The 71,923-nt window shown below is 41.0% G+C and overlaps 1 protein-coding gene and 1 long non-coding RNA gene across 12 annotated transcripts; both read right to left on the bottom strand.

The window, feature by feature from the left end:
- Positions 1–31,673: 31,673 nt before the first annotated feature.
- On the bottom strand, positions 31,674–38,392 carry LOC139595138 (uncharacterized). The gene is made up of 3 exons (XR_011680869.1): positions 37,253–38,392; positions 36,254–36,863; positions 31,674–35,297 (listed from the first exon to the last, which is right to left on the bottom strand). It is a non-coding gene; the product is annotated as an uncharacterized lncRNA (long non-coding RNA).
- Positions 38,393–50,175: 11,783 nt separating this feature from the next.
- Positions 50,176–67,724, bottom strand: ZBBX (zinc finger B-box domain containing). Of its 11 annotated transcripts, XM_071438138.1 has the most exons (20): positions 67,585–67,722; positions 67,151–67,207; positions 66,984–67,051; positions 66,784–66,866; positions 63,602–63,689; positions 63,000–63,113; positions 61,743–61,836; positions 60,613–60,658; positions 60,364–60,473; positions 57,639–57,816; positions 56,653–56,773; positions 56,013–56,149; positions 55,699–55,802; positions 55,284–55,387; positions 54,658–54,689; positions 53,955–54,229; positions 53,172–53,331; positions 52,492–52,647; positions 51,119–51,260; positions 50,176–50,459 (listed from the first exon to the last, which is right to left on the bottom strand). In XM_071438138.1, exons 5-20 carry the CDS (start codon positions 63,667–63,669, stop codon positions 50,384–50,386), a joined length of 1,917 nt encoding a protein of 638 aa, XP_071294239.1. In that variant the 5' UTR covers positions 63,670–63,689; positions 66,784–66,866; positions 66,984–67,051; positions 67,151–67,207; positions 67,585–67,722; the 3' UTR covers positions 50,176–50,383. The 11 variants fall into 11 exon arrangements, 10 of the variants coding, with proteins under 10 accessions (XP_071294239.1, XP_071294234.1, XP_071294235.1 ...); XM_071438133.1 differs by lacking the exon at positions 66,784–66,866 and having other exon boundaries at positions 67,551–67,724; XM_071438134.1 differs by lacking the exon at positions 66,784–66,866 and having other exon boundaries at positions 53,172–53,325; positions 67,551–67,724.
- Between the last annotated feature and the right edge of the window lie 4,199 nt (positions 67,725–71,923).

The raw sequence follows: 71,923 nt of genomic DNA, 5'->3' as shown, positions 1-71,923 counted from the left end.
CTCTGTGCTTGCTTATCCCCTGTGATTCATCAATTCCCAGTCACAGCACCAGATCCCTCACCCGATATTGGGGAACATCCCTACCCCATGGGTAGCACCATGGGTAGCACTTAAATACTCTTAAAAAAACTAAACACCCTCCTAAAATTGTTAAATTTCAAATTTCCCATGACTGGGAATGGAGATACAAACCAGATCTTCCCTTTACTAGAATGGGCATAATTTTATTACAATTTCTGATATTTTTATGTAACATTTTTATTATTATAATTATTACTCACAAGGTTTCCCTCCTCTGGTCTGTCCATGCAGACACATCCTGATCTTCTCTCAGATCCAGTCCTCCAGACCTGGAGACACACAATCCTATTTTTGGAGCAAAGAGAATAAATATTAGGCAAAAAAAAGAGGAATTTCTGGACATAAGCAGTGCCCCAAGCTGGGGGCTTGGGCCATGAGTTTGAATTCCACTGCTTGAAGTCTGAAATGTTTGGGGATTTTTCGATCTGACCCTTTGTGGGCTTCAAAGGGCTCAATCAACTGCAGCTCCTGAAGCACCCAGGACAATTTGCATACAGAGGGACAATTTATTTGCAGGGTTTCAGAGTGTCACAAATTAGGAGGGCTGAGTTATGAACTCCTGGAGGCCCTGATGTACAGAGGAAAGCGCAGTGAATCCCTAATGACAGCCCCGTAAAGATGATGTGATAAATACAACATTAAAAACCCAATAGAGGCATGAATCTGCTATAATTTAAGGAGCTGCCATCAAACACAACAGGGCTGCATTTTTTGTTGCCTTTTTTTTTTTTTTACAGCTGCATCAACACAGAATGGTTTGGGTTGGAGGGACCTTCCAAATCATTAAAACTTTCCAAATTTTAGGAGATTCCTTCCTTCCTTTTTTCCGTCCTACATTTTCTCTTTGCAAATATATAAAGCAAAAAAAAAACCCAATCTGAGAAAACCACATCAGCTATTCCACACACCAAAATCCCTAAAAAAAGAAATAAACCACTCTCCACATTAAATACAACTTCCCTTTTTACACCACCTTTTTCCAAGTGGAAGCCTCCCCGTTTTTTCATTTCACTGTTAACTTAACACAGCTCAATGTTGACTCCACAACCAAAAAGAAAAAAAAAAGAGGAGAACATTAAGATTTTCATAATTCTCCTCTTTATTCTGGGAAGTCACTGCAGGAGTTTTATAGGGAGGAAAAAAGTAATTTCTGAAAAGCGAAATGAATGCAATATTCATGGGGTGATCCGACAGACCATGTTTGAAGAAGCATAAAATTATCTGCCTATGAAGGTCAATTAGTTCTGACATTAATTTTGGTAGCAGAACTTAAACCAGTCCTTATACACCAGAACACACCAGTTCCCTACACCAGTTACAATATATATATATAAATATATATATATATATATATATGTATACAGCAAGTTCTAGAAAAAAAAAAACAGGAACATTTGCAAATTGCAAAACATTTTCATTATTATTTCAATTTACAAGGGAACTAGAACATCACTAAATAATTTGATAATATTTCAGCTTCAGGCAATGAGCACGGCTGGCACATTCCTGGTGGGGATGGGGCCTGGTTATTTTGCAGGAGTCAAACCAAGGGCCATTTAGGAAAAGTGCTTAAGAAAGTGATGGAAATTAGGAGTTCTTTGGAACCAAGCACTGAAAACCATAATGAAACTTTATTTCAAATTAATTACACCTTTTAATCGAAATGGTGGAGAGGTTGCCAATCTAAACACAACGAATTACAACAAAATCTGATGTAAAACAGAAGTAGTTTAAAGATTTCCATGGAAGGGAAATAATTTATCATTCTGCATGAGAAATTTCATTTTCTACTTTAAAAAACACAACTTGCCAAATGAATCCAGCAATAACTGGAAACAGACCAACTTCCACAAATGAATGTTTTATATTTTCAAGTATACTTCAGTTAATTACAAAATTAATTGGCCTTGAAAATACTGGAGAGTCTATATTTCATCACCCCCATCCCAGGCATGTGAGGGGACATTTTTAACTAAATCCATTTCTCTGGTCTGAAAAAAAAATCTGCAGAAAATAGTATGAGTTTTGGGGGGGTTTTGTGGTTGGTTTTTTTGGTGTGGATTTTTTTGTGTGTGTGTTTTGGGTTTTTTGGGGTTTTTTGGGTGGTTTTTTTGTTTGTTAGTTTCTTTGTTTTGTTTTGGGAAAAAAATAACAATAATCTTTGTAAGAGCCCAGAACTGCAGTTTGAGGCTCCAGAAGAGCCAGCTCCCCCCAGGAAAGATGGGAACACACATGACAACAGCATTGCAGCACACAGCTCCTCTCCCTTCACTTTTATGATCTTTTCCCCATAATTTTTTATCAATTCCTGACTGCAATTCCCAAAAGGAGAACACTGCAGTCCAGATTTGAGCATTGCTGCTGATGTTTTCCTAATGAGTCTCCACTGAAAAGGGGCATCCCTGGCAATCAGTCAGCACAGGGAGATTTTTTGGATTTTATCCCAACATTGCTCTGCCCAAATCTCCATTTCCATCCCCATTTTCCCTCACAGGACACAGGATCCTCCCCCAGCTCTGGAAAATAAATCTGCTCCATCCATTCCTAATGCACAGAACACTGGGAGGTAAGGAAAGGCAGGAGTGGCTTGGAGAAATGTATTAATAATTTTTACAAAAGAATAATTTGTGGGATTCTTTCCAGAACCAGAAATAAATATAAGGAATAATTTACCATTGCTCAATTTGCCATAACCAGCTGAGGGAGCCTGCCTTGGCAGATGGTGTTTCTGATCAACAATTCCCATTATTCCTTCAAATTTAAAAATTAAATGGCCAAAATTAAAATGTTCTGATGCCTATGTTAATATTGATTGCTCTCTCCTCATGTCTTGTCAATTCTAATCTCAATATTATTTGTTTTTTCCTAAAAAGGAGTCATCACTGGAAAAATTTAAACTTTAAAGCAGCTGTGTCCTACAAATAACCAAACCCAAACCATTTGGTGACTACACCTGCCAAGGTGGTCAGATGGGAAGGATTTTCCCAGCCCAGTGCATCCATCCCACTCCCTACTCAGCACTTTTGTATGGAATATCAGGGTCTCACCTGTACTGTCACTCAGCTGTCCCCTGGTGTCACCCAGGCTGTAAAAGGAGCAGAAGGAAGAGGTCTGTAACAGCTTTATATTGTATCTATCACCCCAACAATGCCCTCACTCAAATAACACCTGGTTTAGGAGCAGCCAACTGAACTGAACCCTCAGGAACTTTTAAGAACTATAAAACTTCCACTCAAGACACAAAGAAAAAATTAGAAATACAAAGAAAATACTAGAAATACACATTTCTACCCCTCTACTTTTACTCAAACACTAAATTAGACCCAGCCCGTTTTGAGCAGAAACACGCCAGCTTCCAAAAGTTTATTTTTTACAGATCCACGGCTCCTTTCAGCTTTGGGGAAACTCAAACATCTGCTTATCCTGGCCGAGGCACTCAGCATCCTGCTGCCAAGCAAGTGCTCCAGTCAGTGCCCCGTGGTTTGTGCTCTCCATCCCTCTGCTGGCTGCAGACCAGCAGAGCTCCAGGTTCCCTGCGCTGCCTCTGTGCAGGCTCAGGGCTCCGTGGATGCTGCTGCTATTCTTAGGCTGCCCTGGTTCCCCCTCAAAGTCCTCCCACAGCTCCCAGCAGGATGCCAGGAGCTGGCAGGCTCGGAGAGCCTGAAGGCTGTGCATCTGTTCCGAGACTGACAGGTAGCACAGCAAGTTAAAAAGCCCAGAAATTTGCAGCAGGAGGCTCAGCCTAGACAAAAAAAAAAAAAAAAAAAACACAAAAAAAATCCCTGTTTCAGTTTGTTTCCCCAAGCACCAGGTCATGCTCTGCCATTGCTGCCTGTCAGGGCAATGCCTCAGGTTTGAGCTTTTATATTTTTCAGGTTCTTTTTATATTTTATATATATTTATATATTTTTATATTTATATATATATTTTATATATTTTTTATATATTTTTATATATATTATATTTTTATATACTATATTTATATATATTATATTTATATATATATTTATATATATTATATTTTATATATTTATATATTTTTATATATATTTTTCAGGTTCTTTTTTATTTTTTTCAGGTGCTGCTTTAGTGTGCGGGTCTGGGCTTCCTAGAAGAATAGGAAGTCCAGTGAGCTCTGTGCACAGAGCAGGGAGACAAAACAATTCCTGCTCCAGCTGGGCACCAAGGACAAATGATCCAAATCTCAGCCCCAAGAGCACAAACCCCGTGGGCTGGAGAGAGAAAAACAAGCAGGGTGGGACTGCAGGGGCTAAAGCTGGGATGGGACAATGAACTGCAAGGTGCAAATGGAGCAGAACTGATCCCAGGGAGCGCTGGTGCATTTTGGGGCCATTTTGGTTCATCTTGTGCCATTTTGGTTCACCTTGGGTGAAGGAAAGGCACATCCAGGCAAGGATTAAAATCACTATTTGGGCACTTCCCAAACATTTTGCTCCCTTTCCTGCCCCACAAATCGATTCCCAGGCTCCAAAGGCAGATGGGGAGTTCTCACCCTCTCATTGACCACTGGTGGAACACAGGGTGAAGAATCTCAAAGGAGGATTTTTGTAGCCTGGTAACTGCTCCTCAACCTGTAAATCATCTTTAGAACGTGATCAGAGAGATCTCTGAGAGACCACAGCCAGCAAAAGACTTGAGAAAGTCCTGAAAGGAAAAGAAATCCTCATGAAACAGGGACATATTCCACTCTGCTGGTGTTAGTTGTGAGCTTTTCCTTGACTCCACATCCAAAGCTGGAATCTGTGTGCCAAAGGGAAGAGGTGGCTTCAGGCTGGTGCTGCACTGGTGGTCAGGGCACAAGGGGACACTGAAATCCAATGAAAGGCTGGATTAAAGCATGCAAGGACAATTCCAGTGGCTGCAGTTCCATATAAGTCACCCCACCACTTCCACTTTTCCCCCTTAAACTCTTCCATCCTGCAGCTCCTCTGAATAAACTCCCCACACCCATGCACAACAGAGATTTATGCTCCAGCTGTTGCATAATTTCAAATAAACTCAATTGTTTTTTCAGTAGCCTTGAGCAGGGTTTGGACCTGGCCTCTATTAAAGCTTGAGGTTTTGGTTGGTTTTACTGCTTGGTTTTTTTTTCTTTCAGACTAGCCATAAATTAAAGTTTATTAATTGATAAGAAAATGCCTTTTTGTGTTTGTGTGCGTGATGCTGCTGTGGTTGATTTCAGGTCACTCCTTTTTCACACAGCTTTACATTAAGTCCATTCCTGTCTGCTATAACAATGGTGCATTAATTTTGCTGGTTCTTTCTCTGCTCTGTAACAAAAATGCCTCTTTCACCCCTGGCAGCAGGTGTCAGAGTGCAGCCAGGGGTTCCTGGGTGGGAACCAGTGACTGCTGACATGGACACGGTGCCTTCTGCTGATCCCCCAGTTAAACACAGACATTTATTTATTTATTTATTTATTTATTTATTTGCAGTTTGTACCTGCCAACCTCGGCAATGCACTCCTGCCACCTATTGGCAAACGACAGCAGAGTTCCCATCTCTGCTGAGCATACCTCAAAGAAAAATCCCAAATTCAGAGCTCCAGAGCAGCCTGCAAATCTCCTCATCCTTCACAAAAACCAGCAGGGTCCACAGTGAATCCTCCAGAATTCTGAAAACATTCTCCTGAGTCAAATTCCTCATTTTTTAAATTTCTGTTTGGCAAAAAAACTCCAAGGGTGCATCACCTATGGGTAGAAGCATGGCTTAAGTGAGGTAAGTGAGCACGGCTTATTCAGGTTTGTTCATTCATTTCCAAGTATTTCAATTCTCCAAACACTTTAGGAAAATGCAGACTTACAGACATGCTAAGGTTGGCAAATAGAACAGGGCTCTCCAATCAATAGAGTGCCTCTGAATATTCTCTTGCAAAACAAAATGCAGTGCCCAGGCAGTTTGGGGAGTCCTGCTGTTCAAATGGCAATAAAGAACACGACAGGAAATATTTACTGCTGCCAGCAAGGCAACAGACAGGTTCTCATTACCTAATGACAGAAACTGAGAACTCCTTTATTTTTTTTTCCTTTTAGTGTATTTTTCCAGTCCAAAAGGCTGAGTTAAAATGCAGTACATTTATGAGCACGTGTCCTAGGAAAATATGTGTGGTATCTCAGAGCCCAGGAACACCTAACATATGCATTTCTTTTTTCATTTCTTCTGAAAACTGATGTAAAGCTGGCTTAAAACCCACTGCTGTGTGTGGCTGGCTTCACTCTGAGTTCTTTTCATCCCTGATAGAAGCATTTCCTTCTGCATAGGATGGTCATCCATTTAATTGCATGGTACAGAGAAAAAAAAGCAAAGGAAAACTCAGCTGTGGAGATAAATCTCAATAGAAATGTGATGAGTGCTCCTGCCAAGAATCATTTGCAAAACTTGCTATTCAATGCTAACCATCAGAAGTGGGACATCCACGAGCCCATCTGGGAATCTGGAGATAAGGAGCTGCTATTCAACACCCAGAGCAGTTTGTTCCTGGCCAGGAGCAAACCCACCACTTTAAATCCTGGTAACTTGGGAGAAAAATGCATTTTTGAGCTGCCACAGTCACAGAGCCTGAGCTGGGGAACCCAGGCCCCACTCACAGCTGGGGTTTGGGCTTTTGGAACTGCTGAGCTGAATACCTGATACAAAGCAGGGGACCAAAAGAGGGGGGAAATCCAGCCTGAAAAACACATTTAACTCTTCTCCAGGATGGGGCCACAGAAGGGAATTCTAATGCTGAGCTTGGGCCAAGAGAACACGAGTGCCAGTGTCTCTTTACATTTCTTTTCTCCAGCTAACAGATGCATTTCTGTGTGGCTCCAATCACACTGTAGGCTGTGGAATATTCCAGTTATTCTGTCTTTTTTTTTTCCCCCCAAGGATTTCCAAAATTCCCTCAGGGCCTTAAGAAAGAAGAAAAGGGAGAAGTCACTCTCTCTCCAGATGCAGATGTTTGGAAAAGCCTCTCCAGCATCTGCTGTCAGCTGTCTGGTGGGAGGATGAGTAGACCTGGAGTATCTTACTCCTAACAGAACTTCAAGCCAACCAAAACCCAACACTCGTGAATTCAACAGAGATTGTGCTAAGATAATGCTCATCCTTGGATAATGCCACTTCTTCATGTGCAGCAAGGCAAATTGTAACTTAATTGCACATAATTTCAGCATTATTGCTAATCCATTAATACAGGATTTTCCTCCATCCAATCAAAATGAAAAGAAAAAAGTCCCCAAAACAGTTAAATAAAAAAAAATGTACAAAGATCAAAGCAGAGCTGCTTCAGTCAATCCTTTCACTCAAGAAAAATGTTGGATCAATAAAGAAAAGCCTAAAATTCTCTGTTTATCTATCAGCATTAATGTGAGGATCTGGGAGAGCTTCACACCCCTCAGCTGCAAATCCTACAAATGTTCAGGCAGCTCCTGTTCAGCACACACTGCCCTGCATTGGGTTCCCATGGCAGCAATTATTCCTGAAGTTCCCCAAAGATGAGGTCCCAATGCTTTTCCCTGGTTTTTCCCTGCTCCTCCCATCTCCAGAATCAGCCTCTGGTGACTGTGCCTGGCTTTCTGTGCAAATTGATTTTGTGCCTTGGGACAGGACCCTTCACAACTTTAAATCTTTTATTTTCTGCTGCTCTGAACTGAGGGAGCTCTGCTTTGCTTCTCCCAGACAAGGCCATTCCTGGCCCCCAGGTAACCAGCACAAGTTAGAAGGTTTTTATAAAGCAGCTAAGTTTTCTGAACAGCCTTTCTTTCATCTCCAGCACTACCTGGACAGAACAGCACAGTGGCCTGAGGCCAGACTCCAAGAAGGCTGAAGACAGAGAGGGTGTTGCAGTCTGAAGTGTGGAGCACAAAACCTGCTCCTTTTATCTGCTGCCTGTGGAGCACAGCCCGTTCTGAGCCCAACACAGCATCCTTTAGTGGAAACAACCCTCAACAGTGGGGTAGAAAATTGACCTTCCCCCTGCCCAGCCAGCTCCAGGCTGTTTTCTCTTCCATCCACTCCGTGACTTCTCATCTGCTGCTGTCCCTGCCCTGAGAAGCAAATGGAGGCATAAACATTAAACTCACAGTAAAGAGAAAACCACTGACCCAGCATGCCCATAAAACCCCACATCTGAGGGAGATCCAGCCCTTCCTCTCTGGCCCCAGCACAGAATCCCTGCCCCAGGCTTCCCCAGGAGGCACCTCCATGGAGCCAGCGCTCAGTCTGTGCCTGGTGTCCCCAAACCAGCCCAGAGGTGGCTCCTCTGCCACCCTCCCCTGTCCCTGCTCCAACCTGTGACATCTCTCAGTTCATCCTCCTGTTATCCCATCCTAAATCCTTCTGAAGCCACAGGAGAAGCCCAGAGGGATCTCATGGGACGTAAAGGAGAGCGTGGGACAGGGATGGGGGACAGGAGAGCTGCAGGCCTAATTCCATCCTGCTGCCCCACTGGTGGCTCCTCTTGAGGCCTGGTTGGGACTACCTAAACACAAAATTAATTTAGAATAAAAGACAAAATTAATTCATTAAGAATAAAAGACAAAATTAATTAAGAATAAAAATAATTGAAGTAATAAGAAGCAGTTCTATTGATTGAAGGCCCTTCAGGTACATCCAGGGCAGACCAACCCAAAATGCCCCACGGCTCACAGGTTTCACACTTTTATAACTTTGGGCCATTTGCACTTTGGGGGTTCATCCTCCAATTCTAGCTGCAGGTCATGAAGTCATTGAGCCCCAGTTTGCTGCCCCAAGTCACTTTGGTTTCCATCTCTGGGCCCTGAGGCACTGAGGTGTCCTTGATTGCCAGGCCTGGAGAGGAATTGTTGTGTCTGCCCAAAATGGGAAAGCAGCAGCTGGCACTGGGTGTGGAGCTCAGAGTTACACACTAAAGAACTGCAGGATTACAAGTGTATGGAAAATATAAAAACTCAAATCCTAAGGCACCACTCTGGCAAGATATTCCCTGGAATTCCTGTCCATGCCCATGCACTGCAGGGCTGAGCTGGCCCCCAGCAAATTTTGTGTGCAAATTAACAATCAGGAGCTCTCTAATGGCAAACACTGAATGGATCCACCTCCCCAGCAATGCCAAATTTCACCTTTTGCAGGTAGAAGAGTGGAGAATTATCATAAAACTAATCCAGGCGGGCTCTCAGGAGAACAAGAAGTATTCAAATGCAATCAAGGCAATGTGAAATGGAGTCTGTGGAAACTCCTGGCACATCTCATAATGGATTGCTCAAATATGATAACGAGTACACTGATTTTTCTCTCTGAGGCAGATTAAGGCAGTTGCTCTAAAAACACAAGATTAATCTGACTCGTGCTTTGATACTTATTTGTTCCAGCACTGGGTGAAAAAGTTGTGTGATAATGCAAAACCATCCAGCTGGGCATTAAGAGCAAAAATATGCCCACTGAAGCAGTGCCATCCCATAAATTAAAATTAATTAAGCTTAGGCATCATCTTGGATGGGAACAGAATTTGCACCTGTAAATCTAATACTGAAAATCTGTGTTATTTTTTTATGAAACATCTTTACAATTATGTTAATCTTCAGTTGACTTGTGGCACCTTGACTTCACATTTCTCATGCTTTTTGGACAGGAAAACTTGAATATATTTTAAAAATTTTGTTAAAGTGATAGGAATTAAGTTGAATGTTTTTATCAAATACAAATAAAATACTGAGGAGATAAGCAGCAGATTTCCCATCAATTCTCTAGGAATTCCTTTAGATTTACTCAAGTGAAAGTAAGAATAAATATCAGCAGTATTCATTAGTCCTGGTTCTTTTACTGGCAAAATTCTACTGACTTAAAGGTACTTAATGGAAAAACAGAGAAGAGAAAAATAGCAGCCTTTAGGGAGATAATTTTATACACGGATGGACAGATGAAATAAAATTTCCCACCATTAAATGATCTGGGAAATGACAGGAAAGGTTAAAATAAAGCAAGCAATGGAGATTATTTTCTTACCAAGGGAAGTTTTGCTTTCAGAAAGATTGATGCCCAGAGAAGGGGGAGAAGGGAGTGGCTGAAGGAAAGGGAGGAGAGGCTGAGTTTGTGTCTGGAAATTCAGCAGCAGCTGAAGGGCTCAGCAACCTCTTCCCTTTCCAACTCCTTCTCAGGTGGAAATATTTCTGTAGCTGCACAATCAGCAGGAGCCCACTCAGCTCTGAAATCATTAACAAAAGAGGTTATCTCATTAAGGATGGAAACAGGTCATTTGGATACAGAGGGAAAAAAGAGGAAAACAAAAGGGGAATGACAAAAGAGAGAGGAAAGATTTAAGAAATGTATTTGTTACATAGTTTCCAATATAGAACATGCTGAAATAAAGAGACCCAAATAATCCAGTTTTCCCTGTTCCTCAGCAGCCTCGTTCACCTCATGCAAAAGAACTGGAGGACAACTTTCCTTTCCAGCTGTGCTCCCAGAGCATCCTGACACTGAATTGCTCTGGGAGGAGCAATTTTCAATATTCAATATTGAAAATGGTTCCTCAGTGGAGCCACCTGTGCTTGATGCCTTGTGCAGGCTGGCCTGGAGCAGAGGCTGGGCAGAGCTCCAGAATAAAGCAGGGATTCATTCCAAGCATCTCCTCCATGGATCCACCTTGGGCAGCACCAGAGCCCAGCCAGGGCTGCACCCAAGATGAACCAAAATGGCCCCAAAATGCACCAGCGCTCCCGGGCTCTCTGCCTTGGGTCAGTTCTGCTCCATTTGCACCTTGCAGTTCATTGTCCCATCCCAGCTTTAGCCCCTGCAGTCCCACCCTGCTTGTTTTTCTCTCGCCAGCCCACGGGGTTTGTGCTCTTGGGGCTGAGGTTTGGATCATTTGTCCTTGGTGCCCAGCTGGAGCAGGAATTGTTTTGTCTCCCTGCTCTGTGCACAGAGCTCAGCATCCCCTCATGTGAAGCTCAGACCCACACACTAAAGCAGTACAGAATGTGAAACATAGAAAAGCTCAAACCTGAGGCATCATGCTCATCTTTCCTTCCCAAAGGCCACTTCCTGTCTCCAACCCCATCTTCAGCTTCTTTAACTCCACAAACCCTGATCTTTGTGAAAAACACCATTAAGGATATCTCTGGATAACCAAGAGATTTTCATTAATCATGACAGTAAGAACTAAAGAAAGAGGAGCAAATATAATATATGAATAGAACATCACCAACAAGGCCTCTCCAACACTGCAATTTTAAAAAGGTCTGACAAAAAGCCTAAAAAATTACTTTTAGAATTTATAACATAGATGGAAAAGCAAGTAAGATCTTCTGTTGCTTTGAATATTGAATTTTGGAAAATTTGCAATTTTGAATACAAAAATTAGGTTCTTCTGAAAGTTATGAGCAATGGCACTTTTCCAGATAATTGATTTAATAACCAGGGATAGACATTACTTGAATTCAGGACTGGAAAAGGGATTCTTCAGCACCCTGTGTAAGTGATTTCTGTGTTGGAAAAGATACCTCACATTCTTTTCAAAGCAGAAGAAAATACATTTAATTTGAGAGCATAACATCTGATGCCACCCAAATATAATAACATTTCTTTATTCTTCCCAGCACTTGATTATTTTTTCCACTAATATGATTTATAAAAAAACCAAACAAACAAACAAAAAAAACCCAGATTTAAAAGAAAACCAAGACGCATCTTAACGATTACTTTGATAATGCTAATATGCCCTTTAAAAGCGAGTCCAGCTGGGAAATTGAAAGGGTGACAAGTGGAACCAACTTGTATTAGCTTGGCATGAGACCAGTCACTGGCATGGCCTAAATGACAGTGACTGCATCTGGGAAGGGCTTGATAAGGAAATCCTGTTACAGTGCACTGCTAGATTATTATTTTTTCTTCCCCTCCTTAAATTACATCTTACATGATTTTTCTTTTTTTTTGGTCATTTCTTCACTTTCTGACAACAAAATTGTTTCATTTGAAACACTTTTGATTAAGCAAATGCCTCCATGATAGCTCCCAGCACTTTCTTTTAAGTGAGGAAAAAAAAGCCTTATGTAAACTAATCTGATCACTCAAAGACTTTGGCTGGGCATCCTTCCAGTCAGAAGTTTAAAATTTATCATAGAGGTTTACAAAGTACCTTCCAAAGTGAGGGGAAGAGAGAGCATAAGCTCTTTAGATGACCTTGATCTCTTCAGCTTCACTGGAGGCCATCCCAGGGGAAGGATCCTGTGTTTCCAGCAGAGATCAGACTGGAGAGGTCACTGATGGAACCTCAGGGTGTGCAGAGGTGCTGGGGAGGCACCAGCACCAGCTGAGCTCCCTGAGGGTGCAGAAGAAGATGAAGAAGGAGTAAATTGAGAGGGTCTTGTCAAAGGCTCTCGCCCAGCTGATCCAGCTCTGGTTCCAGCTGGATCTGTCCCCGCTGTTCCTCCCCCTCAGACACAAACCTTTATCTCCAATTAAGCTGTCCTGTGACTTCACAGGTCTCACCAGCCTGTCACAACTTTGTCAGGAGAGGTGGAGTGTTTAAAATAACCCTCCTGCTGCTGACATTTGTGTTTCTGAGGAATAAACACCATCCCTGCCACCTCTGGCTTCCCCAGGCTTGTTCTGACTCTGAATCGCAGCACAGAGCTCAGGGTCCATCACCTGAACATTGATCCAAGGAATTTTTAGTTTCTCCCCATTCAGTGTGCTGGGCAATGGCAACATCAAAAATGCAAGCAGGAAAGCCAGCAGAGAAGAAGCAGGTGAGTCACACAAATTCCAGATATTGGGGTTTATGTCATCATTTAGGGTGGCTGAATTAACGAGAAGCAAAAATAAAACATAAAATAATCTGAGTTAAAAGTAGAAAACTAAAACACAAAATAATCTGAGTTAAAAGTAGAAAGCTAAAACATAAAATAATCTGAGCTAAAAGTATAGCTGACTTTCCTCCAGGTCTGCGGGTTGCATGCAGGCTCCTCAGGAATTTCTGGAACTGCTAGACAATTTCAGTCAGATCTGTCAGATTAAAGGTATAGAACATAATTATCTTCTCATTAAAAAATTGATTAAAAGGCATATAAGAGCACTGCAGCATGTTAATGCAAAGGCACCACGTTCTGCATGAAAAGATGCAGAGCAAGCTTGCTGAAGAGGCTGAAGCATCCCAGAAGGATCCTTAGCCAAAGCTTATCCAGGCTTCAAGATCCTTGACTTCTCCCTATCTAATGGCATTTTCCTGACTAAGCTCTGGAAAAACAGTGCTCCTGCTCCTTGGAGAATCCCAGGATGGTTTGGGTTGGAAGGGACATTAAACCCCATCCCATTCTATCCCATCCCACCTCCCACTGGCCCAGGCTGCTCCAAGCCCTGTCCAGCCTGGCCTTGGGCACTGCCAGGGATCCAGGGGCAGCCACAGCTGCTCTGGGAATTCCAGCCCTCACAGGGAACAATTCCTTCCCAATATCCCATTAAATCTACCCTCCCTCCTTCAAAGGTTCCTGGCACTGGCTGGATTTTCACAGGAATTCTTGGACTTCTGAGCTTTTCAGGAAGCTTCAAAAATATGGGATAAAATCAAAGGAAAATTCCAAAACTCCTTTAAAAACATAAATAAGATTGGAACTCCTGTTCTGGAAATCATATTGCAGTTCCAATACTGCAAGGTATTTTAATCTTCCTTTCTACTCTGTATTTTCTGTGTCACGTTGAGTTCACCTTTCAGGAAACTGGGGGTAAAAATAGAGTTCTGTTGTCAGATGGATTCCAGTCATCACAGGACACCAATGCTCCCAAACAATCCCAAATCCTGTCAAAATCCCTGGGAAGAATCTGAGGAACCTCAAATGGCCTGAAATGGTTCAATGTTTTGATTCACCGGTATTTTACCGAGCACCTGCTACAATAAGATGCATTTTCCTTTTAAACAGGGCAATATTTCAGCCACCTTCCAATCCATTTGGCCCCATAACTTCTGTCAGCTGTAAATTAAGGTAAAATATTACCCAGGCCAAACCCAGACTGCCTGGCTGGCTCTGACTAATTTTCCAGTATGGTTTTATGCAAATGTGCATCCTAAAGCATTGATTTAGCTAAACATGTGCACAGCCAACATTGCTCCTGGCTCCCCCAGTCATTAATTTAATATTCATTTCATATTCCCATGAAGTAGAGAAGTTATTTTACTTCACTACAGAGATTAAATGACTGACTTGGAGAAATTCAGTAAATTTGTGAAAATGCCAGGAACAGAATCCAGGTCTCCTGCCTAATTCCACAAAAACCATTCTTCCAGACACCACACACTGCAGCTGCACAGTGGAAATGCAGAAGTTAATCACTCTCAATTCTTGTCCAATATAATCTATTTACTTCTTCTTCAGGATTAAAACTAATGTTTTATCCTGTACAAGCCCACTTTTCCTTGTTAAATTCAACATTTCAGATGGTTTGGTTTGTTGTTGATAGAATTTTTATGCAGAAGACCACAACTTAGGTTGAATTTTTAGCCGATAAATGTTGATTATGTTGATTGAGTTAATTACGAGTCAAGCCTTAAAATAAGGCATTTTATACCTGGCCAACAATTAAAACTTCATGTCACATTATTTGTTAGTTTTCAAGCATTAAGGAGATGTCTCCTCTTTCATGCAGTCTTTCAGCAGCTGAAGATTTTTACATCTATAAATATTTAAATCACCTCAATACGTTCTCCCTGTACACGAGCTGCTGCTGAAGCTACATTTGTTTTAGTTTTCACTCTGAATAAAGACAAGTCAACTGATTGTGATCTTTTCCTCCTGGTTCATTTGCCACATGATTTTAAAAGGGACAAAGCAAACACACAAAGCTGACAAGGAATATGAAGCTTCCTCCCCACTAAACCTGATTAAAGGAAGTCGTCCTGAAGTTAATGTCAATGGAAATATCATGGAAACATGACTGCTTGTGGTATTTCCAATGGAAATACCAAACAAAGAGCTGTCCAAATACTACTCCTCCTGTAAATATCATGAGGATATTTGCTGCTCAGCTCAAATGCAGGAGGATAAAATGGAGAAGAGGAAGGAGAGAGCAGAGAAAGGAAAGAAAAGTGGGGAAAGCTGAGGAGCAGAGTGGGGCAGAGCCCGCTTTGAGGAGACAAAACCACAGAAACAGAGGAAGTTCTCAGTAATATAATCTGACCTTTAAGGGTTGGTTAGGATTCAGAACTCCTCAGGAAATGAGTGAAAAGGAGGGAAGCACAGAAGATTGAGGTACAAAACCATCCAGCCTGGTTTTGAGCAGCTCCAGGGAGATTTCCAGGCTCCCCATCCCTGGAAGTGTCCAGGGCCAGGCTGGACAAGGATCACCTGGGACAGTGGAAGGTGCCCCTGCCCATGGATGAGCTTTAGGGTCTCTTCCCACACCAACACTGGGATTAGAATCTCAGACACTGGGATGGGAAAGGCACACTGGGAACTGAGGTGAGAATGAGATGGAAGAAGAGGCATTTTAAAGCTTTTCAGAAGTAATGTAAATGTACACAGACCCACAGTCCCCTTGTCAAAACACCTGAACAGTCCTTCCTTAAGGCACTGATTCAGCCTAGGAGACACATTTTGCTATTTTCATGCATATGTATTTTTTAAGTGTGTATAAATATATACATAAAGCAATTTTCCTGACAGTGTTTTCTTGTCAATGGAAATGCATTGCAACACTTATCTTGATCCATCCTCCCAGTACATTATTCCAGAAGCCAAAATGTATTAATGAGAAAGAGACTGTACAGCCCAAATCCTTGTTGATTTTCTCAGTCAGTCCCACACACAATAAAATTAGCACTGGGCATCTTTAGATGCATATTTACAAGTTTCAGTTTTCAGCTTTTGTACAGAAACAAGACAAAATATGAAGAACTGAGGCTATTATATAATTTCTTTTGACATCAGTCTTTCCAGATGATTGATTCTGCTTTTTTTTCCAACACAATTATAAACGTACAAGAAGTCTGGAAAAACTTTTGCAGTGTAAAAAACACCCTGCAGAGTGAGAGGAAATCCCATTCACAAGTGAAAATTATTTGTATTCCGCTGCTGTTAAAATAAACTGAGTTCTTCACCAGTTTTGTAGCATGGATTAATAATGCATAAATGTTCACAAATGGTGGAGGAAAGCTTCAGTCATTTCAAAATCCTCCTGATCAGTCAGCATTCCATAAAATGTCATGGAGGAAGAGGGAAGCTTCGGAGAGCACAATGAACACTCCGCTACTGAACAATTATTTATGACTCACCTTGAATTGATAAAAAATTATTCCTATTAAAATTCCTCCTGGATGTCTCACACACATGGAAAGAAAGTTCTGCATTGAGGCCAGAGAGTCTAAAAGATCATGGAACTAGAAGTGGTAGAAGGAAGAACTCACCAAGTGGTTTCACAGAACGTGAAAAACTGAGAGGAGCCACATCTTCAAACTGCCCAGAGAGCTCCACCTCACACCTGCTAACACAGGTATAAAGCCAAAAAAATGTGATATTTAGCTGCCTTGCTTCTTGAAAAAAATTAAACCCAAAGTTAATACCATTTACAAAATAAATATGCAGGACAAATTAAGGATGTATACTCCATGAGTATGTAATTTGAACTATATATACAAAACGAATATGCATTGCAAATTAAATATAAATTAAATCAAATCTTATCATTTCCAACCTCACACTCTTCCAAAATAGATAAGACCTTGTCATCCTTCAAATGTATTCAAGTACGTGATACCTTCAAAAGAGTTTCATTTATCAAGCCAAGATGAAAAGAAATTTACTTTAATTAGATCCTCCAGTCCAACCATCAGCCATGTTCCCCATTACACCACACCCTCAAGTGTCACATCCACTTGTTTTGCTCTGAGATCTCAGAATTCTCAAAGCTCAGCTGTACCAAAAGGTGGCATTTTCATAGGAAGGGGACAGGAGTGCTCCTCCAAGCCACAATTCTGCTCTCCCTGTAGGAATTGGCTTGAGCAGATGGAATTACATCAATTTTCCCACTTTCATCAGCACTGTCAAATAAATTCAAGACATGAGTAGTTAATAGAATAAGGACTTGAGCTGACAGCATATCTAATAAATCAACCAGGTATCAGCTATTTGGCAAAAATAAAGAGCTTGGCCAGAATAGTAACAAATACAAAATCTGACAAATGGAAGCCTTAAAATGCATATCTGATTAAAAAAATATACACTGAGGACAACTAAGGTCTGAATATTGCTGTTCAGCTCTGCAAAGCAAACAACTACCTCAGTCATGAATGTTGTCACTAATTCTGACTTTAAAACCTGTCTGTGATTCTCTGGATAAGGTCAGAAAAGACCTCTGAGATCATGGAGTCCAACCTTATTATTTGAAATTTTAATTGATGCACTTCCTGCTTTTGTAAGTGCATTTTTGTTTCTGAGAGAGGAAAGGCCAGCTCAGAATTTAAGCCAATAAAAATTTACTTATTAATTTTTAATAATAAGCCCTGTGCAGTCCTCTTCACCTGCTGCTATCCCAAGAATGCCAAGAGCAACCAGGATTGTGGTTCTTGCTCCAAAAGACAAGAAAATAAGGGGTGGTTTTCTTGACTGTTGGCTCATTGGGGATTTTGAATATCCACATTATCCAGAGCACTTTGTTCTTTCCTCTTTATTTCACTTTTCTACAGTGTGCTGTAAAACCCAAAAGCAGATTCCAGCCTTGGAGTGCAGGAGCTCCTGTGGTGAGGAAGCCACAAAACTGGAGGCTGTGGCTCCCCTGGGGATTAAAGAGTGAGGCTGAACCTGGAATGCTCCCATAAACAATCTGTGCTCCTTGGCACATTTTAACTTCTCTGAGTTTAACCCCTCCATCCCATAACACCAGAAATTCCTGACTACACAGTAGAGCTGAAGGTACCACGGGATGGTCTTGGCACCAGCCAAATATTTTGGGTTTGAACCAAGATTTTTCCTCACCCTACTGAGATTTGGGGTCACTGAAGAATCAGTGCCTGCAAGGGAGAGCACAAAGATCTCTTTCCTGTACAGCAGCTTAAAGTACATTGAAAATATCACGAAAAAATAAAAAGTTCAAAAGCTGCACATGACTGACAGTAAAAGAGTTTAGCTCAAGAAAGCCTCCTTAAATAGCAAAGGTCTCTAAAGATGCATAATACCAATGTATATTCTCCTTGAGAAAAAAACATTTTAAAAATATAAACATTTGAGAGCTTCATTCATCCTAAAATTCAAAGCAAAAGTCATCAATGAAACAAAAGGCAACTAACCTACCAGCAAACTTCCATTTCTTAAAAAAAAAAAAAAAAAAATAGAAATTCAAAACTATTTGGTTTTCCAGCTACAAAATACTCAAAGTTTACAAAAGTTCTGTTACTCCTTAACGCATTTTTCTTCAGGCAACTTGAGCACAAAAGTAACTTGACTTTCTTTGTACCTCCTGATTTAGCACTGTTAACCCAGGAGAGCACTCTCAGCCAACATCTTGCTGGCAGTGAACACCTCAGGTCAAACTGAGTCACTGGGGTCCCCCACCTCCACCAGATTTTCTTTCTGACCAAGGCAAGGGATGCTGAGACTCTTGCTGGAACTCACCTGGGACAAACCCCACCTGAATTCAGAAACTGATGGAAGCAGGGATTCCCTTTCTAGAACCCCCCATGAACAACACAGCAAACATTTTAACTTTTTTTGTTTAAAATGTTTCATTTTCTAAGCTGGCTGAGGGATATAAAATGTTCTTGGGGCTTGCAGTCAGGTGTTCCCAAAGTTCACAGATTTGCCTGTCAAAAGCCTGGGTTCAATTTCATCTTGAAATTGATGCTGGCTTTTTTTTCCCTACTAAAAAAAAAGTCTCACAGCCTAATACTTCAGGGTTGCTGATGACAAAATAATACAGCAGAAATTTAATAAAGTCCTTTTTCTATAGAATAAAGCCCGTGGAACTGACAAGGTGTACACTATAATTAGCAACCTGCACCTTCATATACTTGTTGCCTGAACAATAAGCTCAAAACCTGAGGTATCTCTCCACATGTCAGCAATCCTTTCACCAGCACAAGTTGCATACTGATGAAAATTATGTAAATGAATTTACGGATAAAAAGGAAAAATACCTATTCTGATGCAAATCACACCCAGCACATAAGCAGTGGGAGTAACTGAAGCCTAAATGCCTCTTGTGCTTTTTCACAGCACACCAAAAAAAAAAAAAATACAGGAAAAATCTGCCTGCATGTTCTCATTGCTGCTGACATGGAACCATGAGAAATCAAAAATTAAAAAAAGCCAATCCACGACAAACAAAACATGGAGTATTTGCTTTAGTTCCTGCTTGTTTGGTATCAATATGACACCAAGCAGCTGCCCCTGTGGTGAGGCTGAGGTTTGGAGTTTTTAGCTGCTGTGAACATGACAATGACAATGGCACTGCTCTGGGCAGCCTGAGTGCTGCCCTGGAGAGCCCAGGGATGCTTTCAGGGATGCTTTCAGGGATGCTTTCAGCTTTGGTATCACCAGGGACCTTTTCCATCCCTTCCTCTGCCCCTACTCCTGCAAAGCCGAGGAGAAAAAGTTAAAGAAAAGCTTGGACCTAAATTAGGTGGAGGAAAAACACAGCCCCCAAAATGCATCTTTCATACATTCATTTCAAGTAACAAAAGGAAAGTTTGGTGACTAAATCAGTAAATGTTGCTGAACACACAATTTCGTTAAAGTGGCAACTCAGAAGAAATCAGCAGTGGCAGGGAAGAGAAATGCTGGAGTATTTCTCTGCTGATGAGAGCTGTGCCAAAGCACAGCTGGAGCTGTGAACTTCCCAGAGAGAAAAAAGGTGATTTTTACCACTTTGGACCTGAATATTTCCCTCCAAAAAATCCTGGGGCAAAGCAGGCAACAACTGCCAGAAGCAGAGGTCACAGTCTCAACTTGCACCAAGGGAAATACAGGCTGGATTTTAGGAAAAAGTTTTTCAGTGAAAGAGTGGTAAAATATTGGAATGGCTGCCCAGGGAGGTGCTGGAGTCCCCATCCCTGGGTTTAACAAAGCCTGGATGTGGCACTGGGGGCCAGGGTTTGGTTGAGGTGCTGGGGCTGGGTTGGACTCCCTGATCTTGAAGGTCTCTTCCAACCCAGTGACTCTGTGAATTCTGTGTGATTAATAAACCACTACTCATTTCTCCTGCAAAACCACCATGTCTGGCATGAGGCTCTCTCTCCATCCACATCTAAGAGTCAGGAGGAAAATGCACAGGAAACTTCCAGAGCATCTCTGGGCTGGTGACAGCACCCAAAGCAAGGGAACCTCTGAGGAACTGAAGGAATAAATTCAGGGGGCAGATTTGGTCCCCAGACACACGCCCTGAGCACTGGCACTGCTCAGACAACTCTGCATCCCAATTCCTCAGACACTGAGTGGCCCCAGGTGATGGAATTTACCACAGGAGGTGCTGGATTCCATTTCTAATTCTCTGTGTACACATAAACTTGCTCCAGTTAATTTAAGTGGGTACATGCCAGCCCAAACTCCTGTGAGGATGTTTCAATTTTAGCCTAATTTAATGGATTATTACATTTTAAGCTGACAATGTTCCTGGCTGATTTACAATAACATGAAATAAAGTTAGTTTATGTTGCAATAAGAGTGGCTGAGCAGCCGATTGGACCAGCTTAATGAAACTGATTTAAATTACACCTTAATTTAAAGAGGTACAGTAATGCATATAAACAAGCCCTGAGTGATGCTTTGAATATGAAGAGAACAAGAATGACTGTAAAGAGCTGCAGACATTGCTGGATTGTTCATCTCAGCTTCCCAAAGCTCAGCTCTGCAGGGCTCAGCATTGAATCTGTCCTGGGAGTGGTCCAGGAGAAAAGAAGCAGGGTAAGAAACAAGGTAATTAATCTAATTTTCTATGTGGATTGCCTTTAAATTATGTAAATTCAAAGACTCAGTGCTTCTCCAAAGCTACATAAAAAAGGGGAAGGGCACAAACACGAAATCACTTGTGTTTAACCCAGTGTGATGGGGGAAGCTGGAAAATTCATCACTGAGAACTTGATTCTAGTGCTTTAGGAGTTTAATCTTCAATACCATCAATTCTGTACTAAAAAGCAATTAAAGAATACAAGCAGAAGTCACTGAGGTCATGAGTTTACTCTGTGTTAAAGTCACTAAATTCTGTCGTCTGTGACTTGTCTGTTCTTTGGACAAAAGCAAAGTGCACAACTGTAAAGAGGGGCTGGTAGTTACACTTACAAAAAAAACAAAATATTAACTACTTTGGCTCTGTTTACTTAACTTATGTGGCATTTCAAAGGGGAGAAGTTGGTTATTATGCACTTCTAGAACTTTTATGTCCCCCAAGATTTAGTTCATTGTGCTGAAATAGAGTGCAAATAAAATATAATAAGGAGAAAATGATGGCATAAAACATTGTGTTGGAGTGGGGAGCAGGAAGCCCAGCCTTATCTTCCCACTGCAATGCATGCTCCATTCTCTCCTTGGAATGGGCTCATATATAACTTTAAGAGTTTGGAAATAAAGCTTTCCATTTTACAATCTGTTTAATGTCAGCTGCTCACTGTTTCATGGTGGGCTTTGTGACAGCCTCATCCTGCAGGACAAGACACTCCCACTGCCCCGAGGTTTCAGCCCAAGGTGCTCATCAAGGCTGACCCCCAACTCTGAGGTTTAACACTCTTTATCCTCTTTGACCCTAAATTAATACAACTTTTTGAAAACAAATCAAACAAAATATGCAAATAACCTTACTCTTCCTTCCTGCTTCCACAGACACGCAGCAAGTGCTCATTCTTGTTCTTGCTCTCTCAAATCTGGGCAAAATTGCAGATACAGGGTTTGACATTTTCATCCTGCCCTGCTAAGGGCAGGCCCCTTAAGGCTATGAGAAATAACTAATTAAAACAGATGAAGACTTACCCCTAGGTCCAGGCCTCTTAAAAAAAATTAAAAAAAAAAAATCAGCATTTTATTACATTCATGACTCCCAGAAGAACTGAACTGCGTTAAATTACAATTTTATTAAGTTGAACAATTAATATGTGCAGGAAAGCGAGTTTGAGAGAACAAATATCAGAGCAAAGTGCAGCCATCCTGTCTGTGCTGGAGCCTCCCACTGCTGCACTGCACTAATCCGGGTTTATGGCTGCTTTGCATCAGCAGAGCAGCACAAAATAGCCAGGCCACATCCATGAATCTGGCCCAAGACACTCAGCTGAATGTTCCTGGGGTTTCTTAACCTCTTTTGGGACCTGAGGAAGGGAGCACAGAACTCAGCAGTGGATTCACTGAACAGACAACCATTTGCACTAAAACTAGGTAGCCCAGCAGGCAGAGCTTATTAACCCAAATTCCTCAGCACTCTCAGCCCAGGTGTTACCACAGACAATTCTGTTCATGCTTTATCAGGGCTTTTTTCCTAATTCTCTTGTTTCAACACAGCAAAAAATTACTGCTGATTCCTAGCATTGCAGGGCATGCTGAAATCCAGACCACCTGTACTCCAACATCCCATAGGTCAGACCCCAACCACATCCAGGAAAGCCTGTTCTGCAAAGGGAGGATGGTTGGCAAAGCAAGAAATCCCAACAGGTTCTTTTGCAGGTCCCCATTAGCACCTGCATGGGGATCCCTCAGCAGGCTCAGAAGCCAAACACTCCAGCACTGAGTTCCCACATGAAATCTGTCCCAGCTCTGCAGAAATCAAACTCTGAATCTCTTGGAGAAGTCCCTGGGAGAAGTTGAAGGGACAAGAGCAAAGAACGTTGAGCACACAGGAGAGACTGGTGCCCACTGAACTCACCCAAACAGCACTGGCACCCTCAGAGCAAAGCACAAAGAGCCACTTGTCCTTAAAGAAAAAAAAAGTCAGAAATTAAAAACACTTACCCTTTAAAAGAAACTGTGAAAAAATGAAAAAACCCTTCCTTTTAAAAGAAAAGGTGAGAAATGGATCTCCAAAATGCTCAGTCTTTTAAACCACTGGCTCACCTGGGAAGGTCTGATCTGCAAAACCTGCAACAACCTGGAAATGTAGTTATGACAGATTACTTTGGAAAAAAACATATTTTCACCACACTCCAAATTTGTTGTGTCACAGAAAGGGCTGCTCCTGTACAGAGCTGCCCAAGGCTCTCTGGCAAGGCAGAACTCCTGCAGCCAGCCTTCCAAGGAGCCCTGTGTAGCTGAATTAACGTAGGAGACCTCTGTCTGTGGCTAATTAGGCAGCCACGTTAATGAAGAGACTCATTAATGAAGGCAGGGCCTCAGGGCTGAACCATCTGGGGAGCCTTCCCAGCCCTTCCAAGAATCCCATCTCCCCCTGGGTAAGGAAATCCCTGGGCAGCAGCACTGGGAGGGGATGGGAAGAGCACAAGTCCCAGGCACCCACAGAGTGCCCAGGCAGAGAACAGAAGTGGAATTAACTTCAGACCTCCTGTCCCCCTCCAAGACCTCAGAATTTCACCCAGAAAATGCTGCCAGACAACAGAGCCCTGGACAGAAGCTTTGTGTTTGCAAACTGGGCACAGTTCCACATTCACACCATCATTTGTATTTGCTAAATTGTTGAGGCCAATAAAGTTCAGTCTCAGATTATTTGTTTTGACTCCAGCTATATTTGGTAGCTTTGTTCTTTTTTAGATGACAAACTTTTTGAGGAGGAAAACAATTAAGGCAGAAGGTAAATCATCTTCCTAACATGTTCTGGGAGAAAACTTAAAGCCTATTCCTGTTGAAGAGCTGACACACTCCACAGTTTAATCTTGAAACAGATCCAGGGAGGTAGAAGAAGGTCAACAAGTTCAAGGGCTTGAGCTGTAGCCAAGAAAAAGGCAAGTACAGACACAGGCTGTGCATAAAAGCTGGGTCTTTGCTCTTTGTCCAAAGGGAGGGGAGGAAAAGCAGCCAAAATCCCACCAGCTCTGTGCCTCAGTTTAGGCAGAGCCTTAAACATCATGTGGCAAAAGCAATAAATTGATGTCCTCCTGATTAGGTCTGGTTTGAGATGTTTGAATATTTTACATGCACACATTATTGTCAATACAACATTATTGACACCATAAATGTGAATAAATAATCTGAGCAGAAGATAAAATGGTGAAGTGGGAAAACCAGGCACAGTTTGTAGAAATGGTTGACATTTGGGAAGCACTGGGAGGTGTGGGATGTCTCGGTCTGAGCCCTCCCAAAACTCCAGTGTCTGTCAAGGTGTATTCACACACAGTTGTCAGCAGGGTGATTTATTTTATCAGAATATCCTCAGGAACTGCAGGAGCTGAGTCAGTTGCAGGGGACTGAGCTCTCTCTTGGATTGCTACCCCATGAGAGGAAGGAAGACCATGAACAGCTGGAAATTACAAGTTTTGTCCTAGAGCTGGCAATGAAATAATGAGAAAATTTCAAGTGGTGTCACTTTGGGGCTAAAGTATGGTCAGAGAGTGGAGCAGGATGAGACACTGAAAATCACCAGAGTAGCTGTGAAATAGCACAACCAGCCCCTCTCTAAAGTGGCTCCTTCACTTTCCTGAACAGGTGGTTTCATTTCTGTCAGTGGAACATAAAAACCTCCAACATTTCCACTTCTTCCCTTTTCACAAGCCAGGATTTCTTCAGTGCCCTCCAGCAGAGAAATGAAGACTACAAGCATTGCCTTTATAAAACACCAGTGCTGTCAGTGTTCCCAGCTACATGACTCCTCTTTGCATTTTGTTCTAGAAAAAATTATGCAGCATCCCAGAGCCCTGCTGGATCCAGTAAAGTTCTGGAGGAAAAACTCTGAATTTCATTTGAACTGTGAGTTCTTGTGAGCTGCCACAGACTCAGTAACAAAGATAGAGATTTCTTTTGGAAGGAATAAAAAATAGAAGAGGCTTAGAAAAACAACTAAAAGAAAATCTGACTACTCTTTATATAAAAGATCTAGGAAATGCTTTAAAGAGCAGCACATGAGACTTAAAATTTCTATTCAGAGGTATGTAAGTGCATATAAAAAAAAAATCACACATTGATTGGCCTTCTGTTTATCAAAAGAAGTTTGGAGGAAGCCTTAAAAATATTTTACAACCACATATTTTGGAAATAAGCTCCTCATGCAGCTACAAAAGATTATGGTGCATGGCCAGTTTAAAAATATAGGAACTCTCTGTTGAAAAACAAAAATCTCAGCTGTTATTTAGGATGTCAGGCATTACCCAATGACTTTCAATGGGAAAAAGATGAACACCAGCAACATTGTTAAAGATAAAACCAGGGCAGGGTAATGGATAAATAGGGTATCTTGGGGCTTTTTGTTGTTTCCTAGGTTTTAGCTGATTTGGAAGAGCTGTGCAGTTGGGTTTGGGTTCAATTAATTCTCATCTGCTCGTAAAGAAATCTTTGATCTTAAAGGAGTCCTTCCATTGAGAGTCAAAGCTGTGCATGAAAAGCAAGGACATGAAATCCTCTTGTGCCTGAGAGCAGCACCTGAGGGGTGTGAAATCCTGCTGGTGCCACTGTGGGCAGAGCTGGCACTGCCCAAACTCAGATCCCAGCTGGAATCGTGGGCACAGCACCCAGAGCGTTGCAGTAAGGCAGAAAATCACAGAGAAAGGCTTCAGAAAATCAGGGCTGCTCTCCTGGAATCACTGGCTGGCCTTGTCAAGGTGGCCCCTGTGCAATTCCCATGTGGAAGCAATCCTGGTGTGAGCAGTTCATTGACACAACAATCCATTCCTGGGGAAAAACAACCAGCACCTGGATAAACTGTTTGTGCACCCTTAGAAAAATGAAAACTATCTCTCACAAACAACTTTTCCTGCATATACACACCAAGAGTTTGAGTGACCAATCAATACAGAATAACTTGTTACTGATCAATAAATTGATTGGCAAGAGAGCTCCCGATCCATTGGAGACACACACAGGTCTGTAAAACTAGATAAAATTATGTGTATTATTATAACTGTATAAAATATTATTATAAAATTATTATATAATGATTGTTAGATAATATTTATTATATATTCTATAATAAATATATCATTTTATATTATTATAACTGTATAATAGTATTATAACTTTATGAATATAAAGAAAGCTCCTGACCAACTGGAGTCACACACAGGTCTGTAAAACGGGATAAAATTATGTGTATTATTATAAATATATATAAATAATTATTATATAATTATTATTATATAATATCATTATGTATTATATAATAAATATATCATTTTATATAGTATATATATTATATAGTAAATATATCAATTTATATTATTATAGCTGTATAATAATATATATCTTTATATAACTGTATAATAATATTATAATACTATGAATGTTATTATTATATTATTATAACTGTATAAAATTGTGTGTATTATGTGAATAAAGAATGGGCTTTTCCACCATAAAGAAAATGGATTCTGTGTGATTTATTCCCATTCCAGAGCCCAGTTCTTGGTTAAGAGCTTCAATCTCCCCATCTCCCACAAAGCTGAGCTGGCTGCCAGGCCAGGGCTGGAAATTGGGGATTTGGGAATGTATTATGCATTGTTATCATTAAATTTTCTCTTGTGGTTTTATCCAGCAAGTGTTGCTGCTCATTCCCTTACCTTGGAAATGAACAGGATTAAAATGGCTGTGCAGAGAAGAGTTCCAGGTGGGTGGGTGGGACCTGCTCCACTCTGGAACAGGATTTTCCCTATAATCTAAATCAACAGAGTCCAAATTATCCTTTTAATTGTCAGGACTCTCCAGGTTCAAACCCCACAAGACAAAACCCTTTCTCCCCCTCCTTCACCATCCCTTCCTCACACAGCTCTTCCTCCAAAGCAGTAGAACAAATGATGCGTAGGGTTAAGGGATGAGCTCTCCAGGCATTTGTGCTTTCCTGACAAACAAAGGCACAAAGCTGGAAAAATCTGTCCAAGGAGTATATTTAGTCCAGGCAATCACTTAGAAACCATTTTATGCTTTGAAGTCTTTTCTATTGCCACGAGATATTGTGCAAATGAAGCAGCCTCAGCTCCCAGCCTGGCTGTTTGATTTCCAGCCTGAGATTTCCTGGGCACAAAGAGATGCAGAAGAGAGCACAGCTGCTCTGGGTCATGCAGTAAATCCAGTGCTTTGGAGATGCACTGGGTTTGCTGTAAATGCACAAATTAACCCTAAATCTCAGGCTTTTGGAGGTGCTGTGGCTCCATTTTACACCCACAGACAGCCTGGCAGACACATGCAAGGTTTCTGAGCTCAGCAGGTCACTGACTCCTCCTGCAGAGCAGCTCAGAGAGACCCCATTGTTCCGTGTCCAACACCCAGGCAAACACACAGCACCCTCGGAGTACCCATCTGAACAGCAAGAATGGCTCCTCAGGGCATTTTTGAACAGCTTCAGATGAAAAGGACTGGAAAAAAAAAACCCCAACCTTCTAAGGGTAGAGCAAAGCCAGGAACAGCAGCTACACAATAATCCAGCTCAAGTGATGGATAGAAGCTGAATGCAAGCCCAAGCTGTGATAGTAAAGATGCATCAAACAAGAGCTGGAAGATTTCTTTTCAAAACAGGAAGGCTCTTCTTTGGTTTGTTTCCCCTGAATTTATTTGGATGGCAACAGGAGCCAGGAAATATACTTACACTGTTTTTAAAATTAGAAATAACAGTCAGAAAAAGGAGAAATAGTTTGGCATAACTGCAGGATGCCAGCCCTCATGAACCTGTTCCATCAGTGCTTTATATTGCAAGTAGAAAAAATGAGCTAAGGGGAAGTTAAAATCAATGGGTCATACCCCCAGAAATGCATTTATGGAATATTGGAGAACTAAAAAAAAGTTGAAAAAATCTCACCCATCAGAAAACTGTGAGAAGGAAAATCAAACTGTTTTTAGCTGTGCTCCTCCAAGGTCTTCAGGATTGGTCCTTTTTAGAACACATTGCTTTGCCTGCAAAGCCTGAGAGAGGAGACAGATGATGCAGTTATTACTGTTCAGCCCCACTCTGCCTCTTTTCCTTTCCAGGAATTCCTGATAATGTGTCCAGGACCTTGGCCACAGGCTCTCCAGGAGTTCCCCCAGCTGGCACTGGATGGGGTGTGATGCTCAGCATCTTCTGATCACAGACTGAGCAGTTCTTTGGGGGAAAGGAGGGTCAAGAATGAGATTTCAGCCCAATTGAAACAGTTGGGACAGCTTAACTCAGGAAAAAACCATAACCAGAACTCTGCATTCCCACTTTTCCCTAAATATTAATTTGATCCCTTTCACTCTGGCCTGAAGTGGGTGTGGTATTCTCGGGGAGGTGACTCAGAGATGCAAGAAGGGAAATCCCACACTGTTCTCTCACACCTCCCCATCCCTTGGAAGGTTTCCCTACCAGAATAATCACCACTGCTATTTTCCAGAATCTGAAGGAACAAAAGAGGATGCTTAAAAAGATTTGTTTCAAGTTTCTATAATTATGATGAAGATCTGAAAATTCTTAAGTAAAAGGGACCATTACTATAAATCTCCTGGCCTCGAAAGAAACTGCTACAGAGAACAACACAAACACAAACAGTGAAGCTTTAACAAAGAAGAAGCAGCTGAAGAATTTTGCTAAATATTAATGCCACTTTTCAGTCCCCAATTCTCCTTTTCAGGTCTTTGCACCACCTACAGAAAGATCCCCCAAAAATCAGCCCCACACAGAAAACCACATTTCTTCCCTTACCTTCCCAGACTCTTCAAATCTGTTTGAAGCAGAAAGAAAGAAATCTGTCATTACTTTGAGATCACTCACCTGTCACTGGAAACTCAAGGAGTGTCCAGGCACTTTTTTTAAAACAGTTTTAGTTCTTCTTAGTCACCTGTTCATGGAAATTTAAATTTTATTGTAGTAAGAACTTCCATCTGAACTATTTGGCTAACAATTTTCTCTTTCAAAAAACTTAAAGAGGGAGAAAAGTTTCCTTTGATTAGTTTGTTAGGAGTTCATCTGCAAGCATTCTTTCTTTTTGAACAAGAAAAACCTAAAGTTTCCATGACTGCCAGGCCATTTTAATGAGTTAAAGAAAGAGATTTCTGATAAATTATTCATTTCTTTCTTGTCATATTTTTTAGTTTCTTTTCTCCTTACTGTATTATATCACTATTCTATATCCTCTGCAACAAAATCCTTAATTCAAAATAACCACATTTGACTTTTTGACTATAAAAGTACAATAAACCAAGTGATGTATAGGATACCCCCTGCAATTCCAATGCATTGGATTCAATTTCATCCTTTTTAATTTCTTTTTTTATTCCTTTGGTGGGAGGATAGGGCAAAAAGACTGAAGAGGGAGGAATCTAAGACTGATGAAGGTTCAAGAAATGCCCAATAGCTTTATCTTGGCTCCAGCACTCTTTCAAGTAAAACATCTAATATTTCCAAAAACCATAAAGGATCTGGCCAGGAGAGGAAGAAAAATCTCTGAATCTATCTAATGGTCTGGTTGTATCCTGAAGCAGGAGAAATAATAGCCTGGTAATTCCATCCCAGGGAAACAGCAGACTCCATTCTCCCACCCGTGATGAATGGATTCATCCCAGCACTGATTTGGAGCCTTATTGGGACAAACAGATATCAGAAGCATTTTAACCAACAATGAACGCCTCCATTGCTTCTGGCTGAGTGGAACAGACTCAAAAATGTTTCCTTCATAAATCAGTTATGAGAGAGACAATCACAGACAGGGAAGATTTAACATAGAAGCAGCAGCTGAGCAGTTTTGGTAAATATTAATGGCACTTATCAGTCCTTGAAAACACACCTATCAAATACACACTGTACTGATTATACCTTACAGGAAAGTGATCTCACCACTCCCAGGAGATGCTGAGCTGAATCACAAACTTATCTTGGTTCTTTGAATTTATCAGAAGGTGCCTAAAGCTAATAATTAGTACTTAGACTACAATATCTTCTCTCCCACTATGAAGATTATTGTGTCCCTTTTTTTTTTTTTTCTGGGGATTTGTGCTCATTTATATTCCAGGACTCATCTCTTATGAGAAACAACCCCAGCAGAGTGGAGGCTGCACACTGAGAAGGGTCTTGGAATGTCACTTCTGAACTATGTAGGAACTAAGAGCCACAAATGCCCAAAGGTCAGAAAAAAAGGAAAAAAAAAAAAATCTTGGCCAGGTTATTGAAGTGAGGAAAAGAGAAAATCAATAAAAGTGTCAAATCTTGTAAATCAATTTATTATGATGGTCCCTGAGGCTGAAGGATGGGGCATGAAAAGGAAACAAGCAGCCAAAGCTCCCGAGAGCTCACTCATTATATATTAAACATCAGGGCAATGGGGTGAGACAAAGCTTACACAAAGAATCAAAAAAGATGAAGAAAAGATGAACAAAACCCCCACCAGAACATAATTATGGCAAACAGGAACCAATGTCCTATGAGGAGCAGTTTCATTTCTTGTTGGGTTACCACAGACACTTCTATCTGAAACAAGTCACCACAAGTGAGCCCCTTAAAAATAAAAAGTTCAGATTTATCCCAGTATTACTACCCTGGCTTTAGGTGATCACAGGACAGAAAGGCTGGGAGAAGGAGCCCTGAGTGACTGTCACATCTTCTGAAAAAACTGCATTTCAAACCAACATAACCAGTAGCCTCTATGCCAGTGAGTTAAGAAGCCTTTCATATGCAAATAAAAGCTCCACTTCTATGCCCAAACAGAGAGCAAATCTATTTCTATGAAGCAGATTCCCTGAACACCTTTTTAAAGAACTGGACGAAGATCTTTCCTTAGATTTTGCACAGCATCCACAATCCCTGCTTCCTCACATGTAATTTCCCAGTTTGCTAATAAGTGCCCAAACACCTCTTTGAGATGATCTCCTACAGTCACACAATCAGAGCTGTTCCAGTTTCTCTGAGCTTCACAGAGCTCCTCTATTTAATTAACTTCAAGTGCTGTATTCTCCAAGGAAGCAGAAGGAGAGTTTATTAGGAGGTGTGGTATAAATTACACAGTAATTTGAACAGAGTGGAAATCCAAGACAGTTTGAGTGCAAGAAATCTCTCTGTAACACACCTACTCCCTGAGAGGCCAAAGGGCAGAACTGGCTTTCCAGCTCTTATTTAAGCCTCTGAGGAAGTGTGATCCCTCAGCATCTCCAGCAATTTGATCCATTAGCAATGTATGCCAAGCCCAACTCCCAAAGGCCTTGCACAGATTTTTAGAGCTTAAATCAAAATCACCATCCAAAAAAACCCACCCACATTCTCACTCGTTGCCTAGGTGAGAAATTCACCAAGTCTTCCCTTTTGCCTGGAAGATTTTAAAGTTGCATCTGAAGGATCCAAGCCTGAGGAGCAGATGAATAAATCCCAGAGGGGCTCCTCACACACACCCTGGAGACCCCAAATGTTCCAAGCACAGCTACCAGACAAGAGCAAGTGGATTGGATTTAAATCATTGCCAGAGTGTCAGATAATGGCTCAACAATTAAAACAACCCTCCAGGGAAGGGAAAACAAGGCAAAACAATCTCCCTGCAAGGGATTCCAGACCACTTCTTTCCCTGCTGCTGCTGCCACCCAAGCGAGCATCCTGCAGAGGAGGAGGAGGAGAGGAAGGCAAACCATGCCAAATTAATGTGCCATAAGGACAGAAGGCAAAATCCCAGTTCTATTTGAAAGCAAGGACTAAAGCTGTGCCTTAACCACCAGACAGCAGCAATTTGCTCCTTTGGAGATGGGAATTTCTACTTGGGATGGAGCGTGTAGGAGTCCAAGGCCAGGTTGGACAGGGCTTGGAGCAGCCTGGGAAAGTGGAATTGTGGAGGTGGAATGGGATGAGCTTTAAGGTCCCTCCCATCCCAAACCATTCCAGGATTCTATGATTAATAGTGGCAATAAAAAGCAGGTTTCAAGGCATCTCCTTCAACCCTAATTTTAAAAGCAAGCTCTGTTCAATACTTTCAGAAATTATGCAAGCAGAGAGAACAACACACAGCAAGTCAAGTTTACATCCTGAACAGCCACGAGAAGCAGTGCCATCAAATCCATATACACAAAGCAATCAGTTAAGTAGAAATACAAAAAGTTTTGCAACATAATGTGGCTACATTCTGGTGCATTCATAAATCCTATCAGCTCCCCTTTTATTAACAAGATTCATTTTAACTGTTGGTATTAACATGACAACAAAATATAAATGATTTGGGAAGACTTTCTCAATTGCTATATAATTATAAAGGGGAAAAACTCTCTTGTATCAAGTTCATTATTAAAAAGGATAAGTAAATAAATCTATAAAATATTCTGTTAGTTGCTGAGAAACCTCATTGTTGATATGACAACCATGGCACAGAAAACCAGATTACAGCTTCCTTCAGATCTGTGGGGATTCTACATTTCCATTAAGGAAAGTGGTTTCTATCTGCTATGCTATAGTGACACCTACAGAAAAAAACCCAAAAACATTTCAAATGGGGGCCATGGTCAGGAATTGGATTAGAGGTAATTTTTAAGTGCTGCAGAAGGCACACTTGTGTGTGGATGCAGTAAGTATTGTTTAGAATCCAGCATGGAGGCTCTGCAATTCCATCTGCCAGTCTTCCAGGACCCAATTTCTACATTTATTTCATGGCAGTCATGTCAGCAAATCACACCAACAGCAAGTTTCCAAGCAAAGCTGGTTATTAAAATTGCTGAACCCATGCTGCTAACATGCCTTCAGAGGCAGGGATTTTTACAGTTTTCAAAGGCTCAGCACTTTCCCCCTGTGGTGCTGCTGAATTTCCAAAAGGGAGCATCTCCAGAATCTCCTGTTGATTGTGCATTGTTGCACTGATGTTGTGCAACTTGTTTTCTCTTGAAAATGCACTCAAGGCTTCGCTTCTGCAGAAGGAAGAAATATTCTTTTTTTCTAGACCTCCTTTCCTCAAAATTAAATGCTCTGGGAAGTCCTGGCACAGCTTTTATGTTTGACAACACTTGCAACATCAGAAGCCATTTGCAGAAGTCTCATTCAGTCAATATTATATTCTTGAATCCTCAAAGCCTGACACACAATTTCCATTTTCCTCTTCAACCAACCAATGGCAGAACAACCTCCTCTTTTTCCTGTTCTCCAACACTTTAGGTATTGGAGTTGAGGAAGACTTTAATGACATTAAAGGCTTCAATGAAAGAGCCCCTTCCTTTGAAGGAATGGATAGAAAGTCTTTTTTAAAAAGCCTTCATTTCATTTCCCAATACAAAATTACAATCAATAATGCAATTTATACTTTGTTTTCAGTCAGTAGCAGCTCCACAACCAGAGGGGAAATGCTCTGTAAGGTTTCTTCTCCCCCATGTTCAACATCCAGATAAACTTAGGAGCAAATACCCAAAACCTGGACTTGGACCTAAACATGACACAGCAGCTCTTGGAATTGCCTTTATTTAATCCTATACCTTTAACCTATTGCTTTAGGATAAAATTTTCTCAACTAACAAGACCTCAAGCTGTGCTTTCCCCAGACATATTTGTTTGCTAAACTGTACAGGTGACATTTATTTGCACAGATCAGCCACTCTCAGCACTCTGAGCAGACCATAAGGGCTCTAAGCAGGGCCTGACACCAGCCTTAGGACTGCCACAATTCCAGGCTGCAGCAAAAAGCCTCTGTAGAGCTCCCTCTGAGTCTCTAAATAAACAGAAATACTCCAGAAAAAGCTACCAGCCATACAACACTGGTTTGTTACTCCCTGCACTTAAATGTTTCTTCAAAGTCACAGATGGTTCTTTCTAAATCAAGTGAGAAATGAAAAGAGACAATGAAGCAGAAATGTTGTGGCCACTCCTGGAAGAGATAAGGGTTCCTTCTCACCTCACTCACTGCACAAACTGAGCTGGAGAAGCTGCAGTAAGTAAGGAAAATGCACAGCTACTTTGGACAGACACATCCTCTGAAGGAAAGGTAAAATTTTTTTGCTGTCACAGCAAGAGTTAAACCCAACTCCATTACCTCTTCCTTAGAAAGCTGCTCACATTCCACCTCCCTTAAATTGCTCCCTGACTTAAGTAATCATCTCCTTCAGGCCCTTAAGCAAGGACTGGAGCTGGGTGAGTGAAAACCAAATTTCATCAGTAGCAGCTGAGGTAGCACAGGAGCAGCAGAGGTGTTTCTGGCAGTGTATAAAACATTGGCAGTTTAGAGAGGAAGGAGCCCTTTCCCATCTGACAGGTTTTTAATATTTCCACTCAGTGTGCCTGAGTGCTGCCCTAGGCATCCCAAAGTTTGCTGCACGACATCATTCATTTCAACAATTCCATCAGACACGGAAAGCAAAAAATAAAACACATTAAAAAACTATCAGGGCAGGCAAACTTGGGCCACTGGGGAATCCAAATCCACACTTCCCTCCTTGTGAGAGCTCTCTCTGCTGCTGCTGCAGCCAAGTGTCCAAGTGGGTGTTCCTATAAAAGCATGGAGGTGGATGTGCCCAGAAATGTGAGCACTGCTGGCCTGAGCTGGGCAGCCCACATCACCCAGTGGTGTCTCTGAGAGTGGATTTTCCATCTGCTCCAGCAGCTGAAGAGTTGTGGCTGGTTTTCCATCAGGAAGGGGCTGCCTTGAGTCCCCTCTGTGGCTCCCCCATCACTGATGTGTTCCTCCTTCAGTTTTTCCATATTTTTCAGTTTTTCCATTATTTGTCCAACCTTTTACCTGTGCCCAGGTGCCCCGTGCTGCTGAAGAGCCAGGTGCAGGTTTTGTCCTTCTCTGAGCCAGGTGCAGGTTTTGTCCTCTCCTCATCCTTCTCTGCAGCCAGGAGAGAAGCTGGGCATTATTCTCAGGCAGCATCCTGCAGCAGTGGGGAAATAAAAAGTGGAAAGTTTCTTCCCAGATATCTGATTTTTGGAGCACATTTTAAATTGATCATATTGGAGTCATTTTAGGGCAGTTGGGAGGTTACACCCAGGAAATCAGAACTTACAGAACATGCTCAGGCCTCTGTCTTTGCTGTAAAATGAGATTTACACTTTGATTTGCTTCCTTTTGCTCTTGGAGGCTTTGGACTGTGGAGGCTGGAAGGGGCTGGATTTAGGCTCAAGAAGCATCTGGACAATGCTCTCAGGCTCAGGATTCTCTGGATTTTCAGGGCTATCCTGGGCAGGTTCAGGAGCTTCACTCAATGATCCTGTGAGTCCCTTCCAACTCAGGATATTCCATGATTTTTTCAGGAGCAAGGTTTTCATGTTTCACTGTCTGTCTGTGGGGAATTTTTGTGTCAGAGTAGAATTTCAACCAGTCCCTGTTCTTTTTACCATTGAAGATAAGAATAGACTTATTTAATTCAGGTCACGTTCCTTCCTTTTATTTCATTTTCTTTTCACAAAACAAGAGTCTCAACTTCCGTCTCAACACTCAAAATGCACCATGAAAATGTGCATCACTGATCTAAAGAAAAGCACATGCAAATTCCCCTTCTGTCATTAATTAAGCACTCCTAAACATAATCTCATTCCAGGAAATCCAAGCACAGCTTTTCACCTCTGCTTTAGGTAATACCTGGACATAAACACAACATCAACACTTCAATAGTGCATGGGGTATGAGAGCAGAATTTATTTTTCTGCTCAAATAACACCTTTAAAGTTTAATTTTATCGATTGGCTCAGACACCTCACTACACTCCAGCTATTAAATCTGAATATAAAACATTTACAAAAGCCTTACTCTGAACCTGCCCCCCCATTTCTGTTATACACACATGCACAGTCACAGAGAAAAGAGAATTTGTGCACATGATCAGGTCAGACACAGAGAATTCAGTATTCTATAGTGGCCACAAATCTCAGCTTTCAGAAAGCAAATGTCACCCACACCTCACAGAACAGAACCTTGACAGAGGTTTTGAAAAAAACCCATGAAAAAAAATCCATGAAAAAAATCCAGAAATGTACATCTAAATAAGGAATATTTTTGGCCAGCAGGGCACCAGGTAGGTCAGAGGAGTTGAGTGGCCGGGCAGGAGCTGACAAAGCTGACATTCAATGGATCCTGCTGTGGTATCTCAGCACCTCCCACCATCCCTGCCCCTACAACCACCTCAGGCCAGGCAGAAGCAGCTCAGGTGCTGGGATCTGATGAAGAGGAGCCAGAGCAGAGCCCCCCCTGCACCCCTGGCCTTGGCAATTCACTGAACCAAGGGGAAAATGTAAATACCTGGGCTGGAGACCAGAGGAGCAGGACCACGGTACAGGGGACAACATCCCCTCCCAAGCCCCCTAAAATGAAATTTAAACAGTAAAATCATTTTGTATGGATTATTAAATCAAGAAAACACTGCTGCTACCATTACCAGGAGCTAAGGACTGTTTCATTTTACTGTCCAAAAGAGCAGTCAGCCAGTCAGGTTCCTTTACTTTTCATTTTGCATGCACTGGGACACAACTTCACCTTCACAGGACAATGGCAGCAAACACCACAGCATGAAAAGCAATTTTCTGAGTGCAGAACTCATCCCACAGACAAACTCCTACCAAAAAAAATCAGGATTCAGTAACTCCAAGTGTCTGAATTAAGCACCCAGCTGTTGTGGTGGGCCCAAGATCCTGAGGCAGTCCAAGGGAATCATCCTGCACAGACAAATGAGCGCTCTCAAGATTAAAACAAAAAGCCACAGAATAAAATTGCTCACAGGTGGCCAGCAGCAAGCTGGATATAAATTGGATTACAGGATTGTCAAATGCAATATCAACTGTTTTCTAGCAAATGGGCAAAGAAGGTCCTCTCCAGTCTTCTGTGTGCTCAGGAAACTACAGAAATCACATCCCTGAAAAAAAAAATACACAAATTCTTTGTAATTTATTGAATAGCTTTAGATTTGTAACATAATGCAGCACTCAGAAAGCAATGGAAGATAAATCACTCTTTTAGCTCACTGTGTTTCCAGTTACTCAACCACTGCTCAAAGAAATCATTTACTCTTGCAGAAAGCTGAACACTGGATAGTAAGAAAATCATTTCGCTTCCATTTACTAACACAGTTCTGCCACGTGTTGCAGAAGACCATTCTGCAGCTAATTTTCTTAATTTTAGATTTATTTCAGCTTCACTCTTAAAACCCCAGCATTTAAAACAACTTACTTGAATGTTCTGTGTAAGCATTAAGCTTTATTGGAGGAATAAGAAACCACACAGCAAATTTCCCCCCAAATTTACCAACTTCTGCTGAGGAGAGTTTCATTCTTTCTTTCCCTTTCTCAAACTGTGCCATTCTTGATGCTCTGCAGGCTCATTTTCCTTAAGCATCTTTGATCAAAAGCATCCAGATGTTTCCTTCTGGAGCTGCCAAAGTGCCAGATTTCACTTTTTTTGTGAAGTCATAGAAGTTCTGAAACAAAGAGGGAATTTTATGAGCATTATACAGTCAGTCTTCAAGGAATCTCAGAAGTCATTTGCTTCATCACATGGACTGGCTGCATTAAACCTCTCCTAAATTTAATTACATTACTAAACAATGGAGTTAGCACAGCTTTTACAGCAAACACAGCTGGAGCCATAAAAAGGTGAATTAGTCACATCCTATCCTAAGGACCAAGGGGAATCTCCTGCCAGACACTATCTTTGATCAGTTTAGCAAAGTTTTAATGTGAGGCTTTAATTGCTGCCTCTCATTAGATACAGTGACTTGAAAGAAAAGCACTAGTGGAGAGAGAAGATCTTTATAAAATAAAAGTGCTGGTTAGAAATAAACATTTCTGACAGTCAAATTAAAATCAAAGTTAATCTAAAAGTGGGATAAAGTTTCCAGCTTTACTCTTAGAGCAACAAGGTTATGGAAGCACCTCTCAAACACTGTATAAATGGCAAAAAGAAATGAAACAAAAAAACCCCAACATCAAAAAAACCAACCAACCAAACAAAAATTTAAAAAAAAAAAAAAATCATGTTCTGCCTGCAAAATAAGGCCTTTCCTGGAGAATTTCCTTCCCAAAGAGGAGAGAATTGGAGTTCTCCTTCCACCATTCCATCAGCAGTGAGCAGAGCAGTGCACAAGGTGGCCTCACTCTGCTCCACAGGGAATTCCACAGGAGGCAGCTCAGCCACACCTGCAGGGAAATCAGACAAGGATTATTTCCCATCCAGCAAATCCAGAACTCAGCCACGACTTTGGCTAAGGTTCCTTCCCACCCCCTGTCACTCATTTATCAATATTCTGTTTCCTCAGTCACACAAAAATTTCTGCAAGCTCCCACAGCCAGTTTTAATTAGAATATTCTGAGTCATTTTGCATCAGCAGCACATTGTCACCTATTTACTTCCTTTTCCAGGCCACCCTTGGAATTGCCTCCCCATGAAAACCTGTCCTTCAGTTTCACTTCTTTTTAATAGAAAATTGAACAAGAGTTTGGATTAAAAATAGAGATTTTTAGGCATTCACATTTTTAGTAAGTTGTGAATGCCTAAAAAGCTTAATTTTTAATCCAAACTCTAGTTCAATTTCCTAACAAGCTTTTATATATATATTTCTAAGAGGCTTTTTTGAAAAATCCTTATGTAATAGGTAAATTACGTCATCCCCATACTTGTTAACTTCTAAAACTTCCAGGTTCTGTTTGTCTTCATCAAAGTCAGAGAGAACTCCCCAACATCTGTTTGTCCATTCCTCTGAGCACCTGAATTTTTTCCTGCTGTGAAAAAATGTTTGTCCATTCCTCTGAGCACCTGAATTTTTTCCTGCTGTGCTAAGTCAGGTTTGGATTCAGCTCCCCACTGGCACAGAGGCTGGGGTGAGAGCTCCTCCCTGCTGCTCCCTCTGCACCCAGGCAGATCCAAGTGGTGTCCCACAGCACCAGGCTGGTGATTTCACATTTTCATTCCCCTGCAAGCCCTGGGTGAGGACCATCTGGTCTTTGTGCAGTGCTCCTGCTCAATTTATTGATTTGTCTCAAAACTCGAGGATGCTGAAGAGAATAAAGCTGTTACAAAGGTCAAGCCAGTCCAACAAGCCCTACAGAAAACACATTTTGCAGGATCATTTACCTAGGAAAACTCAACTACAGATGTGATGCCTGCTTTTGTGGGGTTTTGCCATCATTCTGGCTGGGTTATGGGAAGGAACAGAAGGGAATCTGACCAAAGTCATAATACTAAAGCTGCTCTATAGCCCAAAATTGTGCCACAAATCATTTGCATTTATTAAGCAATTTACTTTTATACATACACCAGCTGAAAACACATGAACACAGAGTTAAGCATCTATAAATACATCCCTGCTCTTGCAATAGGTAATCTTTCCATTTTAAATCCATTTCTCCTATAAAAAATACACAGCAGTCCCTCAATTTCACAGTCATACACATTCTCTTTATCAGTACAATTAAACCTACACTGGTTTTCTCTATTTTTTCTTTCCCAGCTCCCCTCATCTTGTAAAAAAATATCCTGGAACTCAATTTATTAGGGTTTTGTCTACTGGACACTGCATGTCTAATAACCTAAAATAAGTAAATCCCCCTAACTGGATGGAAATGGACACACTTAAAGTTGGGATTGTGCAGAATAGTGTTTTGTGCATCCTGCAGGAGCTTTTAGTTTGTGACTGCCACACATACCAAAGAACAGAATTGATTATTTGGGGTTCCTGACCTGAGCTGGATCCCGAGAATGTGGAAGGGAGGAGCAGCCTCCCTGCTGAGGGCTGCCAGCCAGAGAGGGGCAAAAACCAGGGTGGAGCCAGGCCCTGCTGAGGGACAGAGCTCCAGGCCCTGCTGAGCAGCAGGGAATGCACTCAGCATCAGCAGAGCCTTCCCCTGGCTGCAGCAGGGGCTGCCTTGGGGAAATGGCCTGGATACCTCAGTCCTGGAGGCCAGACATTCCTGTAAAAAGTGCAAAAAAACCAGAAATCTCACCATAAAGTCCAACTTTGCTGTGCACAGCCACAGGATTTTGTGGTCTCCTCTCCTTCCATGTGTTCACTGCCAGCTGCAAGGGGAGGGAAAAGAACAGGTGAAGGTGATGCCTCAGGTTTGAGCTTTTGTATTTTTCACATTCTGTGCTGCTTTAGTGTGTGGGTCTGGGCTTCACATTTTGGGATGGTGAGCTCTGGGCACAGAGCAGTGAGACAAAACAATTCCTGCTCCAGCTGGGCACCAAGGACAAATGATCCAAATCTCAGCCCAGGAGCACAAACCCCGTGGGCTGGAGAGAGAAAAACAAGCAGGGTGGGACTGCAGGGGCTAAAGCTGGGATGGGACAATGAACTGCAAGGTGCAAATGGAGCAGAACTGATCCAAGGCAGAGAGCCCGGGAGCGCTGGTGCATTTTGGGGCCATTTTGGTTCATCTTGGGGGCAGCCCTGGCTGGGCTCTGGTGCTGCCCAAGGTGGATCCATGGAGGAGATGCTTGGAATGAATCCCTGCTTTATTCTGGAGCTCTGCCCAGCCTCTGCTCCAGGGCCTGCACAGGAATCAAAGGACAAGAAGCAAAGTTTGAGGAGCAAGGACAAAATGGCTCCTGTAGCAGAGGATACAGCAAAAGGAGAAGGAGCTGCAAAGGCTGATTGGCTTTATCTTGCACTACCCTGCACCTTGATCAGCACTGCTGGAAGGAGAGGGAGCCAGGCTGGTTGGAGAACACAAAGAGAGCACAGGAGAGTGTGGGAGGAATCTGGGCCAGGTCTCAGTGGTGTCCAACACCCACTACAATACTTTGCAGAGAAGAGTTTGGCAGCAGGAGTTTATTCAAAAACCCAGGTAAAGCCATTTGGCTGTTTGCTGTCAAAGAGGGTTCCTGAAAAAGCATTTCTAATCAAACCAGCACCTTCACTAAACAAAACAAACAAAGCCACCTACAACACTGCTCAGTTATCTTCATTTGATGTGAACCTCAGAATAGAGCAGCTGCCACATTCAGGTGACAATTTGGTTGACGTTTTGACACATCATTCACACTCAGAGCATTGTTCTTCTCTTGGAAGCAAACAGATTTTTGCTTTAAATATCCCACTTCATGCAGTGATACCTGCAGGCACAAAGCCTTGGGTGTCATTCATGAAAAGAAAGGTTTAGTTGAGTTGTAAATTATAAGACAACAGAATTTGAATCAAAATGAAGAGTCAAATATTGAGTGGATGCCACCAAAAGGAGACATTAAACTCTTTTTTTTTTTTTTTAATTAAGAAGAAAGAGCACCAAGCAGGATAATTAGAATTTTCAGCATGGTTTTTCCTCCAGCACTTGTTGAAGCCCTGGGAAGAGTCACTGGCAGGAGTGCAATGGGCACCACCACCCAGCTCGTGCTCTGCATCCTGAGCTGCAGTGCTGCAGGACACTTGGAAACAAAAACTGTCAGAGGGGGACTCACTCATGTCCAATTTAGCCTCACCACAAGACAATAAATGCTGCCAGGAACAGGCATCCACTCCTGTACGCTATTTCTGTCAGGAAAAAAATTTCCTGAGAATGTTTCTTTGTTACATTTAATTTAAGTTCGTGCCTATATCCATATTTAATGTCTCATTTTGACTCAAATCCTCCTGTCCAACACTGTGAAAGCTCACTGTGCTTTTGAAGATCACTCCAAATTGACAGAGAGAACATTCTCACCTGAAGCTCATGCCAAGCCTCACAAAGCTTAGTTCCCTTCCTTTGCTTATTTCCATTCACACTGAGGCAATTTAGGAAATCTGACATTTTTTAAAGGTGTTTGAACTGAAGGCCTGTTTCCCTTTGAGGACAGAGTCACACAACAACAGCACAGACAACAATTCTGGGAATAGAACTGGGGCTCCCAGGAGAGGAAAAACGAAACCTTCTGAGCCCTTTTAGCCTTTCCAAGACCATAACCCACAGAATCCAGCATGGTTTGGGCTGGAAGGGACCTGAAGCTCCTCCTGGCCATGGCAGGGACCTTTTCCACAGCCCAGGCTGCTCCAAGATGGCCCTGCTGCCTGTTCTGGAGGTAGAGGGCAAAGGAGATGCCACCAGGGATTCAGAGTCTTTCCAGTGGAGCTCTTTCCCCTTCTTCCCAATAGAATTTACCTGGAAAGGACACCTGGCCCTGGCCATCTTCCTTCCACCAATGCCCTTAGCTGCTTTCTGCCCTCCCAGCCTGCAGGAACAGAATCCCAACAGGAGCAGGAATCTCTGCAGTGCTGTGACAGTGATGGCCCTGTGCCTTGGCAGAGCATTTAACACCCTTAATACCTCGGGGTGAGCCACAACTTTTGCTCTGTGTTTAAATTGATCAGCTTCTGAGGCTGCTTTGGCTTCTGAGAGCAGGTTTTTTTTTTGATGACATGCTGAGAGCACAGCTGTCTGGGCAAGTAATCTGCAACTAATAAAACTCTGCAGTTATTTCTTGTTCTGATATTTGACTAAATGGAAAAAAAAAAGCTTTTGTTGAGCAGCAAGCATTCTATTTTGTTTAGAAAATTGTCAGGAAAGCAGCCTCATCATTCTTCAGCTGCCTTATTAAATGTAGATGCCATGCAAAGCAGTCCTGATAAACACCCTGCAGCCAGATCAAAGTCCTGGAGTGAAAAATAACCCCCACTGCTGTAAATTGTCTGTCTGGTGTGATTTTCTAAGCACTCCCCACATGCTGTGCCATAAGCCTGCTCCTGGTGCTGCCTCCCAGCTCTTCCTTGTGCAGCTTTGTGTTGTAGGAACAATGTAAACACCAGGGATGTTAATGTAGGAGTCAAACATCCCCATTTTTCCAGGTTCAGTAGAAAATGCTTGAGGGAAGAGGAAGGAAAATGGTTTACTTGGAGATGATTGGGATATTCAAAGCATTGTAGACATAAGTTATATAAGCAAACTCATCAACTTTCACAGAATTACACTGCCAAATAAATTCAGGTAGAAAGATTAACATGAGAAATATTCTCTAGGAAGCTATTTTGACTTTCCAAACAGACATCATGAAGCATAAGAAATGTTAGGTGGTGATGCTTTTCCAAGAAAGTTCAGCAAGTTTTAATTTGTACTGCAGGAGGGAATTGCAGATAACTATAAAACACTGTCTTTTGAAAGGCTGTACATTATAAATGTCTGGTAAATTACAAAAAGATACTTCATGTCCCCAGTGCAATTCAGAAAAAATAAAGGGTAACCATCACTTTCCTGTATTGGTTTTTGATGAAGTGAACAACATTTGAAACTCCTCAGAACATTAAATCTTCTCTTTCACACAGTTTGTAAAACATCAGGATGACTTCCAGTACCCTTTAAATCCAAGTTATGACCTAATTTCAAAGATTTTCCATGAAAACTCATTCTTGCCAACCAGGCCTAAAAAATTCTTTGTAAAATTCTTTGTGAAATTCAAGCTGGCTCAGCAACAGTAATATTCATTAGTCTGAATGTTATTTATCATAATTGTCAGTTAATCTGTTTAACTTTGGCCTGGGCAATGGTGTCATGGTTGAGCCAGTCCTTAAACCTTCGGCCCATTCCCTGATCTAAGCAGTTCTTAATCAGACAGCAGAAAACAGATGAAATTGCTTAAATACCTCTGTTCACAATGAAAACAAGCAAAAATACTCCTCAGAAAGCAGATTACTGGCTCTACATTTCCTACAAACAGAGGAAACTCTAATCTGTTTGATTTAGCAGTGATTTAGGGTGTTTTTTGATTTAGGATGTCTTCCATATTGGCTATGAAGCTTTCCAGCTTGAAAACTGAAAAATCTCATCAGCTTGCTTAATACTGACAGGGAAATTAGGTTTGATGTTGAGCTCCATCAAAATTGAAAATATGGGGTTTTTTTTTCTCATTTCCATCTCAAACCCACACAAGGCACAAATCCAGAGAAGTTGTGGAGTTCTCATCCCTGGAAGTGCCCACGGCCAGGCTCGACAGGGCTTGGAGCAGCCTGGGATAGTGAGAGGTGTCCCTGGCCAGGGCAGAGGTGGAAGGAAAAGGTTTTTAAGGTCCCTTCCAACCAAAAATACTCCATGATTCCATGAAAATTCAAAGCAAGTTGTTTGGAAAGGGCCACATGAAAACCATTTTTACATCCAGCTTGAGAGCTTGAGTTTTCCCACTTTTGGCTACATCACAAGAGAAAAGATTAATTTCCAACCAATCTCTTATTAAACACTACATCTCCCTGCATGGGAGATATTTGTCTACCTACAACCAAGCTGAAGATTTTATTTCCACCCACATTAGTCTTGCAAGCACTGCAAATAAGCACAGGGAATTCAGAGCAAAATGTGAGAACTTTTGGCCTGACAATGACAATGCTTCCTAGCAATGAAATTCTGCACGTCTGGGAAGTTATTTTAGTAGTTATATCATAACTTTTTTAGTAGCTATATCATAACTTTAAACAAGAAAAGATGGACAGGGGGCTGTAAAATTTGAGTAATTTAAAAAGGTTTTAAAGCAGAAGTCAAGCCAGCCAGCAGCTCACCCTGGGCTCAGAGTCTGTTCCCTGTACCAGAACATTTGTTTGAAGATTATTTCCTCAGCTCTCTCTTTCCCAGGCAGTTTATTAGCCTGAACCCTGTGTCCTACACCTGAGGAAGTTTATGGCAGTTGAAAGATGGTGGAAATTATTTCCAGGAGCTCTTTTCTTAACAAAGCATCCACAGGAGTGCAGCTGCTGGCACTGCAAGCCCCTCTCCCCAAATCCTGGCTGTTCCAGTGGCTGAGCAGGGACAGGCACTGGATCCAGTGCAGGGATGAGCAAAGACTCTGCACTAGAAAGGACATTGTCTAAAATGGATCCCAAAGTCATTTCACTGAGAACAGGATGTGCTTTTTCACTGGCAAGCCTCCCACGGGCTTTATCAAGAGCTGATTGAGGCTCTCCCTGCATGTTCTAAGATTTCATCATCCACATTTCAGCCATTTGCATGATCTGTGCTGAAGGGAAGGCTGCTTTTTGCTTTTTACCAAGTCGTAAAAAGCAGGAAAAAGAAATCAGAACCCTGATCTCAGCTCCCGTTTTGATCTCCCTCCAAAAAAAAAATACACAATAAAAGCAACTCATTCTTTAAATGGATACATGTCCTAAAAGTCACCTTAAAAATACAAAAAAAACCCCACAAAAAAAAAAAAAAAAAAAAAAAAAAAAAAAAAAACAACAAAACAAAAAACCAAAAAAACCCTCCCAAAAAAACCCCCCAACCAAACAAAAACAGGAAGGAAAAAATGGGGAGGTATGTGCAGGAAAGGAAAGGAGGAAAGGTTGCATCCATACCTGCAGCTCTTTCTGATCCAGAAATTGTTATCATGACTCTGTCCTCTGGTTCCTTTCTCACCTGATTTGAGGCCAAACATTTCTGAAGACTGGCTCACCTCAACTTCTACAAAAAATTTAGCAGAATGAAATTTTAACCTTCATTAACAGGTTGGCCAAGAGAGGAAACAACCTGTGCAAGCCTAATGATTGGAATCAGGCCAGATGATGTGATTCCTCCCTGCCTCAAAAGTTGCTAGGTTATTTAAAAAAAAACAGACCAAAAACCCTCTTTGTTCTGTTTGTAGCTGGTGTTCTTACTGTGACCATAAAAAGTGGTTTTATAGCACTAACAGCTAAATGCAAATAACAGCAGCTGTGTTTCAAGCAACATATGATGTATCTATTTGATAATTTAATAGTAACTCTAATGTAATATAAGTAGGAAAATTAAATATAGTAGAGGAGAAAGTATATTTGTATTTGGCAAGCTCCAGCAGCCAGACAAAAATAATGCAACAAGAGCATGATTTTTCCAGGCTGTTTCAGAGCACTTTAAGAAAAGTGTTCACATTTTTCAAACTGAGCCACATTCAATTAACTTCTCTTCAGGTTTCCTTGTAGAAATGATTCAAACTTACAATAAAAAAACATAAAATAATTGTCATGGCTCTAGTGCAGAAGCAGCACTGGTAGAAATGGTTTGTGGGCACCACACCATGAGCACTGTATTTTGATAACTTTTCATTGCTCAATTTACACCATTTTCAGGTTATAAACAGGATTTTGGTAGATCCAAGCATAATTCCCAACCCACACTGATCACCTCTCCATCTTTATGAGGATGTTTATTCAGAGTTCTGCATCCACTGCCATTATTTCATGGCACAGAAAAACCGGCTGCAGCAGGAAATTATGGAAGGCCTCTCCCAGTGAAGAGTTCCTTTAACCAAAAATCAGCACATCTGCACTAAATTTAACACAGGGAAGGACCACAGCAAACAAAGGAAAACAAAATATAGTTGATGGAGTTTTATACTATTTCATCTTGCCAATATCAGAAAAAAAGTAGAAGTACACAAGAAATGCTGCCCCAAAAAATAACCAACTAAAAATTATGTTTGTATTCTTCAACACAAACATTGGGTAATTTTTGGTGCATTATGTTCAGAGAGATATGATAGACACACACTGGGCCAAATCCTGAAGGATCTGCTGAGGAGTTTTTGTTAGGTTTGGGGTTTATTTCCAGATTTTTAGTTAAATTAAAACAGAACCTAATTCATACCTAGGAAGGTTTCACAGCTCATTCTGCTGAATATTTATTTGTTCCTTAACCCCTCTGTTGTAGTTCCTTTGGAAACCTGCATTTGAAATCCCTCAGTTTTACTGAAATAAATCACAGTTTTTCTTTGAGGGTCTTTACATCCCTCAATATATGGAAAATCAGTTTTGGTTTTGGAGGCTTGCATTCCTTGGGCTTGTTAACTGATCTGTATTATTAACATAAAATAGATTATTATGTTTCCATCCCTTACCAAAAGCATAAGCATATTAAACAACCTAATTAATCCTAATTAACTAGAAAGTCACGGAACAGTTCTCTTGACCAAAATAATTTAGAAATGCCCTTGTGTTGATGGCTTGCAATTTGCAGGATTCATTTTTGAAATGAAAAAGACAGATGTATTTGTCTCTGATGCAAATGGTCTGGATAAATTAAAACTAATTGGGTTTATGTGTTCCTGATAATTAAATGAGATGCATGTAAGCTATATTATGATGGAGGAAAGAACAACTCTTAATTTTTATAAATGAGATGAAGCAAATGACAGCATCTTAAAGTCTATTAAAGGGTAAAACCAAAGGGTAGAACAGAGCTCTGCTCTGGAGCAGGGAGCAGAGACCTTCACAGGGTTTTCAGTGGAATTCATCCCTTGCTGGTTGAAAAGAAGAATCAACAGGAAAACCCCAATTTTCACTGCCCAACCTTTGCCCATCCCTGTGTGCAAAGCCAGCTGAGAAAGGACTTGGTGGGGTTTCTCTGACTTGGAGGAGTGGCCCTTCTACAACAAAATAAAGTCTGGCAGCCAGACCAACAGCAGCCAGTTAAAATAGTTCAAGGACTCCCTGATAAGTTGGTCTGGATTTTGAGCACAAGAAGCATTCATTTTAGACTTTAAATGAGCTCATTGATGGGAATTTGGCTGCTTGATGAGAAGCAAGCATAGATGTGGGTCAGGATATGGCATCACAGCTCATCCCACCCTGAAATGCACGTGAGGAAGACAAGGGGAATGGCAGATTGGGAATTCCAGCACTTGGAATCCTGCGGCATTTGTGTTGTTCCCCTTTACCCTGCTGTATATGGCACTGAGAGCAGAAAATGGCCACACACAACAAGCCAGGCACAAGAGGTGGAGCTTTTATATTTAATGAATGTGATGTCCTCTCTCAAAACCCAAACTGATGGCCAAGTCATTTCCCAGGATTTCTGTTTTATGCAATCACCAAAAGTCAATGTACACAAAAAGACAAACTCACCCCAGAAGCTCCAAAAAATGAAGTGGTCTTTCATTTTCCCCCTCCTTGTTTCTCTTCCTCTAAATGGAATGGAAAGGTGATGTTTCTGTGCAAATCCCTTGACACTTGGGCATGGATCAGGCATCCCTACAACAGCACAGGTAGAAATAAAAATAAAACCTAAAAAAAAAAAAAGAAATCATCATTTGTAGATTGTGTTGATATCAAGGAATGTATTGATATCAAGGAATCATAGAATGGCTTAGGTTGAAAGGGACCTTAAAGATCACACAGAGAATTACATTAAACCACATTCATAATAATAAAAAGCTTTCAACTTTCCAGCTCTAAATTTATTCTGTTAGCAACAAATGTATCACAGAACTGCAGCAATTCAGATGCTCCTTTTGTCATCTGTTTAGGATACCAGTTCCACCACTATAACTTAAAAAGAGGGGAGAAAAAAAACCCACAAAACAGCTTCAAATGTTTTAAATCAGGAAGATAAAACTGAGATATATTAAAATCACCACTGCCTAAACAGAGATCACTAATACATCAAAGGGAGCTTATTGTCAGCCCAAATTTTGTTGCAAGTGCTATCAGAAGCTTTTTTTTTTTTTTTTTTTTTTCAAGCAAAAGGGATGGGAAGGGAAAACTTTGAAAATCAGATGTTGAAAGCACTCAGTGACTTTCTGGTTATCTCCAAGCAGCCCAAATTTAAAGGATTACCCTGCCTGCTGAGGGCTCGAGGCACACTCTGCAGCAGCAGCTGCTTCATCAGTTTTCCTGTTAAAAAAGGTTGGGAACAGCATGGAAGCAGTCAGGCTGCCTGTGCCAGTGGAATGAGTGTAACAGGAATATTTGGAAGAGTAACTGAAAAAGAAAGGTTACATTGATGAGAGAAAAGCACTGGCCTCCATCTCCAAAGCAGAACTCCTGCTTTGTGATTTTATTCTCCCAATTTCTGACAAAGAACTGCTGTAATAAAACATCAATATATGGTAAACTCTATAAAGAAAACTGAGGTGGAAAATATGCCCTCACCTTAAAGACAAGAAATGAGGCAGGAAATCAAATCAATGGTCTGTTCAGCCTGATGCCTCTAGTTTGTATGAATGAGGGTGGCTGAAGTACTCTTTCTGTAAAAGAAATTGTTGCAAAGATTACAGTGTTGTCTGATATTAGTGCAGAGCTGCTGGGGGGGCAGATAACACAGCAGAGAATCCAAACCAGAGTGGGTTTAACTGCCAGAAACCAAATCAGACACTGGAATGCTTCCACTGATCCATTAGTGAAGGGCACCTGCCACCTCTGAACACAGAAAAGCAGAATTTAAAGCTTCTCTTCCTAAAGGAAAGTTGGAGGATAACAATTTCCATGAATTTTAGAGCTCTGCCAGGTAGTTCACCCATAAACATCTAAGAACAATTGTCAGACAAAAGCTTCTAATTAATCCCACTTTCAAAATTCCCCAACACAAAAAGAGAAATCTTTGTCACTGCTTTTGATACACCTTTATTATCAAAACTAGGGGACAAGGGGAAAGTTTTCCTTAAAACCCACAGTGAAGGAAACAAAAGGAGGAAAGAGTCAGGCACATGAAGGGAAAGAGAACTTTCAAGCTCAGCAAGCTGCTGTGTCTGAGAACCCTAAAGATGTTAGCAAAAGATACCATTTAGGTAATTTCAAAGCCACTCAATTACTGCGTACAATTAAGCATCTCCTCAACAAGAGCAGAAAGTCCCCAAACCCTCTTTACATCAAAGCACCACATTGGCCAAATTACCTTTTACAGGAATTATATTAATTGCATTAATAAAAACCTTACACTTTCTGGGGAGGAGGAAGAAAAAAGCTTTTTATACAACACAAATAGAGCAAGTTCAAAAGGACACTTGGGGCTGTTTGTTAAAATTCAAACCAACCAGGAGGATTTGAACTGCATTTCCTCTTTGTTCTTTAAATTATCAAAGGCCTGTAAGGCAGTAACTTACAGCACAGCTGGATTTGCCTGGACACAGATCCATCTGAACTGGAATTTTGGAGCAGGGAAAGAAAGGGAATTCACTCCCATTTGATTCTGAGCACAGGTTTGCTGCTGCTCTGGGCTCCCTGCTGCAGTTGGGAAGAAAGGAATGTGGCAGGAGAAGTTCAATGTCCAGTGCAAAGCTGTTAAATTCTATTCTGCAAGGTTCAGTCCCTTCTAAAACATGTGACAAAGGGTACTTGACCTCAGGGACTCCTCCTGTGCTTCTCACCACAAACCTGATCCTACAGAAACCCCAATTTATCCCATTGATACCCCTGGTGTGCCACTTTCCAGCTTGGCCACATAAAACCACATTTGGAGACACAAAACTCCACCTGCAGACAAGGAAACTTAAATTGAATTAAAAACAATAAATAAAACAATCCTAAAAAATAGCAGCACAAGAGAAGTTCTTTTATTCTGTTGTTTCTTCATAGTAAGAATTTTTAACAAACCAAATCAAGAAGTTTTCAAGAAGTTTTAATGACAACTTTGCAGAATATTCCTTAGTAAATGATGTCTTGAGCAGAACTTAAAACACCTCTTGATCCTCTTGGTTCTGAACCATGCAAAGGTGGAGACAGAACTGACTTTTCCATGTTCACTGCAATGCCAGAACCTGCTGTTTGTCCTCCAGAATTGCTTCCTCAGCATCCATTTGGCTTTCCTCCCAGTCCCTGAAAAGAAACACACCCCAGTGATTTCCAGTGCCTCCAATTGCCCAAGTTCTCTGCTTTAAGCCCTGCTGACATATGTTCACATGTGTTGAACTAAAAGGCACAACAAAAAGCTTTTCCTGGAGATGTTGGCAGTACAAGCTACTGTAATTCAGCTTTTCCCTCAGTTTCTGTCCCAAATCTCTGAATCAGCTCTAAGCACACAGCATGGAGCTCCCTTCAGTGCTCCTCTGACCCTGCTGGGGAGGAGATCCCAGTGAGAAACCAGTGAGACACAGAACTTCAGCAACTTCCTTTTCTCCAGTCATCTCCTCAGTGTCCAAGGCAAAATAACAAACACATGGTGAGTCACAACCCAAGAATGCAGATGATTATAAGAGATTCACCTCATATATCTGTGTTAATGCACTGAAAAACCCACAATCCCCAAATTTATCATTTGGAGTCCAAACAACAAAATAAATCCCTCAGTTCTGACTCTGAGCTGCCTGAGAGGGGGCTTAGAACACCAAGACACCACACAGGTCATGCTGACTTTAATTGTGCTTTACCTGCTAATAGCAAGAGAGCTGGGGCTGGTTTTATTTCAGTTCTGACATGGTTGGCATCTTGAATAATCTAAAATGTCATAAAAAACACAGCCAGCAAGTTGAACTTACCCAAAAATATCAAATGGGTCGTGGTCTTTCAGCTCCAGGGTGCTCTGGAAATCTGCATTTCCAGAGATCTTCTCCATGGCTCTGCTGGAGGAGGTTCCATCTTCACAAGCTAAGCTGGAATGATTTTCATGGCCTGAAATGTCTTAGGAGCAAATATGAACAAAAAGATGCAGTATCCTCATTACCAGCTTGAAAAAAATTCAAACTATTGAAAAAAAAACTTGCCATTAAACGTCTCACACCAACTGTAGCTAATGAAAAATATCACTACAAATTAAGATTGTACTTTCCAAAGTATTTGTAAGTTCTTTATTAACACCTATAAATTCACCACCTCCTACTTCAGAAGTATCTTTCAGAAAAGAAATACATGATTTAAGTATTCTGCACAATGCCACAAATTTTGTGTGAGGGGAGACACTGAATGATTGCAGAAAGCTCTGAAGTTTGGTTCTTTTTTTTTTTTTAATTTAAACTAACATGAATAAAATATAGACCCTTTCCAATATTTTCCTGGGATTCAAAATTGACAGCTTCGATTTCTGCACACAGCATTATTTAAATTAAAATGTCAGCCTGGTTGCTCCTGATGTGAGAAATAATGCAGAGCTACATTTCTTGGGATGGAGACAGTTGAAATTGAGAAAGGTAACACAAAAGTGCAGATACAGTTATTACTTGTGTCCCTGTTTCCTTGAGTTCATATAATCAGACTTGCTCCTGTAGCAGAAGAAATCCTTTATTAGATCACTCCCAAATTGTACCAGAGACTGCCAACACACACAAATACAGAAACTTCTTCTAGAGGGTTTGTTCTCTAAATATTCAAGCTAAGAGTGGAGTAAAAGGGCAGCAGCAGAAGCAGAAACTAAGCTAAATACAAAGAATTCTTGGTGAGAGCTGAAGAGAGGTATTTTTTAACTCCAAAGCCTATTCAAAAAAACACTAAAATACAAATATACAAAAAAATATAATAATAATATAATATATAAAATAAATAATAGTATATTAATAATAATAAAATATATAGAATATATAAAATAAAAATATATGAATATATATTTATATATAAAATATATTATCTATAATATATAAAAATATATATAAAATATATAATATATATATAAAATAATATATAATATATATATAATAATATATATATAAAATATATATATATATATATATATAAAATAAAAAGCCTGTTAAAAAAAACCCAAAATACAAATACACAAATGAAGATATAGAAATGACCGACTGAAACAAAATTTAATTTTCCAATTTTAATTGTGGAAAATTAAAATTTTGTGGAAAATTTTCTTTTTCCACAATTAAAATTAACCTAATTAGGTTCTCAGAGCTGTGGCTGTGCCTACCTGGCCATGGCATCCAAGCTGCCATCAGGTGAGAAAGTTGATTTTGAGCCTGGAAAGCTTTTGCAGCTCTGTTCAGCTGACTTTCCAAGACACCTTGAACTACAGAGTCATCAGCACATTCACTCAGGCTCCTCTCAGAAACCCACTGCTCATCTCCTGAAATCCAACATTATTACAGCAAATTATTGGCAGGTTTTGTGTTAATATGCATTTAAATGCAGCAAATATAGGAACAGTAATGTGCAGATTAAAGAAGACACACAACAATTTTTTTTACAGATATGCAACAGGCTAAAAGCCTGGTTTCAAGTGATAGATTTAATCAGATTAATGATGTTCACTTCTTGTTTCATATACACCATGGAAAGCAATAGGAACTTCATGGAACTCTATTATCAGGGGATATACCAATATAAATAATTACATTTGTATTATATTATATATTATACATAATACATACTATAATAAATATAATCATATACAGTTTAATCATAATTATAAAGATTAATTTTATGGCACTAGGCTGCCTCAAAGTAGGGAATTTATTTTCTCCTTGCCCAGCACCACTTATGTGGCATGGCTGTCACCCTGAAGTGACTCCTAAAGCAAGCTGGATGGAAGGGAACTGTAAAAAGATGATAAATATGTATATTTTTGAGGATTTATTCACACAACAGTACCTGGAAAAGGGACACTCCTGTCCCTAGGGCTGGAGGCAGCAGGCAGGGAAGAAGGGGCCTCCAGCTTTTCTTGTTTAGGGTTTGCACCTACAACAAAGAAACCTTCAAGTCCCTGATATGATGCAGAACCACATTTCTGTCTTTTGGCTACATCCTGTAACTTGAATAAAACAGAGAGATTACAAACAGGAAACTTTATAATTGCCCCAGCAAGTTTAGATTAATAAAATGCTCTTTTGATAGAGCACAGACTGATTTGGACAGCCAGCTGTAATAGATATTCATGAGGATGATGTTTTTGCTCAAGATATGCTTGAAAATCCTAAAAACTTCTCATGTTGTGAGAGCTTCAGTCTGTTCTTTCACTAGGGACATGAAAAGCAGATTTTCTTTGTGTTCACTTTTAGGTACATAAAGGAAGGTGACCACTGTTCACCAATGACTCCAAATCAATGTCCTAACCTTTTCCATCTTTTGTTTTTGCTTTTAATTTTATTTTCAGCAAATGAGGATCTGAATAATTTGTTAGATAAGATAGAGCACCATTTTTGGTCATTCAGACAAGAGGTGAAGTACTGTCAATACAAACATGGGAAGAGCTGCTCCTCCAACACCTTTTTTATGTCTGAGAAGTTTTTGAAGCTAAACAGAAAACCTGGCACCACAAAGTGGAGCCCTTCATCCCCTACATATCAAATATGGCAGGCAGTGACAATCCCCTAAATCTAAAGGGATAAAGCACCATTCCTAATTTATTCAGCAATTAAAGACACCGTCACTTACTGCTGAAGATTTTGCAGTTCCAGGCAGGACCAAGCTCTGGGTGTTGCAGTCCCTGCCCAGTTCTTGTGGCTCTCTCCTGCTCTGCTGCAGTTCTGTCTCCAGACCCCTGCTGCTCCTCAGGGCAGCCCCAGTGGGATCTTTGCTCACCCCCTCAGTGGGCTCAGAGATCTCCTCAGCAAGTCCACAGGAGCCCAGGGATCCTCTCCCAGCCTTGGGTTCAATGCTCTCCTCCTGCACTGCATCTATTTCAAGATCACTGCAGACAATCAGTTTTTCTATAGAAGTACAACAAAATCATGGAAATAGCAATACTTGTAATGAATATTAATTATAAACTGCAAGTCAACTGTCTTTTCTTCATGAATTTATAAAATACAAAATCTCCACTAAAGCTAAAGAAAGGCAATTGTGGAAATTTATTAAAATTTCCTTAAAAGCATTATAAAGTTTGAAATCCATCTTAGCAGGCTGTGAATGATTCTGTAAGCTGGTTTTCTTTGTTATAGGTATTTATCACAGTGCTCACACAGCCCATCAAACTGCAATCAAATCAAATTGTGATAGCCCAGAGAATGGGACATAATTTAATGATCTTTAATTATTTTTCAGCCCACTGTAGTTGACTACCCCTAACCTATATGAGAAACATAAATGTGTTCAGTTTATCAATTTTCATAAAAAGAACTTAACTTCTCACATTTACCTTGAGAAATTTCTTTAGGAGAAACAGGATTTCTGTTGAGAGGAAAAAGTAAAAACTATTAAGTTTCAGCTGAGGAAGTTAAATGGAAAGAAGACTTTCCCATTATACCCATTTCACTTTTAAGGGGCTGGTTCTGTGTCCTAGTCTGCAAATGCTGAGCTTTGGTAGAGGAGGGGAAAAGAGCAGAAAGATACAAAAAGCAAACCAGGTCACAGTTAATCCAATAAGTGTTGGGAGACCAGAAGAATTGCAGATGTATCAGTTATTGTTTTTGTCTGGAATTACAAGGTCAGTTAAGTAAGAGTATCTTCAATGTGCAGAGCACTGATCCATGGTAAAATCTGCATGTGAATTCCTGATCCTGCTGAGGTAAGAGCTCAGAAAAGAGAATTTTACTACAATTCAGGACAGGCAAGTGCAAAGAAATGCATCTTACCCATATGGGTTAGGATTTCAAGGTGATGCCTCTCTAGTTACAGGCAGTTAATATTCCTTAGTGGCTTTGAAATACTGCACACATAACTCAAATCTAACTGCCTGTAGAGGCAAAGAAAAGCCTCCATTTCTCAGGAACTAGCACAAATTTGGGATTATTTCCTCTCCCACAGTCTCTGCATTCCTGATACCTTCCACCCTCCAGTGGGTCAGTTTTTCCTTGCTTATTCATTCCCACATCTCCAGTTTCCTCCACTGAAGAGTCTGAAGATTCTTCCAAGTCCTCACTCTGAGACTGAATAAAGAACAAAAATAAAAAATAAAAATTTTAAAAATAAAGAAAAAAATTTAAGACTGCTGAGAAGCTGCCAGACTTTATTTGTGTATAAATCCCATACAGTGCAGGTTCCTGAACACAACAGAAAAAAAGCACAGGGAACTTTTGGAGCTATCAGTTTTCCTCATTTGTATGGAAAACAAACAATGCACCAGTGTTCCTCCTTATTGGAAGTTATTTAACTGCTGCTACTTTAAACATTTAACAGATCAAAACTTGAACAAATCAGTTCATTGTTGAGACTCATCAAGTCCTTTACCAGTACTCACATCATCAAGGAACTCAATTTGCAAAGAGGACTCTGCATTTTCAGAAACAGTGTTGGATTCTTCAGCTCTATAAATAGATGCCCAGTATTTCTTCACCTCTTCATCTGTGAAATATAAATAATTTCATGCATTTCAGTTTTTCCTGTGCAAAACACACTCAAAAATGCAACGTTTTTGTTCATTATGGAAAACCCACAAATTTCTCCTTTTATTATTGCTTTTGGCAAACTGGTTAAGAGTGGAAATGCTCAGCAACCATAGAAAAATCTCAAGGAAAAGGTATTTTGGATTGAATAAATGGAAATCTGTTACACCTGTTAACTCCTCAATGTCATCATCATCATCATCATCTCCTTGTCCTCCTCCTTCAGCCCCATCCTGTTGAACACTCAGGGCTTGCACAGGCCTTGAATCTTTCATGCAACTTGCAAAAAATTGATCAACTGGAGTTCTGAAACAGGGAAAAAAGATAAAAATCAATCTTAAAAAGTCATACTTTTAAAAATATATCACAAAAAAAAGGAAAAACCCTACCAGCCAATTTACTGCAGCAGCATTAACTAACTCCTCCTAACTTCATTGAGGTGACTTTGCTTCTCAAGAACTCATAAAACAACTCTGTAATGTCCACAAAAGAATCCTGGAAACTCCTTTTCTCTATAAAACTCCTGTAGCAATTGCCCCAAAATCAAGTAGCCAAATATCATTACCAGTCTTCAAATTCCACAATAAACTGAGAGCAAAGAGAATCTCTCTAAATACTTCCTTTGCAGGAATTCTGAGCTATCAAGTGATCAAGTGTGGTTATAATCATTATTTTATTAAAACAAATCTCCCTGTATACACTCCCCTTGACTCTTGATAATATATCTAATATTTTAAAAGTTTCATTTGGATTTTTGTTAATTCGGTATCTCTGAATTCTCTCATTAGGAGCAGCAAATGCAACAATACCTTCTGTATTTCTTCAGCAGGAGTTTCTCCATGTAGCTCAGGCCATCCTTCTGGAATTCCACGTGGATGGGTTCCTTCAGAGCACTAACATTGGTCTGTACCTCACAATTCCCCACAGCTTCTGTCAGAGTTATTTGAAAAAAGAAATACAGCTGTTTAGCATTATAAATGTCCTCTTCACCTACATTGTTTTTGAATGAACATCACATTGAGCCTGCTTAGTTCAGTCTTCACATAACTCCAAAATTTAAATGGCCAGCAATATTATATTTACAGAACACAGGCAGTATTGGGAGCAGCCATAAAAACTCATCTATTACAGATTACACACTGCAGCCATAGAAAGAGTGGGGGAGATGGAAATCCGTGACTCCACAGATCAAAATCCCACAGAAAAGGAGAAAAAAAGGAAAAAAATCAGTTTAACATTATTTTGTACAAAAAGGCACAGAGAAAAACCACCATCCGTGGACTAGAGGAACAAGACACAGATTGGATTTGCACAAATCCAATCAGACCAGAGGAATTTTCCATATTTTTCCATGCATACTTCAGCTGATTGCAGCTTTTCACTGGGACAAAGAAATATTAAGAGCCTGTGGAAGGCAAGCAGAAAATGTACTTGGATAGAACACACAAAATCCTGAGCCCTGCACATTCCTTGCCTCAGTTTGAAACTGGTTTTATGTTTGAGCATTGCAGCTCATGCTGAAGAGCCACGTGAGACACAAAGCCATGGGAGAGTACAGGGGCATGGGCTGGACATCCTGGCCACTGCCAGGGATCATTACAAAAACTGAGCTAAACACCCTGAATAGCATTAAAAAAACCCCTTCAGAGATGATTGTTATTAATGAAGACACACTGAGAAAAAGTAAAATGGGTTTTCTTAGCTTCACATAATATCTGCCTTCATTAATCTAAAATCTAACTCTCCCAAAGGGCTCCTAATGTAGTTAAAATGTCCTAACCAGAACAAACCATACCTGATGGGACCTCCCTGGCACACAGGCCTCCTCCAGGACCACTCTCACCTCTCCTCCACTGAAGCAAAGCTTCCTGGAAAGACTCTGCAGATGCCCTCTCATCAAAGGCACCACTCAGCAGCAATCCTTGGTCCTGCTGCTTCCCAGGGCTCGCGCTGGTTGATGCTGAGGCTGGTTCCTAAATCAGTTCCACAACGTTACTGATAAAGCATCTCTGAGGAGCAGCAGCATTTTTAGTGTCAGCTGTGGAACTGCAGCACTCACTTAGCTGGGCTCTGCTGAGCTACCTGGTAATCAAGATCACTCCTATTTTATATGATCCTGCTCACAATTAACTGCAAAAATCTATCAAGAACTAAATAAGAAAGGCAAAGTTTTTATTACCAGACACACAAAACCCCTGCTTTTAAAGGTTTCTGGTATCAGAGCAGTGGCCATGGACACCCACATCCCATGTTTTGGATATAAAGCCATGGACACCACCTGTAGGAAGGGATTAAATGAGGCACTTAATGCAGCATGTCTCATTTAAAGGAATTTATGAGCTATGTGCTTTACTAATGAAGAGCTGCTTATTGAAGCTTCCCAGTGGACAGGGGCACATCTGGAGAGGTCAGCAAGAGGAAAATGGTCATTTAAGGGGCTAACTGGGATAGCCATTAATACAGCAGTCCAGGGAAGTCCAAACTGTAATTGATGAGATTGATTAAAAACAGCTACAAAAGGAGAAAAACACTCCTACACTGGGACTTTCAACACAGTGGTTTTGCAACCTTTATAGGAACAAATTACTGTGAAAGGTTTTCATTACAAACTCTTGGATTATTATCAAGCAAAACCACGAAATAATCAATGTATTTATAGAAAAAAATCCTTTGTCTACACATTCTCCAAGTGAGTGACCTGCTCTTACCACAACAAAGCAGCAAAGGTACAGGCAGAAAGATGAGAGTCAAACATGGTAGCCATGATATTTTCTGAAAAATCCTTCCCTTAGGATTTTTTTCTCCTGAGAAGCTGAGAGGCCTCAGGAACAAAATGCAACCAATGGTTATCTGCTGCTGTGGAATGCAACAGGTGCATCTGGGATTGGTCCCATGTGGTTGTGTCTAATTAATGAGCAATCACAGTCCAGCTGTCCAGAATGCCTCAGTCAGTCATAACCCTCTGTTATCATTCTTTCTGATGAAGTCATATCTTCTACTCTTTTAGTATGGTTTTAATATAATATATATGATAAAATAATCAATGAAGCCTTCTAAAACATGGAGTCAACATTCTCATCTCTTCCCTCACCCTAAGACCCCTGCGAACACCATCACAAAACATCAGCAGCCCCTACACCCTCAGGATGTTTTCCCAAACCCTTCTTTCCACCTGCTTTAACTGATCCAGGGACTGGCTGCACATCCAATGGCACCTGTGGCTCCAAAAGCAATAAACAGTGGCTGTTAAAGGTGTCAGTATCCGCACATCCAGGGCACTCCCCCATCCCCTTACTGCAGTGCGGGGTGAGCACGGCACGAAGTTCACTGTGTGAACAGAAGATCAGCAGGGAACAACTCCAGCGACTGGCAGCTCACTTCCCCGCAGCAGCGCGGATTTCCAGCCCCGTTCTTGCTCCGGCTGGATCCCTGCCAGCGCGGGGTTCCCCGGGATCCGCGCTCCGGGATCCGCAGCGTCCCGCGGGGGCGCAGCGCCCTCGAGCGGCCGTCACCGGCACTGCAGCCGCCCCCGCGCTCCGGGGATCGCTCCGGGGCCGGGAGCGCTCCCCAAAAACCGCTGGGAAAAAACAAAACACGCGCGATGTGCGCTGCTGGGAGTGTGCCAGGGTCTTTGTTGAATGAAATTAGGAGCACGGAAGCAAAATCCCCGCGGTTTTTTTGTTGGCAAGTTTTCTTAAATTTCAAATCCGCGCGTATTTTTTCCCCAAAGGAAAAGCGTTACAAAGAGATGCACAAAATATCAGTTCCTTTTGAGGGTTATTAAACCATCTCCAACTGGTTTAATAAAAATGGGGAAAAGAAATCACATCGTGTATTAGAGAGAGATCTCCCTCCACACCCTAAGAGAAATTATACTTTTTTAGAATAAAAATGTTCTTTTCTTATTCAACAGTGGAACGTCACATAAATTACTTTAAAATCGAGTTGTATGAGGCTACACCACACTTTGGAGGCTGAGTTTCCTATTTCTTATTTGTTTCCTATTTCCTACTTGCTAATAGGCAAAAATACCCTTATTAAATGGAAATCACCTAGTACTTGATAATAGAAACTGCCACTATAACACAGCTAACAAGGTGCCAGCTTGGAAATCAGTCAGAATTCAACACATGCTTTACGTAAGGATTTAAAATTACAAAATATTCATGGACCACTTAATTTTGGCCCCCTTTGCCTGCAACCACACATCTTTCTTTAATCACAAAGAAGTGTTCTTTAGTTAAGGATGAGATCAGCCTCCTTCAGCCACGGCCACATGCTGGGCAAGTTAATAAACACCGAGTTTAAATAAATTCTTTAACAGTTACCAGTTAAAGAAGTGGTCACAGTTCTGACAACAGAACCATTTCATCTGTTTCTTGCATTCAGGGAGAGCAGTCTGTAAAATCTCTCTTTACTTTACAGGCACTAAGTAATTATCAGAGAGAGAAAGTGACACAAAAACATTCTACACACATTAAATTGTGTTGCTTTTGAGTTATTTTTAACCATTTACTTACCAGCAGCCCACCCTTTATTTCAGGTGGTCCATAGCCCACCCCCTTCACTCCCAACTTCTCATGAGCTACAACATTTCCTCTTTTAGGCTTGACTGGTTTTTTCACTGGCTCTGAAACAAAACAAACAAAAATCTCAACTAATCCAGTGTTCCACTCTCTGATTTCTTCAGTGTTTAATTGCAGCAACCTCTACAAAGCAATAATCTATCAGAAGTTTAAGTTTTATTTGGTTAAGGAAGATGCCTTTACCTTGAATCTGTTTGAGTACTTGTAACTTCACTCTTTGTGGAGAAACCTAGAGGAAAGAATATTTCCATATATCTGTATGAGGTTTTAATGCTAATGAACAAACAGCAAGTTTTACAGAATGAAAATTATTTTAGGGAAATAGGGCATGCATTTAAAGAGAAAACTCCATTAATTGCTCATGACAGCCATGAAGCCCAGGACCAGTTTCCCTCCCCAGACACGAAACATTGTCCACCTTGCCCTTCCATGATTTAACATCCCAGTAATTCATAATTTCAGCATTTTTTCTCCTCAGTTTTCCCCTGCAAACTGAGTTCATCCAGCAGCCACACTACCCCTCACTCACCCCTTATTTTAATTTTGCTGTTTTTAAAGTTCTGCCCATTCATCTCCTCAGCCACCCCAGCTGAAACCTCAAGTCCTTGAAGCAGCAACAGCTACGAGTTCCTTGTCTCAGAGAATGGGGAAGGGAAAGAGGTGTGTAAAGAAAACCTTTTCATTCTGATCCTCTCCTCTCACAGACAAGGAGGCAATTCTATTGAGTTCTCATTTTCTGCCAGTTTAAAAAATTTGCCACAGATTTTTCCAAAAGAAGATAAGTACCCCATTTGTACTTACTGAAGAAAAAACCAGATTTTTCAAAGATTTAGCAGGAAAGTTCTACATCCCTTCTTTTTAGGTCTGAGCAAGGATGTCATAAAACAAGAGGCAATATAACTGAGTTAAAGACTTGAACTGTGGTGTATTTTATCTGGGAAGGCAGAGAATTTGCACTCCAAGTTTCACCCAAAGCCTTTCAGTATTTCAGATCCATCCTGGGCACCAGCCAGCCAAAGCCAGGCTCCTGATGAGTTCCAGCACTACCAGTGCCACTCTTACAGGATTAAATCTGTAGGAGCAGGGATAATTTGCTGTTTATTGCAACTGATCACCCAACAAAATTTGATGTTCCTCCAGCTCAAAGGGAATCAGAAGCTTGGCAGGGAAAAATAAGCAGTCAGGAATTTTACTCTGATGGGGCTCAACCTCTTGGTTTTGCAGTATTTGAAATGTTCCTGTTCTGCAGCAAAAATCCAGTTCTAAATCTTGTTTTACTTTAGATAGCTTTACTTGCAAATATGGTTTCCTACCTTTTTCCTGTTTTCATTATTTTGTGCCACAGTTCGGGTTTGGGGGGTCCTTGGTCCTGCCTGCCCAGATTTCCAATGATAAGCACCCAACTTCCTACAAACCAAGGCAAGAAAATACTTCAGAATTCAGCCTTCTGCAAGCAAGAGAAGCACAAAAATTTTCCTTCAGCTTGTTAAATATGAACAAAACATCACAAAAATAAAATTCTTCTCTACAGGACAATCAAGTTCCCAAAAGCACAAATACTCTCTTCCACTGAAACCTGCTTCAAGTCTCCTTTAAAAGCAGCAAATACAACAAATGTGTGAGAAAGTGCTTATCTTTAAGCCGTTAAATTGGTCCAAGTTTATAAACTTAAAAAAAAAAAAGAAAAACTTATCAATTCTCAAAGGTTGGTTTCAGAAGAATAAAAACAAAAGTACATTTTGTGTGAGCCTTCATTGTCCCAGTTTACTGCAGGACTTGATCCAGCACTGCTAACAATGCAGGAACTCTCAGATCCTTTCCAGCCCAAACCACTCCACGATTGCAGTGCTGCAAATGCCAAAGCCTCCTGTCCTTGGAGCTCAGCACTGCCACCCTATCAGGGGCTGCAGGGACAAGGCCTTGAGAACAAACCAACAACACCATGGAGACAAAAGTGCCACACATCCCCTGGAAAACACTGCCCCAGCAGCTCAGGGCAGTGCTCACAGAGCTGCCAACAGCTCAGCAGCACCAAGGCATCCAAAGCCAAGGCATTTGCATTCCCAGCAGGCAGAAACTCAAGGAAAAGGAAGCAGGTGTTGCAGGAATTTGCCAACACTCAGAGTGACTCAGATTGAAACCTCACCCCAGCATTTGCCTCGTTACACTGTGCCTGGTTCCAAGGCCTGTTTGCCACCATGCAGGAGAGGCCTCCCTGGGAAGCCACGCAAATGTAAAAGGGGATCAAAAATATATCAAAAATATCAACAGCATCCTCTGCAGAAACACCAGAAATAAACAAGGAGAAACTACTCTGTCTCCTGTTTGAAAACTAAGGGGACAAATCCAGCCAGCCAGGAGAAAAAGGGAGAGGGAATAAATGAGGAAAACAGATCAAATATCATCAAAGTCATAAGGAAGCAAGTTTAACATTGGGAAGAAATATTCAGTCTCCTCTCTGCAATCTAACTGTAAATTCCAAACTTTACAAAAGATCCCACATGGGGAGTTGGAGGTGTGGAGGGAGCATCTCACTGGATTCCTTTTTTCCAGAGAGAAACTGAACCTACCTCCTCTCTTCTTTTTCTCTGCTCATGTTTGACTGCAGCTGCAATAATCTCCTCTCCATCTCTTTGTTTTCTGCTTCTAACTGAGCTTTCTCCAGCTGCAATTCCTTGACAGTTCTGGAGGAAATAGTGAAATATTCATTAGAAGTCACCTGGAAGTCAGTAAGGTATCTGAAGAACTTTAAAGAAGCTGGAAAATTTGTCATTATAGCCATGTCCCTCCTGTATCTCCCAGCAGGACTGAAAACAGCTCTGGAAAATTTAGGACAGGTCAAGTGCAAATTCCAACAAACAAACTGATACAACTGTGCCTGTACTCAAAGGTTTGGGGTATAATTATATTAAAACAAACAATCCACTGATTTCTTTAGTGTGCTTGTGTTATCCAGTGGATACACAGGGTTGGTCATAAAACCTATAATTTAATCAGGAAGTAGATTAAAGCCTGAGAAAAGAAAGGCTTGTGGATAAAAGCATAGAGAAATGCTAGAAAAGAAACACATCATGATTCTTCTTGCTCTTCCATTCTTTCAGTTAATGTTGCATTAAACTTATTAAAAACTATGAAAGCACATCTCAATCCCAATCAGATTGAAGGCACTTACTTTGTTTTTAATCTCACTGAGGTTCCAGCTTTTGAGCCTGGGAGAATTACAAAATCATTGACATTCATGATGCCCAGTACAACTTCTCCTAAAAGAAGAGAATTTCGAGGATTTAGAGTTAGGAACCTGTTGGAATGGGAATTTGATTGAAATTAAAACAGTAAAAAACTCATTACACATCCAAAACCACTCATATATAGAGGGAAATGGAGCACAAAACTTGTTTATATGAAGTGCCAATAAAATCCTAGAGCAACTGAAAATTAAATTTAACTGGGAAAAAAACCCTTTTTTTATTACATTTATGATACCAGGGAAAAGATTTCCTTGGCTGTTTCATTTGGGCAATTCCCTAAAGTTCATGTGCAAGCAGATTAATATTAACTAAAACACAGCTTTCTTGAACCAAAACTAGAGAAAGCACCAAGGAGAGGAAAATTGTACCAATGGCTATGAAGTGAAACCATCTCACCTGATTTGGGAAGATAAATTCCTTCTGTCACAGACAAATTGATACAGAGGAACACAATAACTCACAGAGCAGAGCTAATCCCTCCTCTCAAGACTTCAGTGGTATTTTGAATACTTGATTTTTTTCTTCAAGTATTTTGAATACTTGATTTTTTTAATTTTTTTTTTTTTTTACCCAGGTTGTAAAAAGAAAATACTCTTCCAAAAAAAGCAAATTCATACAGCAGGGGGTTTAAATTGAGGGTGAACATCCAGAGCCTTGCTGGGCTGGAATGTTTGTGGGATAAATGCAGCTCAGTGCAAAACTGGGCATTTCCTGCTGCTGCTGGAAATAATGGAAAAAGAATGGAATAATGGCTAATGGAAAAGGAAACAAAAGTTGACAGTGCAGAGACTTAGAGCTGCCAGGGTGCTTGGAAACTCTTCTGTAGCCCATGGATCTCAGCTTCCTGGGGAGAGCAGGACCTAGGGAAATGATAAGGATTGGAAATTTCCCAAATGGAAAACTGCCTGAAATTCAGCATTAATACAGATAAAATGTGCTCAAAAAAATCTCCACCCATGGGCCCAAACACCTCAATGGCACGTGGAAGTTAAAACACCCAGTGCCACAGAACCTAAAATGCAGCATTTCAGTGCTGACAAAGCATCAGATTTGTGCACAAAACATTTTTCTTATTGTGTCACAAAACCCAAGCACTCAATTTTAACATCATTTCAAACAATTTTTCCTTTATCACTTTCCAAGATAAAAGAAGATTTTATTAATTCTGAATAGAATAAAGTTTTTTCTCTTGGCTAATGTGAGCTGGCAGGACCAGCACAGCTGGACAGGAGGAGGTCACACACTGGGTTTGAGGGGCCCAAAGGCTATTTAATAGTAAAATACAGGTCAGCTGAGCAAGCTCAAGGAGGGAAAGTAGTTAATAAAAAAATACCATTTATACAAGTTAACTTTAGCACATTCCACTGAAAGCAAATATTTAAAGGGATAACTTAAAAATGGTGTAATATCAGAGATAAATATCAGAGATGCTGTGTGAGAATATTAGAGATAAAAAGCCCTCCAGATTTTCAAGAACACTGGGTAGAGAGAAAACAGCATCAAATAGTAGATAACAAGGGATAGACAGTGATCAACCTCCTGAAGTATTCTGAGAAAATACAGGAATTATTGAACAGATGAAGCATAAAAACAACTGTTAAACACTGAGACTGGAAGAGTCAAAGTTAAACCCCATGGGGAAATGCACACCCTAAAATATCCCTGAGCTGGGCCCTCAGGGCTGCCAGGGAAGTGCAGCAGAGGCAATCCCAAACTCCTCAGAAATACAATTGGAATTTAAACACACAGAGGGGTTCCCTCTTTCTGTCTGGTTTTTCTTTAATGAATCCCTCTTCTCTCTACTAGGCAACACAATTTGCCAGCGAGGCAAACACTAAAGCACCTCATCAACATAAATAAATCAAGCACTAATTAGCCACATCCTTTCTGCCTGCTCCCCTGCCACACTGGTACTCAAATTTCATCATTCCAGCAGGTTCCTCTGTGCTGATAATGGATGTACAGCTAAAAGTAACAAACCAAAACCTGCTGTTTGAGCTAAACAAAGTTCGAGTCAACTTTAAAGACTACATAGCTAAAGAAACCCAAATTCCACATAGTCTGTGTACCCCAGCTTGGCTCAAGTCTCTTCCTAATCAATGTAAAGACAGGTTTGTAACTTACAGACAGCTGAAGATGGGTGTAGTTTATTTCACACTACAAGAGTTTAACCAGGGCAAATTCCAACAGTTTCCTCACATCAATAAACCCATCAAATCCCGAGGGATGCTGCTGTCTGTGCAATAGCTCACATCCCATTATCAACACCATGAATGTGGATTTCATGCTACACTAACTTCCATCCACTTACCAATACTCAAACCAAATTACTTCCTTTGAAGAATTATTGCAAGTGCATTAAAGAGTTTGTCTATCATCACTCCTCACCCATTTGCTGTTAATTACAACGACAGAGACTTCTGGTCCTTCCAAACATTTAATATTATGCTAGCTACTTTAAAGAAAGAGGAAAAAGAATGACATTAAAAATATAAGAAAAAAAAATTACACGTAAACTTTAATTCAGACATGCTAAAATAATTCCAGCCTTTCAGAATAAATTCATATTCTCCATGCCCCAACATCTGTGACACCAATCATTTCAAACCCCACTTTCTATTTTTAAACCAATTATCTGCTTCTATGTGTAACACTCTATAACACACATGAAGTCAGATCAGGAAAACAACGTGCAACTTACTAAATGCCACTTTCCCTAAGTCATTTTACCATATGTTGCAATTTCACCACACTTTGGAAGGATGCATTATCTTGGTAACTCTGCAAACTCAACACCTCTTTCTATGGTTTCCGTATCTTCACTGTTGTGGTGGTTTGAAACAGTTTGGTTTTTAGTTAAGGGGGGGAAAAAAAAAAACATAGTCAACCCACTGCAACTGTTTAACCAAGAATTGTAATTTCAGCTGTGTTGTAAATAACTTCAAACGCAAAGGCCACGAGCAGGAGCCTTTCCACACAGTCTACTAAAAAAGAAACAAAAAGTAACCAAAAAGAAAAACCGCAACAAAAAAAAAAAAAAAAAACCCACAGAACCCAAAAACCCACCCCACATTACAAAGCACATTTCTCAAGAGAAAAATCTTACCCACAGTATGGAGCTACAGCAGTTCTGCCCCGAGCAGAGCAGGGGAAAAAAAGCAGGTGGGGTGATAAATAACAGATGGGGTGCTAAATAACAGACAAGGTGATAAATAACAGATAAGGTGATAAACAACAGATAAGGTGATAAGCAACAGGTGGGGCGATAAACAACAGGTGGATGATGGCAGCAGAGCCAGAACTTGCCTTTAAAGCTCCGCTCAAGGCCCGCTGTGGGATGGGTCTGCGGGCTGTACTCGGTTCCGATGGTGGCTCTGGGGAAACAGCAGAGCACAAGGGCAGACAGAAAATAAAAGCGTAAAAAGCGCCGTAGTAAAGCTTGGGGCTGTTTGGGTTTTTTTTCCTTTCATTACCGGCGTCCTTTCAAGGCTGATGAAAACTCGGCGGGGCAGGGAAGAACGAACTGTAACCTAAAACCAGAAAGGCGTGAGAGGAGCGATGGAGAGAACAGGGCCAGCTTTGCGGGTGTGTGCCCAGGGCACTGCCGGGCACATTTGGGGCATTTACACAACTCACACCTGCCCCGCTACTCTAAGGGCACTCTCTGGGGGCATTTGCACAACTCACACCTGCCCCGCTACTCTCGGGGCACACTCTGGGGGCATTTACACAACTCACACCGGCCCCGGTACTCTCGGGGCACACTCTGGGTCCATTTACACAACTCACACCGGCCCCGGTACTCTCAGCCTCCCTCGGGCATGGGCTGCGCGCAGGGAGCTTCGGCTCCTGAGGGGAACCCGCAGGGCTCACCCCGGCAGGGGCTGGGGGGCAGCTGAGGGCTCACCCCGGCGGGGTCTGTCGCTGTCGCGGGGGGCTGTCGCTGTCTCGAGGTCTGTCGCTATCCAGGGGCTGTCGCTGTCCCGGTCCCTGTGGTGGTCCCGGCCCCGCCGCCCCTCGATCCCTGAGCGTGGCGCCGTTGCCATGGCAGCGCGGGAGAGTCCATTGAGCGCTGCTGTGGGGGGGGACAAGGGGAGAGATGATTCCATGTGGGGAGCGCAGAGCGCGGCTGAGGGCAGAGCTTTGTTTATCACAGAAGTGCGGAATAAGCTGGGTTAAAAGGAACATTAAAGATCACCCAGTGCCACTGCTGCCGTGGCGGGGGCACTTTCCACTTGTTGCTGGCAGTCCCGCCAAGCCTTGGACGCTTCCAGGGGCTGGGCAGCCACAGCAGGCGCTGTGGGCGCGCTCTGCCAGGGCCTCGCCGCCCTCAGAGGGAACAGCAATTCCCTCCTTATCTAAACCTGCCTTCCCTCAATTTAAAACTATCACCCCCTTGTCCTGTCATCTAAACCCGCCTTTCATCAATTTAAAACTGTCACTCCCTTGTCCTGTCACTCCAGGCCCTTCTAAAAAGTCCCTCTCCCTCTTTTCAATGAGCCCCCTCCCGTCTCATTCCAACCTTTATTCACGAGCTTCTCAAAACATCCCCCTGTTTGTCTTTGAATGCAGGCTTTTCTGTGGTTTCGCTTTAACCTGTTATTTATTCGCCACTCTGGAGGAAGCAATCTGCTCTTCCTGCTCATTTAGTGCCGTGCTTTAAATAGGTAAAATCTAAATCAACCTCGCTGAGCGCAAGGAGGCTTCAAATGGCTTTTCTTACAAGTTATCCCATTATCCACACTAACCTTTAGTTAGTGCTCAGGACCCACAGAGCTAAACATCCTTGGGATGTTTAATTTTTCACAAAAGCCCTATTTATGCCCAGCCTGTAGATTTGTGCAGTTGTAGATCCATGCATCACATCCAGCCCCAGGTATTTATTTATGTCCCTGCCAATAAATGATAATTTGCATGCCTCCCCCTCAAAGGAGACCTGGAGTGCATGGCAATATTCGAGTTTTTATCAGTTATATTGCTGCAGTTTAATTGCTTCGAGTCGTGTCCTTCCAGTTTGGGTGGCTTGACCATTATTTATAATTGATGCTCCTTCAGGGGATAAACAGCCTCCACAGAAAAGCTGGAGTTTCAGGGGAAAAAAGCACTCCATGATCCAAGCCAGGATTTAATAAGGACAAAGTATTATCTGTTTGAAATTTATGCACTCTAAGCTGTATTTCATTTGGCAAATTTGCATTTGTCCCATATATATATTCAGGCTAGGAGGCACACAATAACTTACCCCGTTTTTCTTCACTATATAATCTGTCTGGCAGTAATTTTCCTTCATCATCCTGGTTACGGCACAGTTTTCAAGATTTTTTTACTCTGACAGGCAATTTGAGTGGAGAGCCTGTGGAAACACATATGGATTTATGGATTTTTTGATCTTGAGAAGGAACTCAAGTAGTTTGCATAGTGTGTAATCAACCTGAAAATATTCTGTATTCTGGACCTTGCCTGGAGTGTTCTTTTGTAGCATTATAACATGTTCTTCCCTGCAGGAAAATCATGTTCTTAGTAGCCAGATGAATAGAGTTTTTAATATTTTATAATAATGCCTTACTGAAAGGCATCCCATTGTACATGGGATACTTATCTGTTCTTTTCAAAGAAATTAGAAGCAATACACCATTTTACATAAATTATGTTACAATACTCAAGACTGCTTTTAATTGTGAAGTTTCCTCTAGGAAAAATGCAATTTTAGATGTAAGGTAATTTCCTGCAGAAAAATTGGCACTCAGCATCCAAAAATTGAATGATTCATTTAAGTTTTGTGAGCTTTGTGAGCTCTGGATCGAGGACCTCAGCTGGAAGAGCATCAAGAGCCTGTTTTGTTGAGGTTTGTCCCCTTAGATTTACATGCATGAGATTTGATGCTGGCATCCTCTACATAATCTTATTTATAATTAGATTATTTAACTTCCAGCCATTTTATGTGTCTCCTCCAATGCTCAGTTGTATTTTTTGTTTCATTTATCAAGCTCTGATTCTCATAAACAGAATTCCCTATTTTTGCAATCAGCTTTCACAAATGCAGATCACACAAAGAAGTCAGGGCTTGCCTGATTTCTCCCACAGTCACTTTTATTGGAAGTAAACATAAAGTTTATAAAGAAAATAAAAACTGAAATTCAACTCAGATCCATCTGGTGGAGTTGTACTATAAGTTATAAACCTTCTGTTGCCATTCTCTTCCTTTGTTCTCATACTGCTCCTGACAAAAATGAGCCAGATTTATTAACTCTGGGGGGGCTTTTCATCAATATTAAAAGATTTTCAACTGGTTTTGAAGCTCTGTATTTACAGCCACTGTTAGAAAGAACTCCTGAGCACAGAGGTGACTGAGGGACTGACCATGAGTGGCTTTTAGGGGTTGTACCAATCCACATTCCTGCTTGGATTTGCAATCCCTCACATTTGTTTGAGGCTTTAGGTGAGGTTCCAGATCAAAATTTCTGAGCTTGCAGGGCTATGAGTTATATCAATACTGGAAATGAAGAATGATCAGGAAATAGAATTTAATTTTTTCCAAACTGCCTTTGATCACTTTCCACAAACTTTCATGCAGTTCAAATCCCACTTTCATGACCATTTACCAAAGGCCAGTTTTAGAACCTTGTAAACCAGGACCTGCAATAAATGAACTTTCAATTTGCTCTGGAACTCAGGCAAGAAATAGAAGCAACATAATTTTACTTACCTGATGGCTTTCAATAAGTGCATTTTCAATAAAAACAGGGTATTCTTAATCCTCAGGAAGAGATTGTGTTACCTGTTAGTTGTGAATTATTTGCTCCATTTTGGCCATACAGCAAGACCCTTGTTTTCCCACTTCCTCCCCTGTTTTTGGCTGCAGAGGCACATTGGAATGACAGCTACCAATGAGATGAAGATCTTTTACCCTTAGGCACACCAGATCCCATTTAAGATGGTCTGGAGTATTAAAGCTATTTAAATCTAGGGAAACCCTGGACAGCTCCATCCCTTTTGGTCGATAGTAGAGGGCTAATTAAGTCCATTGGGGAGCAAAACCCAAGCAGGGTTTGATTTTCTGCCAAAATTTTCCATCACACTTCCCAGAGCAACACATTAAATTGCCGTGTTCAGTCATTTTTTAGCATTCTTCATAAAAAAAAAGATTTCCTTGCTCAGCCAGAGCTCCTGGTTTGATCACAAACCTTGGGCTCAGCCAAGCACAGGCAGAAATGAACTCAACACCTCCAAGCATTTCAGAATTTCCCTGATGAAAAGAGAAGTGTTGACCTTGAGGTGTGCAGTGCAGACCAGGCCATTAATTTGTGCCTTGAACTAAAAACACACAGTGCCTTCATTGGCCCTGCTTGACCCAAAACTCAACAAAAAGCAGCCAAAATTGGAGCCAAGTTGGGGGTTTTCTGTGAGGCCAGGAGATTTTCAGGTTTCATGACCACGTTTCAGGCTCTGTGACCTGCAGCCTGCACATCTGAAGGCAAAGCAGGCTGATACCTCCAAGGAAAAGCACTTTGCTCTAATAAATGGGAGGATTATTTCCAGTGAATACAGCTGCTGGGAAGTGTTTTATTTGCTCACTTTATGAGGGGAAAAAAAAAAAAATGAACTCGTTTTAAGCCATTCAGGTTTAAGACAGGCTTTATCTCCCTGGTTGGAGGGAAAGATTAGCACTTATTAGAGCCTAATCTTAATGATATCCATTTATAAATAGGGCTTCAAATTGTCTAAAATATTTAAACACGATGAAATGTAAAGGCTTAAGACAGCTGAAGTCTTTAGAGAGAAAAGAAAAATTTCAAAACCTGAAGATTTATCTACAAAGATTAAAGCAGCTTGAATGGCAAAGCCCTTAAAATAAAAGAAAATACCAGGAGAAAGAATCTTTTGCTGTGTCTGTACAAGGCAAATTAAGTTATAGATGTGGTAAAATGGCTTAATAAATTATAAAAATTTAACCATTTAGCTGCTGTTTCATAGCCAAAGACATCATGACTAGTTTACCTTTGTCTAATCCTGTTTTTCTGAATTTTAGACAGTCTTTGCTTTTTGTACAGAAGACTGTTAATGCATTGAGGCATTTTCAGGTTTTAAAAATAGAAATGGTTTTGGTTTTTTTTTTCCCCAAACTGTAGGAAAGAGAGAACACAACTCTTGTTTGTGTGCAGGTATTGAAGTGAAGCAGCAGGGGAGTTCCTGGCTGATCACAGGGTGAGGCAGGTTACAAGCACAGCCTTGCAGACATTCCACAC

This window comes from Agelaius tricolor, unplaced genomic scaffold (assembly GCF_023055355.1).
Source record: "Agelaius tricolor isolate 1412-34295 unplaced genomic scaffold, bAgeTri1.0.p SCAF_12, whole genome shotgun sequence".
NCBI lineage: Eukaryota > Metazoa > Chordata > Aves > Passeriformes > Icteridae > Agelaius > Agelaius tricolor.
This window is presented reverse-complemented; position numbering and strand designations above follow the sequence as displayed.

Excerpts from the sequence above, each read along its gene's own strand:
- ZBBX (XM_071438133.1), bottom strand. The coding sequence starts at position 67,723 with ATGGCAACGGCGCCACGCTCAGGGATCGAGGGGCGGCGGGGCCGGGAC. Across the intron at positions 61,837-62,999 it reads AGAGAAAAAGAAGAGAGGAG|GAAGTTGGGTGCTTATCATT; the intron begins GTAGGTTCAGTT and ends CTTGGTTTGTAG. Across the intron at positions 56,150-56,652 it reads CTGCTGAAGAAATACAGAAG|AACTCCAGTTGATCAATTTT; the intron begins GTATTGTTGCAT and ends TCCCTGTTTCAG.